This window comes from Charadrius vociferus, unplaced genomic scaffold, assembly GCF_000708025.1.
Source record: "Charadrius vociferus isolate BGI_N301 unplaced genomic scaffold, ASM70802v2 scaffold453, whole genome shotgun sequence".
NCBI lineage: Eukaryota > Metazoa > Chordata > Aves > Charadriiformes > Charadriidae > Charadrius > Charadrius vociferus.
This window is the reverse complement of record NW_009647575.1, coordinates 765298-836973: the sequence shown is the minus strand read 5'-3', so window position 1 is coordinate 836973 and position 71676 is coordinate 765298. Positions and strand designations below refer to the sequence as shown.

Here is a 71676-nt window from a genome sequence, read left to right as displayed (position 1 = left end):
GGGGGGGGGCCCGGCGCCTCCGCAGGGGGGGGGGGGGGGGGGGGGGGGGGGAGCTGCCGCTGCTGCTGGCGCTCAGCGGAGGCCGCAGCCCGCAGGGGCGAGCGCAACGGGGGCTTGTGGCAAGGCGCAGCATCCGTCCCCTCCACCACCGTTTTGAGGGCAGAGAGAGACTTGCACCACACCGGCCAACATCTGTCTTCCTCCCACCCCCAGTAGAGAAGATGGAGAGACCCCAGATCAGGCAGCTGTGTGATCAGGAAAGGGGAGAGGGCCCCAGGGCTGGCTGAGGCCTGTTGGGAAGACACAAGGACTCGCAGGAGAGTAGCTTTCTTCCTTTTCATACACCAGCGTGTGAAGGTAGAAAGAAAATTAAGTGGCAGTCAAAACTGCAGCAAACGTCTCCTTCCCTTTTATGTACCTCCCTTTGATCAGTTTTCTTTAACACAAGGGTGAAGTTGTGTGTGTATTTAATTTGCCTGCGTTGTTTTATAGTATGGAAGTTGCCCTGTCAGCACACAGAGCTTTCTGGGACATGAGTAGGGAAGAGGAATGCTCTACTAAAGAGAATTAAGCTGAGGCTCCTTTAAGCAGAAATGAGAGCATCTGTTGGGATAATAGAGTACCATTTTAAAGTGGTTGCATTGCACTGAAAGGTTTAATTTATATACATCAGTTTTCCCAAGAGCTGTCAACAACAGATTGTGTGAATTACGCTTTTTTCAGCTGGTTTAGTTGGGGTATGTGACTGGCAGTGCAGATAAGGATGACAGTTCTCGAGGGGATACCAACTTTATGTACGTAGCTGGCTTTATGCAGTATTAGGGAAACCCTAAAAGTGTAACAAATGGCACATGCAGTACAGACAATGGTAAAATTTTCAGGTGCTCTTACTAACACTTTAGGGATTAAAGTGTAATAATGAAGTCAAATCTTAATGTGCCTGCACTGCATAGTCACGTTTCCATTCAAAAATAGTCTTTGGTTACTTTTTTACGATGCAGATAGCTATCTTACAGGAGTCTCATAGTTGGTGGAAGGGAATCATTAGGAACTTTGTACATTTTCTTTAATACAACAGCAAAGGCTCTCCCAATGTGGAAGCCTACAGATTGCTTAACCTCTGAACCTGTTGAAAAGACAAAAGATACGGGGTTTGTGCTGCAGATAGTGGAGGGATGGTTTATGTCACTGATTGATGTCTAGACATTTCCCTTCAGAAAAATCACTCTTTGGATATTCAGTTATTTTTAAAAGCCTGCCTTAAATTAACTGAGCAGAAGAATATGCAGGAATCCTTTTGCCTCTAGTTTTAGTCAGAATTCTCTCGTGTCAGGTCCTATGGGCAGGAACAGTCTCATAGGCTCCATCCTTGGTGTTAAATAAGAAGCCTGACATAAAGAAGGTACAAGTTTGAATCCAGTCACAGACTGTCACATTTTCCCTTCTCCCCTTTCCTTCTGCAGACCTTGTGAGTATTTTAGGAGCATTGACCCAGTGGTGATGCTTTCTAAGACTAGAAAGACATCGTATGTCTGTAGCTTTGCCTAGGACTAAGGTAATGTGTATGTGTGTACTTTTATGTGTATGCACATGGGTTGTTTTGCCTGGGAGCGCAATAGGGGCAATCACAAAGGGAGGAGGTCTCAAACTCTTAAGTCCCCATTTTCTTTGACGTGGGCAACAAGACTCTCAAGTCCGTGAGGCCATGAGCAGATTCAGATAGAGGGATTTTTTTGCGTGGTCTAAACACCAAATTTCTTCTGAGGTATATAGATTGTTCCCTTCTCTCTGCAGATGCTAATGTTAAGAAACTATAGTGCTTTTGCAATTTATGGTGCTACTATCAACTTTGAGATGAAAATCTTAAGTGACCCTTTAAAATCTTATCAGAAAATCCAAGACAGTTAATTACATGTTACTAATATTCTGTGCTCAATTTGTACTTGTAGACCTTCATTTTTTGAAATGAACAGAAAACTTAAAGAAAAACATAATAAGCTTGATTTTTCTGAAATGGCTGGCTTGACCTTTATGTGACCAGTACTTTACAGAGCTTTCCATTTTTTCCAGAGATATATCCGCTTTAAATTTTATGAAAACATTTGTTGTATCTCTTGAATGTCTCCTCTTAGAATTCACTTAGTGGTAGCATTTCCCTTTCTACACTCAACAGGATTTAGTGAACTAGCCAGCTAGTAGCAGTAGCTAGTTAGTGGGGGGGGGGTTGAAAATTATTACAGAAAGTTAGAAAATATCTTGTGAAATGCTATAATCATGATTTCTGTGTTTCTGTGCATCTGCCAGCATCTAAAATGAACATTGGGTGAAGAAAGCTGATAAAGGGAGTGATTGTTCGCATTTTCAAGGCAGTAATACCACATTCAGTAACATGCTGATAGCACCAAAAGATTATTTTTTTTCTGTTGTAGAGACATATTTGTTATTTGGGGAAAAAAGTATTGAGACTAGATTGACTGTTTCTTTAAGGAAAGTTCAGTGACAAAAGGCTGTTGGCACCAGTGACAGTAAATATAAAGGTTTTTTTAAGGTGTCTTTGGCACCAAATGGTTTCTCTTACACAGAATGGTTTCACTTGCACAGGTAGGGCTATTCTCCTTTTCCACAGGCCTATATGAATAATCACATTTTTGCTTTTTTTAAGGAAGGCTGTCGATCTTGTATTACATAATAATACGTTTCCTAGATTTCGAACTTGCAAAAATGTCGGTGTTACTGACATTGTAAGTCAGTTGTAGCGATGAAATTGTAATATATTGTGAAATTTAATGTTATAAAATAAATCGATCCAAAAGACTTTTACCATTGAAGTTTTTTTGTTCTGTCACTGGATACTACAGATCATTATGTCAGTTCAGCTTTCTTTTGAGTGCTGCAGATTAGACATAACATTAAATAAACTGCACACTCAAACTATTTTACAATGTCAGAGTTACAGGGTCTCCATTAAACATAGTATTTTAAAGAGTTGAATTTTTTTTTGGAAGATACGACGCACTGTGTACTGCTGCTTTACTGCTAAGTGTGAGTGCTTAAAGAACGTTAATGTTACTTTTCCTAGCGCATGTTGACTTGCTTTAGGAAACTCCTTGTCCCTTAGAGTGTTTTTATCTGTATTCTGAGGTGATTCTCTGACCTTTCCCTGGTGGTTTTGATACAATACTTCATAAAGTAATTCTCTACCTTTTAGTATTTTTTCTGGTTTAAGATCATAATCTTACCTCCGTAACCTAATTGTACTACAACAAATCATTAGAAACAAATGCCTTGTAAATAAGACATGGATGTTCCCATATTTGGTTGTGTATCCATTATCATCAACCTTTAGGAGTTCTAGGATAGTACTTACTGGGACCACACAAGCAGGCTCCTGCCGCAGCACGCTTTCAGAAATAGGTTCAAGACGCAGCAGTTTTCAGTGGAATCTGTTCTTCTGGCTAAGCATAGGGGCCTTCCCTATATGGCACCATTTCTCAGTTTTACCCAGAAATTGTTTTATATGATCTGTTTATATAGATTCCGTAGGGCTCATTAGTCAAATTCAAATACCATCACTGCTGGCCCAAAAAGTCAGGGGAGTGTGGAAAGCAGCCCTTAATCAGTGCTTTTATGCTCCTTTACAAAGTCAGAGGCTGATAATCAGCCTCAAGGCGCCCTGTTCTAATCACACAGAATGCAACAGGCATGTTTGGAGACTAGCTGTATCTGTAGTATAGAGACTAGCGTATCTGTAGTATAGGTTGTTTAACTTCGATTAAATTCATTTGTTTTAACCAAATACGGCTTTAGACAAAACCTCACTTTTTAGGGAAGTGAATCTGGGGAAAAGAACTATGAATGATGCTAATAGGAGAAAACAGTGATAGCAATTTCCTTTATGTCATAGCTCTTTTTAAGTTGTCCACTTGTAGCAGGTTTGCAGAAGCAATTGTGGTGATCCTTGATCTTAAAAAAAGAAAATCAAATGTCAAAAGCTCCATGCAAAAGGTTTTTCTTTTGTGCATTATCTGCCTAACCACCATCCAGATTGTATATCTAATAAAGTAATCTGTTCTCAAATTTCACACAACACTAGTTTGGGAAAAATAGGGTGTTTTTCCCGGTAAGTTCTTGGGGTCATTTGTAGCTATTTGCTTTATGCAATGCTACGTTCAGTCTGTAAGTACTTGATATCTAACTTCTGCTCTTGTAAACATTATCAGCTCTTCCTCGGCCTCTAACTCCCTGTCTCGTTGTTCAGCTTTTGAGTTAGATACATCATTAACTTAGGCAGCTTATAAAAAATAGGATGAGGAGCTTTTTTGTAGTTATGTGCCATAGTGATGTAGACAAGTATTTTGCAGAAGACGGGTTTTTTTCTTATCCTGGTAAATCATCACGTGTAATTAAAATTATAATAAAGTTTAGTATTTTCTGAGGAAGATGCAGGTGAGGAGTAGTAATTAATCATTAATAACCAACTTCAAAGCTCTTCTGCATTAGAAGGAAATATTTAATTTATTTTTTTTTTAGTTTGAATTAGTCTATTAAATGTTTCTTTACCTGATGGTTTTCTTCCAAAGGGATCACCCAGGACATCTACTCCATTTGGTACAGCGCATGGCAGAGAGAAAAGAGTGTCTAATGATGTGGAAAACTATTACAGACCTTCAATGCTTGAGGATCCATGGGCTGGCCTAGAGCCAGTTTCTGTTACAGACATAAACCAACAATACAGCAGTGAGCAAACAACATATACTGGTAAAAAAGGGAGGTATTTCAGCTAACACTTTTAAAGGCCAAATAACTCCATCTTGTCAGGAAAACTTTGGGACAAAATCTTTACACTTACACAAGATGAACAATAATCAAGACCTTAGATAATGCTTTTATTTGATCACGTGTCCACCCTTTTATCCTACTTTTTTTTTTTATTGCATTGGATATTTTTATGTACGGGAGGGAAAAGGAGTGGTAGGAAAGCTTACATTTCTGGCTACATGGAAGTGCCTACCAGCTTTGAAGAACAAAGAGTTCTTTAATCACCAGCGACTGATTTGTGACTGTTAAAACAGGTTTCCATATATTTACCTCTTCCATGCCAGATTGTTAGCCTTTTATTGTAAACTCCTTTAGGAAATGGTATTTTTTTATGTTTCAACATTTTTAGAATGAAGTAACTTGGAAATAAAATAAAGTTTTGTAAATCCTTGTTTTGTAATGTATAAAGATTATTTTAGGACTTTTGTTAAGGTGTACACGTTAACACAAATAGTACTAGTGAAAGTAGGTGACTTCTGTAAATGTGTTTGTATGCTGTAGTTAACCTCTGATTTTGTGTGTAGTATTTTCTGTTAATTGTAGTGTAACATGAAGTTGAAACATTACTTTTAGCCATCTCAGGAAACAAATGTATTGTCTTTGGAAAGTTTAATTTGTTGAACCAGCTCTTGAGTCCTAAACATAACTCTGTGATCATTTGGTTTTGTGTTTAAAAAAAAAAAAAGGATCTAATTTGGAACAAAACTAGACATTTCTGGATTATAGTAACAAGTCTGTTCAGTGGCAATTTAAGTCTAAGGAGCACATAAAACATCAAGATGAAATAAATGCAAATGTACTTTCTGGATCCACCTGTTAGAATAGCATAGAATTGAATGAAAGTTTGTTAGACAGTTGACATTAGTACATGTATAGCATCTTTTTTTTTATCTGTACAAGATTTTCAAATTTTTTTTTTGTTTTTACCTAGGTAAGTCTTGTTTTTTGTGCATGCTGTATTTTTATACTGAAGAGGAAAGTAATGATGTTTTTTTAGAGCTTGCCAATATGTGGAAGATCCATTCTTAAATCCAGTAGTGAGTATTGTAATCTAGAACAAATAAGAGATAGTTCCAGCTGCAGGCATGGTCTTAACATCCCACGTTAAGCCTGCAGTAGATGCATAAATTTTTGTTCAACCTACCATTGTTCATTGATCTTGGCTTTTAAGCAGTAGGTAGAGGGTGAAAACTTAGCTAAAAACAAATAAAAGCATTAGTTCAGTCTTCCAAACATACGTTTCGTTTTAAGCTTCTTACTACGGCACAGAAAAGATATTTTTGTAGTCATGAAGCATGGTTAGGCAGAAAAGCACAGGGAATCACAATAGACTGTTCTTAGTAACGTGTCTTTTGCTGAGGTAGAATAGTCTGATAAACTCCTTTGTCTGTTTCAGCATAAAATGTCTTGGCGTAATACTGCCTTCAGGAATAACGTCAAACTGGAAGGGGAGTTAACATGTTGAAATGTGCTAACCAAGTCTCTGGCACTTTTATCGCCATAATCTCGTCACTTAGGTCTTCCCCCAATTGACCTTATTTTAGTAGTGTATCCAAAAAGGCTGCTCAGAGAACTGAGAACATAATGCCTGTTTGATACCAAGAATGGTTAAATCTTCATCCCAGAACCAAAACTGTGCCTTAAATGGCAGCTGTCAGTACCGTTATCTGTAACGTGTACCAGCAAAACTGAGATGACTTGGCAAGTTGTAGATAGTCTTTAGAATTTATAAATCAATTATTCAATGTCAATTGTGAAAAGTGAAGTAGAAAGTTTTCTTTCCTTTTTTTGTTTTTAACCTTGTCAGGTGCTGTAAAGCTCACAAAAAAGTTACAAGGTGGTTAAGAGAGTCATCTTTTTTGTTACCATTTCCTTTGTAACTCAGTGCAGTTTACTTTTTGCAATGTTTGGTGAGCTTGAGGAAACAGATACGGTGTTATTTAAGAGACTAAAGTTATGATGTGTTACTGGTTAGACAAGAGAAGAAACTGTGTTTGGAAAGGAGAAAGGAAAGGAAAAGGATTCTTGACAGAAGAGAGACTATTAGAGGTGGGACTGCTTATACGGTAGCCTATATCAGCTGGCCTTGCACATTGCAAAGATGCGTTTTTCCACTTTGGCTTTGCAGTTGACCCCAAAGGGATCAAAGCCAGCCTCTGGTAATAACTGTTAACTCCTGGCACTGTGTGTCAGACATCAACGAAAGTCAATGTTCCAGAAGGAGAATTGAGGAAATAATCTTGAAGCATTGTTTAATCAATACAGGCTCTCCACAATGCCATCTGTTAAGCTGCTGCTGCAGTGCACTTCAGGATACGACCCAGCAATTCTAAGTAGATCGTACTGCTAAAGGCTCCGATAATTTGGTCAAAAATCAGCAAGGAATTAAAATGTAGATGTAATAAACTTAGTAACCTCATCATACTGTACCAAAAACTTTAAAATGATTCACCTTTCTGGCTCATAGGAATAATTCTGCAATTACAGTAAAATTTCAAAATGTCATTGTTGAATAGCTGTAAAATGCATGAACACATGTTCAGAACTATAAATATAATGTACTTAAAGCCAATTTAAGCTTTGCCTTTTTTGCTGTGATCTCTGGGAAGCTTAAACACTTACTTCCTCACCAATTTTTCCTCCTTTCTCCCATATGGCAAACATTCTTTTTTTCCCACATGTTTCTAATGGAGATAGGATATATCACTTCCTCATTTGTTAATGAAGCTACTTGATAGTAACAGTATGGCTCTGGAAATAGCATTTGATGGTTAAAAGTACGGCACAAATACATCCTTTCTTCCTGAGCCCATGAAACAAAATAGTGCCTGTGTCTTGTTAACGAAAGGATTCTTCTGTAATGAACACACTAAGAATATGGGCATTGTTCTTTCTTCAACAGACTTCTTAGTCTTTAAGGTAAGTCATTTAGCTCCTTTTTCAGAAGTTTGAGTTGAGGTACTTTTCCATTCTGTTTTGTTTGTGTTGTGCTTGTGCATCAAGTCCATCTGACTTTCCATTCAGTTGTTGTAAAGGAGTTGTATAACTCATGACTAATTCTCTTCCAGCAAAAATGTAATTTCATTTGTTGCTGTTTACTACTGTGTTTAACAGCGAACTGCATTGGTTCTACATTGTGCTAATATCACAGTAGGATAACTTAAATCAGCCGAGTACGATTCTGTGTAATGTGGCAACACACCGCGTGGGAAGTTACCCTCAGTTCTGTCCTGTAATACTTCAAAGATAGTTCAGGTTTGGGTTTTCTCTGCGACTTTATAATACAGAATATTCATTCTTCCCTGGCACTTCAGACACACTATTTTACATTGAAATTGTAAAACAATTTAGAATATTAAAATTTTGATTAAAACAGGATTTTTAAAAATCGTATCAAGCTACTTCTCTTTATAATTAGCAATAAGGCATTGAGCTGTAACATTTTTCTAATGTCAAAACTGGGAACACTTTGCAGGGGAAATGCTTCTGGTCAACAGAATGGGTAACTACTTTTGCAGTCAGGTTGCTTTTCTTTTCCTGTTAAGGATATCTTTATGTGCTCTTCACTTTATATAAATGTGTTAATTAGACATCTGAGGGGAAGCATTTGAAACATGCATTACATGGAAAGTCTACAAGTAGCTATTCAGCTCCCTTCTGAAGAAGAGTTTTTATAGCCTGTTTAGGCTTCAAGTTGCGCTCGTTAGACAGAAGATTTACTCGTGCAACCGAGATACGTAAGTATCTAATGTTACAGTTTGAAAATTGTATCGTCCGTTTGTCTGTCAGTGCTTTTTACCAACTCTGCAATAAACTGCTCTGTTTAGCAATTGCTCTGAATTCAGATTCATCCATGTGCTTGTATACATGATCCGAGACTGTCTTGCAATGGATTAAACTTGTTTTTACATTTTCTTAAATTCTTGAGAGTAAAGACTTTGTTCTCTTTTCCCCGAATCTTGGTGCTTTCCAGGCTCCCATCTTCCTTGTACTAGCAGAGAAGAGAGAGGGAGGATTGCCTACACTGCTTGGTGAAGAATCATGTCATAATTTTCATGTCTTGGGCTTTCAGAAGCTTGGTAACCAATTAACTCTTTTATCATTTGAGATGGCTCAATTAACTTCTTACGCCACAAGAAAGGAAAGAAATCACCAAGTTGTGTTAAAGGTTAACAGTAGTTCCAGCATTCAATCATTAGTTCCAAATCAAATTCTTTGCCTGTGGTAACTTTTCATGTGCCTGTCTCACTAGGCACAAATAAAATAGGTTTAATTTTCTGCCATTTTCACTAAAATAAGTGCTTTGCTGATTTCAAGTTGAAGAACACTTTCTCAGCCTGGACTTCTGAATTTACCTGTAAAAAGTTAGGAACTCTTTATTGTTAGACCTCAAAACTAGACCTTTCCTTTAAAAGCGTTTTAGATCTGGCTAAAAGAGCTTTGTCTCATCCTCATTACTTCCTTGATGACACTAGGAAATCTTTGAATACTGGGGTAGAAACAGTTGGGCAGATGCTCAGTGCCACAACAGGGTCATCACAGTACCCTCCCTCCTATCCTAGAGCTTACCCCTAATTTCTTGTCATTCCAGTGCAGTGGGGCCCCGGAGGTGTTTTGAGCCAAAGAGTCATCCGTCTTGTTTCACCGGCTGTATGTGTGTGGGTTGCAGCATTTTAAATCATATTAGTGGTTTGCTTAGTGCGTGTTCTGGATTTTAAACTTTACCGGCATTATGAATTCTAATTTGTAGTCTAGCTCCTAAAACTGACGCACGTTCTTTTCTGCAGCAAAATCACAGGTGAATTCCACTGCCCCTTTTTCACTGATCTGTGGCTGTTGCACATTCCTTTTCTGAACTATAAATGTAAAAATTTGTATACAAAAAAGTAATTTCTCTGGCTAAAAGTGGTCATACCAGTACAGTTTGAGTTAAATTTTTAACACTGCTGACGCTACTGCTATTAAAATAAGAGCTTCTCTGTCCCTCTTTAACAGGACAAAAATGAAGCAAAAAATTAAGCAGCTGAGATGCTGAGTTGGAAGCTATGGTCTGCGCAGTGCGAGATGGACTACATCAGTAGGGCTGTTCAAAAGAATCTGAGGCTCTTTCCTTTCTTACTTGAAAGAGCTTACATTTTCCAGAACTGGCCAGCACAGTTCACCCAGGTGTGCTGGGTTAAAGGTTTTCCAGTTGAGATGCTGGGATAGAAATCACGGTCTGCGCAGTGGCAGATGGACTACCTGAGTAGGGACATCATTGCAATTCAGTGCACCCTGTATTAGCCCATTTCCAGATTACAGCTACAATAGGATTTTAACAAGGACAAAACAAGTCAGACCCCTTCCCTCCCACACACATAAACACACCTCAAGGGATTTTTTTTGTTTTCTAAGCCTCCAGCAAGCACACAAAGGGGTCAAGGATAAGATAATTTAAATTGTTCATTCATTTATTCATTAGTGACAGCATCTTGGGAGGCAAAGGATTTGACCTCACGTCAAGCTGAAATTTTAAACACAATTATTTTAAAATCTGCATGTACTACCCTGCTTTTATGGGGAGCAGTAATGATGGTGTATTAAGATACGCTGAAACCTTCTGGTATCCATATGTATTTTGCCACAATCAAATTGCTGTGTAGTCAAGATAGTTAAAAGCAGTCAGTATAGAGTCAACAAGTGTTTGCTTTGTGTTTAAGTCTTTGTAGTTTGCATGAGGAAATTCCTAAGAGTTCAAACTGCTGACCATGATGTTGGTGCAACTATTAGTATAAATACTAATAAATGGAAGAACAAAACCTCTTTCACGCTGATGCGAATCATTCCCTTTTCAAGCATCACACAAGCTAATGCTGAAACAAGGGAAGAGGAATCAAGCTAATTGACAACTTCTGTGGACAGCTACAGAGTGTAAACCACAAATAACAGAGCAAACATAAGCTTTAAAAAACACTGATTGCCAACTGGGGAGTATTATCAACAGTAATTGGATTGTAAGCAGTAGTTGCACAGCACTTTTAAAATCAAACCACTACCTCCTGTGGCTTAATGAAGATTCTTAGGTTAATGTAAAATAAGGCTTTGAGCTGTGTTCCCCTAACAGATGTTGGGAATTAACATGTTACTATTCCTACAGTTGAGTTTGCAGAAAAGAATAAGTATCTTCAACACTGGTCTGTGAAGTCTAGCATTTTTGCATGAGTCTCATTTCATCAATATTTTTTTTAAGCTAAGATAAAACTTTGCATTTGAAAATCTTGGGCATTGTCAAAAAGGTGAAAGGGAGAATTAACACCTGCAAATGGTCCAAGTGTATGACCTGGGTTGGTAACTGTAAGAAGGCACCAAGGGTCCATCTATTGATTACTTGCCATTCCACTTTCCTAAAGGTATTTCCCTTGTCTGTAAATTTTTAATAGCCTCCTGGTTGCTATGGCAATTAAATTACACTAAGGAAAATTATTTGGTTGTTCATTTCCAGATGTTAAGAGAGCAGTATGTGCATTGTGGGCAACAGGTTGAGAAACTGCTATAGCTGTTTTCAGATGAATGAACTGCCAGATTGCATCCCTGTTGAAACTGAAGACAGCTTGCACTACCAGCAGCGTTCCTGTAGTTAGAATAGCTTCTAAAATAAAGTTAGAAAGCTTCCGTAAAGAACCTTTAAATCCCTGTTTTCAGAGTATCTATTGCATCTGGTTGCATTTTTCTGACAACATTTAATTTCCTCTCAGAATAATCGCTGGATGTTTTATACATTGACTCTCCTCTCGCCTGTCGTCCTCACTGCTGTGTGGTGAGGCAGAAATAGTTATTGTCTATACTTTGTGAATACACAACTGGTAATAGCCCAGTTTAATTTCTCTCTGCTGTTGGGTTGCCCCAGTAAGCAGGTGACAGAACTCTGTTTCCATTAACCAAATCATTTGGTTAATAATTTGGTTAATAATAATCATTTGGTTAATAACCAAATCATTTCATTAACCTATCTTTTGTCTTCTTACAGCTTGAGAGTAGTAGATTCTAAGACATTAATAAACACATCTATAAGGCTCTATGTACTTTATATTTCAGGCAAACAGTTTAAAGACACCTACCAAAAGCAGGTGTTTGGTTTTTTTTTTACACCCCCCTTTCATCCATAGAAGGTAACTTATGTAGTCTTACCATAATTTTTCCGCTCCAGTGAGTGATGAATTATCTCCTTTTCCCCCCTCTTTTTTTCTCAGAACTGTCTGTGCACCAGCTATATGTTAAAGCTTTTCTGCATAGGTTTTCTATGGAAATAAGCCTGCCTTTCCCACCCCTTCCATCAGAATAGGCCCTTCAGGGCTCTGCTACCAATAATTGGAGCCACTCAATCACCCAGCATACACAGTTCACTAATGGTCCTGTTGATTTATGTTGCTGGAGATAATGAAACTATGTCAACAAGCAAAGTGCACACAAACACTCCCGACTCATCTAAATGAGCTTCCATTGGTTGAGTGGTGGACTTCGTTGTCAGATGTGCAGTGAGAACTGTACAAGGCAGACATGCCCCTACCATAGCGGCCACCCCTTTCTCTCTAGATTAAGAAAAAGTTCCCTTCTTAACATGCTCAGATCTGTGCTAAACATTGCAAAGACGGAGGCAGTGTCACTCTGAGAAGACAACTGAAAAGGTTGTGGGAAAACAGCATCATCTTGATCCCAGTTCTTCCTGGTAGCTTCCCAACACAACCATCTCTTAAATACTCTCATTTCCACTCATGAAAGCATAAAATCAGGTACTCTCCCTTCAGCAGCCACAGAACATACTGCTGTTTTTCAATCCGTGAATGACAAGAAAGCAGACGTGTGTTTCAGAGAGAAGCGAGTTTCATGAGCAGCAAAAATAAAAGTCTCTGTGCGTAGGGACCTTTCCTATTCAGTATATTTAATCATTTACTGTCAACTAAAAAAGATAGTTCAGCTTCAGTCCAGCCCCAGTTACTTCAGTGATAAATTCTACTTCAGAATCGTTTAAACAGCCAGAAGATCTGCTATGGAACAACTGTTCTCAGTCTCGTAACTTTTCCGATGAGCAGAAGGAAAAAGGAAAGTTGTGGTGTCATTCTAACTGTATTGATGTATGGGAGAAAACCAGCAGAAACACATCTAATCAAAGTATACGCCTATACCAGCATGTAGTCTGTTGCTATGTAAGCATCCCAAAACAAATAATCCAATTCCTGGTGTTACTTACGGGCCTGGGGAGGATCATCGGGACGGCAGACTTCCCCCCTCCGGCACATCCTGGCAAGGAGACTCTAGTGTCAGGCTCTGCACCTTCAAAAGCACACCGTTTCCCTTGAAGTTCATCAGGAGCCTTTTTCAATTGTTTGAAGTATGACAAAGCATCAGCACAGAACATGGGCAGGAGCGCAGAATGTGCTACAAACTTCCCCATAACTCACACAAAGAAGGAGAAAGGTCAAGAAAGATATTAAGACCTGCATTCATTTCATTATTCTGTTTCTTCACAGGCTCCACAACATTCTTTGTGGCTAGGTCTTCACTTTGCTCGGGACTCCCTTTCCACCGAGTTTCCCATATTCTTTCTTTGGCTGACACTCCATTTGAACCAGATACTTTTCTCTTACACCACTTCCACTCTTTTGTGACTTAAGCCATCCGTAAGTAAGTTATCATCTTCTGCAGAGCTATCTGTATCACAAGAAGATTTTTCCATCCTGAGCTGACTACCATTGCTCCCCTAGTTCTCCTGACAAAGCAGACATTGCAAGTCCTTTCAAATCAAACAAGTTAGAGCTTGGATAGTTTAAAATGTGTTTCAGACTAAAACTTGCTGATGTCTGAAACAAGAAAGCTCATGCAAGTGAGCTTTTCCAACAATGAATCTCAGGACAGAAGCTGTCAGTAACCTCCTACTGCTGTCGCAACATCAATTGTGGGGTGATCTGCAAAGGTACCTCCATCTGTAACCTGTCTGCATCGTCCTCCTTTTTTTTTTTCCAGCAAATTCTTTTCAGCCTCCTGCTTCAGTATCTTTGTCCGGTTGGATTTTTTATTTTATTTTAGTATTTCTTTTTAAGAATTGCAAATTTTAAGCATCAAGCATCTTTCAAAGAAGTAAAGAAAACTTTTTAAGAATTGCAAATTTTAAGCATCTTTCAAAGAAGTAAAGAAAAATAGTTTTTAAAGTTCTGAGAAAAATCTACACATGTTGAGTCCCAAAGAGTGGATTTAATGATGCCAGTTTGTTTAGAGGTATGGAATACAGATCTTTTCAGTAAAATGTGGATTCCATGAACTAAAGCAGCATGTGAAATATTTTTTTTTCCTAATAAACTATACAGAGATCTCATCAAATCCCAAATCTCGGTGTCCATCAGTCAGTGCTAGAAAGAAGTATTTATCCTGATAGCCTGCACAATGTTAGGTCTAAACCTCACCTGGGAACTCCCTCGTCAAACCAATAACTTTGTTTAAACCAGAACGTAGATATCCAATATATAAAGATTTCAGATGGCAGACGTGCCAACATCTGTCAATTGAAGTCACCACTGTCACTTAAAATGCTGCTTTCTGTCTAGGCTGGCTGCATCTAACACGAGCTTCCGTCAATGAATTACATTTTATATTGTATTAGAGGGTCATCTATCAAATTTTTATGTAAGGGAGGTGATCAAATAACATTTGAACATTCTCTGCAACAATTAAATACAGCCATTAAAGTCACATCAGGACATTTTTTTCTGACTGGATTGTTTCTCTATGTTTTCTGAAGCTTTTCTAGTAAGTTTTAAAGTAACGGTTTACTTAAAATCATTAAAATTATATACTAAAATCCTACCGATTAATATTCCTCTCCTTATGTATCATATTAACCCCCATGTTCAGCATCACATGGGGAAGGCAGCAGTCTTTTTCATTGTCACTTCATTCCAGCTTTTTGTGTCTTATAAATGTGACCAACTTCATTGATCTTTATGTTCAGTCTTACATTTCACTGCATTAAAATTCTAAGATACGTGCTCCATGTTCTTCTGTGTTCCTTCATCTCTTTGTGCAATGGTTAAAATAGCACCTAAAATAAAAACTCCTTGAATACCCCAAACAGAAATATCCTAACGCTCCACATACTAACCCTCCTAAATTTTAATCATTAGCTACAACACCTTTGGTGCCTTCGTTACAGCATTTTGCATTTGATATCTCATAAGCAGAAAGAGTTAAAACAATTCACAGCATTTTCTTGGAAATTCTTTCTCCTCTCCAGAGCGACAGCAGCGCCGGGCCAGGACTGTCCCGGAGTCATGTAAACACAGACATCTGGCTTGCTGTCACTTTGTCCGTCCTTTTAAATCTCTAAGAATAACAAGCATCCCACAGTGGGGTCAGACTAGTCATCATCTGGTCCAGCACTCATCTCCTCCCCCCTTCCGCAGTGGCAGAGGCAGACACCATTGAGGGAGAGCATCTCCCAGGCCATCTTCTGCTGGCCCTTCATGCTCCCAAGCATCCACAGTTGGCGAGGGGGATGCTGGGGCACGTGTGTCTGTCTGGTCTTTGTTAATAGTCTTTCATGGACCGGTTGACTGTGAGTTTGTATAATCCTTCTTTGAAGCTAATGATACAACTCATTCTTTTAGAATATAGTACCAAACCCAATTTACTTCTCATAAAAACTGAACAAAATTGTCCAAATTTTCTATACCTAAATCAGCTAAGTGCTTACAAGAAATTGTGAAGCACAATAAACACTTCCATTATGAAAACCATCACATTGATTTCAAGAGAAAGTGTGGTATTTAGGTGGAAGTCTACAACTCTCCATCTCTTGTGTTTCTATTCAGGAAGTGCAAACAACCCCTTTTTATCAGATTTAGAAATCAGGACTCATCTCTAATTATTTCGCCTCCCTGTTGCTCCGAACAAGCCAGTGTGAAAGGTCTGAGCAAACAGGAGAGTGATAATGCACAGTTCTAGAAATTACTTTAAACCCTGTATTCCTCTAAACCAAAATACACCTCACACATGTGAACGTTACTTTCAATATAAAGTTAAACCAACACATTGATTACATTTAACTAAGCATAACATCAGCCTGTAGAGAGGATAACAGTATTATTCCATCATTTCACAAATGGGAGAATTAAAGAATGGCAAGAGAAGTTGTCTTGGTTAAGCCTTAGTACAATTAAATGACAGAAGAGAACCCAGTGTTTTCTGCCTCCCCCATTCCATTCCCTAAAGCTGATTAATCAATAAAATTTTCAGAGCAGTTTCCAAATGCATCGCCTTCCTGGGAGGAGGGATGCCAGCAGAAAGGCAGCCGTGCTTTCCCACACATACTAACGATAAAAGGTAGCTCTTTAATTCTGTGAGCATCTCTCTCTGTGCTACAGCCATTCATTAAAAGTTCCAGATTCTGATAGAAGTCTGCAAAACCACTTTCTTTTTCCTGAGCACTGTACAACTTTGCTGTAAAGAATACAGACTCAGAAACATTCTCTTAACAAAAGAAATCCACTTCTTACATTGTTAGCATGCAAGGACTTCGAACAATTGAGAAGCTCCATGATTTCTTCAATAATCCACCTATTTGTGTGGTTCACAGCTCTCGAGGAGAGTCTTCTGTGGCCAAAATAAGTATGACAAATTATACTTCTTTGTTGTTTGGTTTTGTTGGTTTTTTTTTAATGGAAGATAGTTTTATTCAAAAAGGAAATTCTGGCACTGGGGAATTAAATGGAAATCCCTGCTGAAGTTAACAGGGGTTTGGATTACATCCTTTATCTGACCTAAAATCTGCAATGACAGCAGGACCAATTTCAAACTAAGGTAACAGTCTACGTTTTCAGGCACAACGCTACAGCAGTGGAGGTCACAGTCTCCTAAGAAATAGAGAGGGATACTTATACTATTGAATTTCACTGCATATGGAAATGATTTATGCTGTAATCAAAAGCGTAGCCCCTTCCAGTGGAAGATTCTCAAGCAATTATCACTGAGTAAACCAGTCTTTACTTAATTTAATGAGGCCTTTTTTTTTTTTTTTTTAAATGACCAGTACCTTCATAACCGATAGATGCCTAATCTGGCAAAGCACCTGCTCTCTCGTCTCCTGGAGACAAATGTGGTTCAGCTCTTCAGATTAATGAATGAGAAAGCAATACACATCAGTATTCTAAAGTGTATTGTAATAAATTTTCTGTGCCTCAAAACAGAAACATAATCCATCAATTCACTTCCAGAGTTGAGATTTCAGGTCTTCAGGGTTTTTTTGGTTGGGATTTTTTCTTTTTTTGGGCAAGGATCTTTAAGTGGCATAATCCCTTTCTAGAGCATAATAACCATCACCATAATAATTATTAGTCGTTTCATGGACCGTATTTTTAAAAAGCTACAGAAAATCAAGGCTAAAAATGTTAATGCATGCTCGTAGCATTCAAGCTGTGGAAGTGCTGAATTTAATATTCCAACGATACACAATGTATTGTGTGATGTAGGTGATGTTTCGCAAAACACAGGGTGTGTAATACACGTGTTACAAACCTGATTTCTTGCTTTTTTTCTGACTAACCACAGAGCATTTAATGTCAACTTGAGCAGCTTTTCCATTCCCACCTACGAACAGTTGTAGACCTGCTCTGAAGAATGGTGGGAGCTGCCATCTTCCCCGGTACACCTTGGAGTACCCACTTTACAAAAATCCTACCGATAAGAAATTTAATCCAATTCGTTGGGTCTGTTTACGTGCTTAGGAATTTAATGATGCTGCTGTTGATGTGTTCTCTCTCTCCTGTCCCATGAAATCCTCCAGTGGAGTGACACAACTTGCCAAAGCGTCGTGCAACCAAATGGCCCTCTGTTGGAAGGGGTCGAGTCAGTGTCCTCTTAATCAGCCTCTGCGCAGCAGAGCACGTGCGTGTGTGTTGTTCCTGTTGATTTGGTCTTGTCAAATTGTTGTCTCTGCATTGTGTAAAAAGTTGGTCGGTTATCATCTTTTCCTACATCCAAAGCTGCTTTGAATATCAATCGCACTTAAAACACAACTAAGCAATAGATTCCCGGAAATTGAGTGTCAGCGAAGCATCTGCATTTGATGTTCTTTCCATTCTGCGTAAGAAATCCTGACCTTTTCCTGTTATCTGCGGCCTCTTCTGTTGTCAGGAGGAGGTTTTAGAAATTTTTATTTTTAAGTAGTCAATATAACTGATCCCTCTCATTCTTATTACTTTTTTCTTCCCAGTTCTATAGAGGCAATTCATGATCTCACCTAATATTTAAGCTACCAACTTTCTTATTTTGTTACAGACTGCAGGCACTATATTTAATTCTGTTGAATGCTGGTTACTCTACTTCTGCTCTTGCCACCACAAACATGTCATACAGATGAAATATTTAGACAGAAACATATTTTAACCAAGACAGGAGGATGGCTGTTTAGGTAGTCGTGCCAGTTTCACCAAAAGATTTTGGTGAAAATTATGTTTTCTTTAAAATGTTGACATTTTCTCAAACATTTTTTTCATTCATCGCTTCAAAGAGAATAACAGATGCTTTTAAACAAATGTTGCTTTAAAGAAGTAGTTGAAAAGAATCATTTATTTACTTACCAGCCTACAAACTACATACTGTGACGTGTGGCTCTTCTTTATTTTTACATACAAAGTTCATGCATTGAATCCATATGTAAATTAATTGTATGATATTATGATTTCATATAAATTGCATGCCTGTGTGCCCATACTCTGAGCATACTAAAATGATAAGAGATATAGCTAAAATCAGTTTCCTGTCACAGACTTCACATTAGCATATTCTTTCTGCATTTCACATTTATCCTTTCTGCTAAGTCAAGAGCACCTTATTTTCACCACACTGTATCTCGCCACATATCTACATTTTAAATAAACCCAGAAAGCACTGGATTTCAGATGCAGCGTAATGCTTTGCTTTACTGCTTCCCATAATAAAGGCCATAACATAATAGTTTTTAGAATACAAAAGCTCTGTGATGCTGAAACGTTAATCTAGGAGTTGAGAAATGAAAAAGAAGAAGAGCCGAGAGGCTGCAAGGCAGCAACAAATGACAGGCGCTTCAACAAAGCAGCAGAAGGTTTCCCTGGATGTCAGTAAAGAATTTGCATTCTTACAATTAAGACTTAAATGTTGCACTTAAAGAAAAACAAAACAAAACCAAACCCCAAACTGGAGCCTCCCAGGAGATCAGTTGAAAGAGAAGGCCGTCTCTGGTTTATATGATGCTAGAAGCTGAAACGGGGTTGAATCTGTGATAGAGCAGACCTGCAAAATTCTGTGGGATTTGGGTTTTTTTTTGTCATTGTTCCCAAAAGGCAATATTGTAATCACAAGTACAGTTTGCAAATAAAAATTATTACTACTACCTGCATGTCTTCTTTCACTGTCTTGCATAATTGTATGTGCTTGCTTGGAAGTCCCAGAGCAGGGTCTGCAATCCGTAACGAGAAGCAATCTGGGGAGAAAAATGTACACAGCTTCTAATAAAGCCTGCCAGGTTTACAGTAATGCTTTCCTGATGTGGAATCACCAGACCATCTGCAGATAAGTTTTGAATTATTATTTACTACCCTATTTCTCATATACGTCATTAATAGCTTTCTGTTCATTTCCCATGTCTTCTGTAGTTCTTAGTCTATTTTTCCCCCCCCTACAACGAACGATTTTCACAAAAAAGGTATTAAAATAAATGGTCACAATTAATCTTTGTTCTGCAGTAGCAGGCTAGAAAGCAGGAAGGTGCCTGTGCAGTCAGACAGCCTTGTCTTGAGGGCAAGGACTCCAGCCTGGAGATGACACGAGTTTTCAAGAACATTTGTGGGGTGGGGAAGGTTCCAGCACTGCACACGGGTAACTTGGGCTGCTGGTTTTGTGCACTGCGCACAGCATCCTTTATTTCCCAGCATGGGGATGTGTTTTCATTTTAAACTCTAGTGCAGGAAGGCAGGGGAAGGCCCGCTCCTCTTCTGTAACTTCCATGTGTTTTTTGCCATTGAGTCAGCTGCAAAGCAGAACTCCTGTTTGTTCTCTCGATCATCCATTGCTTTGCGGAGGTGTAGATCAGAAAGTTGTTAAGTGAAGGAAGAAGTTCAGCCTTTTTCTAATGATCTTTAGCACTTAGCAGCATTTTTGAGAAACTCAGGCAATGCTTTTATTCTGATGTTGGTCCTGAGGAGTACAACTATTTATTCATGGCTTAGCATGAATAAAGAGGCCAAGCAACATGTCCAGGACAGAACAAGAAACAACCTCACAAAGCTCACCTAGGGCTTTGGTGCTCTGTCATAGAATGGTTAGAGTTGGAAGCGACCTTAAAGATCATCTAGTTCCAGCCCTCCTGCCATGGGCAGGGACACCTCCCACTAGACTGGGTTACTCAAAGCCCCATCCAGCCTGGCCTTGAACACTTCCAGGGAGGGGGCAACCACGGCTTCTCTGGCCAACCTGTTCCAGGGTCTCACCACTCTGACAGTAAAGAATTTCTTCCTACCAGCTAATCTAAATCTGCCCTCTTTCAGTTTAAAACCGTTATTTCTGTTGATAGCAGAGGTGCTCCAGCCCTCTGATCATCTTCATGGCCCTCCTCTGGACCCGCTCCAACAGGTCTATGTCCTTCTTATGTGGGGGACTCCAGAGCTGGATGCAGTACTCCAGGTGGGGTCTCACAAGAGTGGAACAGAGGGGCAGAATCACCTCCCTTGGCCTGCTGGCCACACTTCTGATGCAGCCCAGGATACGGTTGGCTTTCTGGGCTGCAAGTGCACATTGCTGGCTCATGTTGAGCTTCTTGTCAATCAGCAACCCCAAGTCCTTCTCCTCAGGGCTGTTCTCAATCCCTTCTCTGCCCAGCCTGTATTTGTGCTTGGGATTGCCCCGGCCCATGTGCAGGACCTTGCACTTGGCCTGGTTGAACTTCATGAGGTCTGCACAGGTCCACCTCTGAAGCTGATCCAGGCCCCTCTGGATGGCACCCCTTCCCTCCAGCGTGTCAACTGTAACACACAGCCTGGTGAAAAGAAGGGTTACAGTGTGTTTACCAGCTGTGCTGATGAGAGGCACTATTCCCTTCTTAGGGAGGGGGTGAAGAAGGATACACTATGGTGGATGCTGCATGGTTACACGCTCCAGATGACCAGCAAGTGGCTGAAAACTATCTCGTCGTTGGACCAGTGACACTGCTTCAACTATTCCAGGAGGCAAATGGTGCTTCCAACTGGGAATGAATCAATGCACACCTGCAGCTTGGATCCCAACACTCCAGATGCTGCGTCTCCACATAGGAAATTCTGATCAAAACCAACCTCTTTGCACGGCAGCAGGTTGCCGCAGTGCCACCACGTCCCTGAGCACTTCTAGGCCCCTGCTGCAGCAGAGCACTGCCTCCTCACCGTACCCTGCCCCTCCGACCTCCTCGGAGAGCTGCAAACAGCACCAGACCTGCATGAACCCCTGTGAGCCAGAAGGGCACGGAGGAGCCCGTCCTGCCGCAAGCAGGGCTGCCACGCGCAGCCGCAGGATTGAATTGGGGGAGATGAACACCACCATTGTGCTCTGGTTGGGTTTTGACATTTTATGGTTGGGTGTCCATCACCCCCAAAAACCCGCTAGAAAGACTTAACAGCATTTATACGTGCACTGCTAGGTCACGGCCCGCAGCAGGCACCGCTTGGAGAGTGAGTTACTGAGGGTGGCAAGGAGCATGGAGGGTTTCTGTACCCTCAGCTTACCCTTCCTATAGTGCAGTAGAAGCAGCAGTGCTAACAGAAACGCGAAGACAACATTTTTGTAGCCCAGGAAAACCCCTTTTCCAGTTTGTTTCAAATTCTCATCTACTGATTCTCTCACATTGAAACACAAGACTTATTCTCCCTACAAGGAGAGATTTTTTTAAAGCAGATTAGGGCTCAGTTTGGCAAGAAACAAAAACATAATGAGAGAGGTTGTTGTTGGATGAAGTCCCAGACACCGTGCTTTGTCTGTGTAGAGTTTGAAGTATGTCACAATGAAAAATGTGTAGAAAAAATGCTGGTAAATTATTCTGGCATTCTTCAGGTAAAAACATGGGGAATCTTTGGCTTCACAAGTGTGGGGGGAAGATGCTTCCTTCGCATTTTACCAGAAAGACACTCTGAGTTTTCCATTGTTAAGTACAACTTATATTCCCCAGCTAGAAATAAAAGCAGATCTCACCAGCAAGTGCATTGTCCAGCGAAGCCGAGTTCAGCTGGACAGGTGAGGTTGTTTCCTTCTCCCATTCTGACTCCATGAGATCTTCATCAGGGAACTTATGAAAGGAGAGAGCTCGCGTAGAGCTCTAACAACCTGTTGTATACGCCTTCTCCTCCATATCCTGGTACATCAAAGAATTTGCAACAATAACTACGAAAAAAAAAAGCCTAGAGTATTTCTAGAGTATCAACAACACTACTCACGTATCTCAGTAAAACAGAAGAGAATTAGACTTGGATGAGCAGCTGTAGTGCGGCAGGAGACCTTATCACAAGGCTGGGCCATTCCGGTGATTCCAATTTTGTCAATTTATTGAAATTGGCGGCATTTTTTTTGGCTGAGGCATTTTTCTTCTTCATTTAGTGAAGCAGCCCAGGCAACAGCTGTGTCAGTGAAGTCTGCAACATGTGAAGTCTTGTCTCCTCCTTAAACAAAGAACCAAGACCTATATAAGAGGCTTTTTTCGGCCACTAGACTTTGAGGTTAGAAGGTACATGAGCTACTGGAGTTCAGCTTGGAGAGGAGAGCTGAGGGAAACATCCCACCCCAGCCTGAAAGTTCCCTTACACCTTGCCCACAAGAGAAAGAGCTGGCATGCCATGGAGCCCGGGAGGAGCAACGCTCAGTACTTCACTAGACATGGGGATGTCTCACGGTGGTTTCCAACATCCAAAAGCTTCCTGAAGGATAACACCAGTAAGGAAAAACAGAAAAAAACAACCCAGCACCAAAAACAGGTCCTGCTTTGAAACTGCCCTCGTAGATCCTTTTGCAATCGGTGAGGATGGAGGAGAAAGAAGGTAAAAGCACCCTTGCTGGACACAGAAGTAACGACCTCTCCCTTGCTCCTTGTTCACGGAAAATCCCCTCCTAAGCCAGGCCTCTGTCCGATTCCCTGTGCAGCCCATTCTTTGCTCAGGGTGTTCCTGACGTGGACCAAGGAGGTAAAACAGCATCGGCTCTTGTGGCACTGATGCTGAGAGGGGCCCCCACGGCAGGGCACGCTGCTCTCCTTCAAGCAGACATCAGTACTTCCCTGCCGCTGCCACCTGGGCAAAACCAAGATCCTCAGAAAACATTTGAAAGGCAGGAGAAAGTGATTCTTTGCCCCTATGTCTGAACCTGCTAACGTTATTTTACACATTTGTAAAACGGGTCTGAAAAGAACTTGCAGGAGGAAAGAAAAAAGGCACTTTTCTGTGCCAGACCTGCACATTAAACACAATTCCAGCTCCGTCCTCTAGCAACTGTCACTGTACCCCGGCATGGAGGAGGGAGAATAGCAGAGACAAGTCAAATGCTAACTGCAGAAACCAATTAATATCCTCGAGTTACCTTGAGGGCAGCACACAGCTGTCAGATCTGCTTGCCAGTACCAAAACCTCCCAGGCTGGTTTCTGTAAAGCTTTACACTCAAGCATTCCCTTTTCTACCCAGTTATGTCTCTTCTACACTGTATTTTTCTAATACTGGAAAAAAAATCTTCACAAAGCCTCTTTGCAAGAAGTCCTATTAAAGACGCATTCATCACGTTAGGAGAACTCACCCTATCAATAGTACGTCCAAAATACCCACAGAGGAATAGTTGAAGCGGAATCGAAGCCACGCTGTGAAAAGCGATCCCAGTATTGCCTATTAGAAAGGGCTGTGGTACCTGAAGAAAAAGAAAACACTACCATAGGCTCAGACTCAAAGTTCCTCCTCCTGAGTTAAATCACACTGACTGCGATGTTTCTCCACGGGCAATAAAAAAAGCCCAAAATAAGCAGCCATAATGAGCAAGTGGCTTTAAAAGGAAAACCCTCAAGCTCCACAGAAGGGAATGCAGTTGACTGGGAAAAGAAACAGTTCCCCTCATTTGTCAAAACGAAGGTCTCTCTCCCCTTGTTTTTTGCCACTGCCAAGAACTCTGACTTGCATTTTATTCCACGTGATGGGGGAGTTTGGTGGCTGTAATCCCCTTCATCCCGATGGCCCGTCAGAACTTACAGGCATTCCATAAAAATAGAAGCAATCTAATCCCGGTTCAGCCAATTTAATAGAAGTTTCTGCAAAAATCGCATGGTTTTTTCAAAGCTAACAGGCAATAATTCATGGCTGTGACATGAGATGGTTTGTTTCCCCTCTTGCAACCAATTTCACAGATGCATTCCGTGCTCTGGGTTGACAGAGGCTGTTCTGCAGTTATTTGCATCTCTCCTCTTTCACTTGATGCTTTTTTTTTTTTTTTTTTTTGCAGTTGAAGATACTGATTCACATGCAGATCCCACTGGAATTATTGCTGGTGCCTTTTTGCACAGCTTGGTGGCTGCATGGCGCTAACAGCTGAATGAACGGGACGCAGCACTGTTCTCAAACCATTGCAGGTTCATACTCCAACAGAAACCAGAGCCAGCGTCGTCATGGTACTAGTTGCAAGAGCAGCTTTCATGAGAAAAACGGAGCAGACAACTGGAAATTGTTTTATGCAACTGCCTGATTTCCTACGTGCAGGTCAACATCCTACGTAATACAGCCTGAGCTGGTCATCAGAAGAAAAATCCAGGCTTTAATTGTAGCTGCCACTGAAGTATCGTCTCCAAAGTGAGAAGATGCTTTGGGCTACAGCTAGCCATTTTTCCAGCCCAGTGTCAAAGGCCACCTATGAAACTGCTGCTGACCCCTGTAACTTCTCACGGCACCTTCACCGCCCATCTTCTGACTTTATCAATGACAAGTTATTGAAGCGATGATGGCAGCAGTCCATCCAACCTGGAGTTTTAAGAGTACTGAAGATGTGGCAAGTGGCTTATTTTTGGATGGAAGTACAGCATTTATTGAAAGATGTAAATGTTTTCATTAGATTAGCTGATACAGTAGGAAAAGAGCAGAGAAGCCTCAGGCGCTCAAAGCACAGTTGCTGAAGCCACGCTCGATTTACAGTGCTTCACCAGCAGCGCGCCCACGTAGCCGGACATTGAAAATACCTGGCTTTTGGGGGTTGATTTCCCATTACTTCTAACGTGCGCACACCACCCTCTTTACAGAGACACTGGTGGGGAATATTAACTGCACCTCCGCTTGCACAAGCGCTAAGAGAAAAGTGTGACATAACATTATACACATCTCACCCTCCTGAAAAGCTCAGGCCAGAGGCGCTGGGAAGAGCAGCATCTTTTTGGCATGGGGGAGAACTCAGTTCCCCGCCCCAGCAACAAGCTGCGCCATCAGGGCTCACTGGTACCCTACGCTGCACCTCGGCTCCTGCGCTGACCGGAGCCCCGCTCCAGCAACAAGCGCTCCTACTGATAATCACTGTGGTTTTCCTTTTAAAAAAAAAAAAGTAGTGGAGCAGTAAATACTTTTTTTTTTTTTTTAAATAACTTGTAGAATTTTAACACACAGAAAATTATATTCATTCGGATACTAAAAAAAACACCTCAGTTGAACCCAATGTTCTTTTGAAATGCCATTTGATAACCAGAGAGGGAAAACAAGGAAAGACTTCAGGTTTTCATGTATTTTATTTACAGGCCGCACAATACATTTTATATACAAATGGCTTAAAATAACAAAGAGTAAGCAAGCTGAAGCATAACAGTTTGATTATTTTAAATTAGGTTGTCTTGAAATAACTCCTGCAATAAAGTATTCTTCACCCTGATAAGCAAAAGTTAGTTCGATTTTAAGTCAACCCAAGGTCATTTCATTTTTAAATACAGAATTCAAATCAGTTTTCTGGCGATTCCTTAATTTCATGACACACCTCCGCATACACAGAACATCCCAAAACTATCAAGAAGGGAAATACCCAAAATTTCCCCATGTAAAAAACAGTGTAACAGAATAGACTGGAGAAATGTTGTACGTAAAACACTTGCGTGTTTTATTAACCGAAAGAAGAATGCAAGAAATACATCTGAGATTTTTCTCTCTCGCAAACAGAATTCATGGTCTGAGATCCAATTTGCCCGCAGACAAGAGGTATCCTATGTTACTTCAGTACTTCAGACTGCACATTTATCTATTAAATTCATCCAAGTGTAAACTTCACCAAAACTGAAGCTGCCTCCTGCAGCAAGCACAAGGAGAAGAGCACTCAAAACCGTAAGAACTTACGTTACAGCACTATCGCCTCTGCTTCTAGAAAGCACCTTATCCTACCGTGGGTATGGAGAAAACTTAACAGAGACCACGTTTTATGGAAACATAAGAAAACATAGAAGTTTGCCATTTTAAAATTATTTTTCCAAGAAATTATATTAACATTTAAGGATACATGTATTTTCACACCTCTTCCCTAACACTGCTCCTTCTGTTAAAGATAATGAGCGATCCATGATAAAAGCTTGTTCCTTTTCCTTTGGCTGACTTTAAGTATTGTAATAGTCTAAGCATTTTAAGTCATGGTCATAGCAGTCCAATCGTGCTCACTTCCTTCCTCTCGGTATGGCTAAAGACCGCTTAATATAAATAATGAAGTACTTGCTACTTGATAGTCCATGATTACAGCATTTTGCTATGTTTATTTAGAAATACAAACACACAACACTTACTTTTTGATGCAGTGTCCAGGTCTCTGCAGCACACTTTGGAATTGCAGCACAGAACATGTAAACCCAAAGGAATGGGGACGGGGCGGGGGGGAAGTAACATAAGCCGCGGCTCCACAGAAAAATGATGCGGATTTCAGAATGTCTACTAACGCATCAAAAATGCAACAGCCACATGATGTAAAATGCCAAACTAGCACAGACTCACTCTGCCGAGTGAAATTTGTTCAAAAGGGTAAAATTCTGAACTAACATAAGCACCTTGTCATGGGATTTAATTCCAAAGAAATTTTGATAGCTAATACACAGGTCTGGTACAAATGGATGTGGACCTACAGTCCTTAGATCCGGCCAGCTCCCTGGCTGCCAACCTGCCCAGGCGCGACTCCGGGGCCAGGGGAGGGTGGCCACGGGGAGAAATCCTCCTGCCACGCACCCCAAGGGCTGCCCTGCAGAGGGAAGGCAGAGCTCCTCACCCACAGGCAGCCCATGTGCAGCCTCTACCTGCCCAGGAGGAAAGGCTGCCAGCAAAAGAGCCAAGAACATCCCCTGAATCGCAGAGAAGGTAATCTCGTCAAGAGTTATCATATATGGAAATATGTCAACTTTCCCTCCAAATTACCCCAACACTGTTGTTCCAGGCAAGTAAGTGTTCAAAGCCACAGGCTAGTAATCCTAAAACTGAATTTGGGGCAAAGTCATCGCGCAGTGCGCATCTGCCACAGCATGCCAGAGTTTTATTTCTGATTCATCTGGAAGTCAACTGCCTATTGCATCTCCTTCTCTCCTCACAGTCAGGAGTACTCATGCTGGTTTTTTTTTCCCATGGGCGAAGACTGAAATCCATTTTGGCAGAACGATGAAACATCAGAGTACTGCCAGCCCATAAGGGAACTGCACCGTCGTTCACACATGAAGACTGACTTCCCTGCATTAAATGAGGTGAACTAAATGACTTACAAAATTTACCTCCAAAAGGGAAGCAGTAGGAGACAAAAAGTCTTTCTTGCATTTTTGTATTGGAAGTCAAATCATTTAGTCCTCCAAGATCTACCTTCCATTTGAACTTACCTGCTTTTTCAGCCAACTATCACCTGCAGTTACATTTGCAGTGCAAGGAGAGTAACACCAGACTGCACATTTTTAGTGAAAGCAACTGCTTAAGAGCTTTGGAAGTCTTTTGCTCAATTTTGGAAAAAAAAAAAAGAAAAAAAAAAGCAATCTCTGTATCACTGTGGGATTTATTTTTTTTTTAAATAAGATTAGTAAAGAAGAAGCCTTAGCTGACACTGTCCGTATCTAAATGACACTAATGATTTTTGCCTTTACAATTTTACTAGCAGAAAAATGCTATGGGGATGTCCTTACTCAAGAAAAACTATCCAATGCACTGTCATTCACACATGAAGCTTTTGTTTTTCTTAAGCACTGGCTATTCAGGTCATAAGTATATGTTTCCGGCCAGGCCACCTTTATTTTCCGATCACAGGATTTTCTACTGTGCCTAGTGAAGGCAACCGCCAGACTTACAGGGACATCGTAAGCAGCATGACGCTCTTTTGCCAGATCCTCAAACACTACGTAGTTAGCGAAGTGAGTTTCTCCATGCTCTGCAATGTGGTAGTTAGCCATATACGAACCAGGATTTTCAACTAAAACAAAACAAAACACCAACAACTTTGGCTTCTATTCTGAAAATCCAAAAAGTCACTGACAGGACTACGTTTGTAATAGTGTAAGTAGAAATTTTACTTTTTTAAAAGTAATAATTAAACACTCAGTTACATAAGGTACCGATTTGTCAACTGGATAATCAGTTGGAAAATTGTTTCCAATATGGGCTTTAAAACATTCTTTTACGTACATGCAAAATATAACCATACCTCCTCTCTGCAGGAGAGAGACCACTTGTTGTCAAAGGAAAAAAAAAAAAAACATGCTGGAAGCTGTAATCAGTGTGAGGAGTGGCTCTTGGTAAGAGTTTTAACTACAGTCATTGTATCAGTTGTTCAGAGAGACTCGATTCCAATATTAAAAAGTTCTGTGGAATAGCAAATATAAAATCAATTAATTGGCACAATCACAAGTTTACAGAGAATCAGAACTAGCGTCAAACGTTTTGCTGTTGCTTTAAATACTGGTCATTTTTCCTTTGGTTACTTCCTATAATGCAGTACTTGTGATAAAAAGAAGACAGTGTCAGCTTTTCACACAAAATAAAGTAATTACTGCTGTTGACATTTAAGAGAAAAAACTATTTCATCACTTGGTAAGGACATATAAAGGAGTTTATTTGGCAGAGGAACTAAAACACTTACTACAACTCCAAGAGGGAGCTGGGGAAAAACTACACTCTTCATTCTTCTCCTCACTTTCATCATTTCTCATGAAGTTCAATTTGGAAATTATGATTTCATCAAGATAAGATTAGGTCTCTAAATAACTGGCCCACGTGAAGTAAACAGCACAAGGTTATGACCTGTTTGAGTTGCCTATTATCTGAATTTTCCTGTTAACTACCTAGGTTTAGGTGTTATTTTCATATCGATCTATAAAGTATTTCCAAATTTTTGCAGACCTTAAGCTTACATGTTAAGGCACTTACCATTCAAGTAAAACAGTTTTTATATAAACAAGCCTGGGAGATGGAGAGAACATTTTACCAGAACATCCATTCTTTTTTTTTTTTTCCTTGAAAGAAAAAAATAACATTGACCAAATATTTATAAAATTTTGCATCAAGAGAAAGGTTGTGTTTTATTATCTGAAATGAGCACAAAGTACACCTTCCACAATAACACTGAAAGCAGTGCAAAGACTGACAGTGACCTTTGACTAAAGGTAGTTCTGTAAAAAGAAAAATACCAAATAAATCAGTGCCCTGCTTTGATTGTTGTAAAATTTTTTTTACATAAAAGTTGGTCCAAACTTACAAAAAAAGCACAAATGTGCATAGTTCAGATCTGAAAGAGTGCCATAAAAAGCTGATGTCCCTAAATTTAGCATCCACTTAAAACTGCCAAAATACAAAATAAAATTCAGAACTAGAGTTTGTGAACATGTACAATCAATTAATCTAGTTTTCAGACAGCATGAGCTTTAAGCATTTTTAATTTTTCCTACTGTATGCAAGACCCTTTTCCACATAAAAATAAAGCTGTTGAATTAACATTATTCAAGTCTGTTGAATTGCTGCTTTAAACTGCAGCTAGGAAAAAAAAAAAAGTTTTTCCAGATAAAAATGATGTGCCTGAGGAAAAACAGATACTCAATATGGTAATCCTCTGCCTCGCCCTCTCACTGCAGATGTGCTAATGTGTCCCCTGTATCCTTGGGAATAGCCAGGTCCTTGGGCAGGAGAAGTCCAAGTCTGTCCATGCATGTGGCTGATGCCACTGGGATTTTCCTGTAAATTACTTCCGTAGCTATAGTTGTGCATCTTTGTGGGCAAAGAGTGCGTACTCTCTGGCCCTGCGGAAGCGTCACTGCTGCTCCCCAGAACCGGGATCGGGCCGTGGCTGTATTCAAACCTATGGTCTTTATCTCCACTAAATAGCATGGGGCCAGTGTTGAGGTAAATGTCTCCATAACCAGTTACTGAGCTGGGAAAGGATTCTGAAAAGGCCGACGGAGGAGGGGCACCACCAGAGTGAGATGAAGCAGTACTGTAGTTATCCAAAGACTGAATATCCGAGTTTCCAAGGAAGCTCCTCCTTTCTAATGCTCCTGATGATCCGCTTCCTATTCCATCGCTACTGCCATAATGGGCAGATGAGAAGGAAGATGATCCAAAGTTATCCTTGTAGTCTGGGCCTGTTATGTAGGAGTCTCTAGCCTGGTAATCCACGCTTGTTTGTACTGGCTCCTCCGTTGTCGCCTGAGCTTGATGCTGAGCAAGCAGCTGCAGAAGAGCTGCCTTCACTCCTGCGTGAGGATCTGTTCCTGAAGAGTTAGTTATAGGCAAATGCTGGTTCTCTGTCCGATAATCAAGGTCTTCATCAGTGAGAGGTGGAGGCTCTGGTGGCTCTGGGGGACGCTGGTCTGGAGGCAAGATCCGAGGGCGTTCTTGTTCGGGTGTTCGGTTTAGAAGCCTCATCTCGGACTGCCTGACCAAATCCTCTTGACCTAAGCAGATCAAAAAAGAAAAGGCTTGGAATAAAACTATACAATAACAGTACCAGAAAGGAAAGAACTCTTTCTTTGAACAATACAGACGTTTGTTACTTCGATTCTCATTAACTTATTAGTTAAACGTATTGGTAGTTGGGCAGATTTTTTTGGAGAAGGCAACAGCTCATTTGCCTCAGGAGGGTGATGCAGGTTTCTCCTCAAACTAAGATTATCAGGCAAGCAGTTAAATAAAAACAGTACAAGTTCCTTAAAAAAGCAAAACAAAACAAAAACTCGAGCAACACATAAATGCTATAAAATTCAAAGAGGAACCAGAAAAGATTTGCAAATAGGGATAAAAGTCTTGAGGGATGAAAGACCACCTATCAAGGAACAGCAAAACTTAAAGGTAAAAAAAAACATGAACAAAAAAAAAACCCAACACAAAAAACCCGAACACCCCCCCCCAACCACATCAGAGTATTTCTTTCAACAGCTGCAAACACCACAGAGCAATACATAAACCACCATATAATAAAACTGAAACAGCAATCCAAAAAGATCAACAACAGAGCTCTAAACTTCAAGAAGTCTAAGGAAACCACTACTATACCCCAGTAGAAACCTTCAACCATGTGTGTTCATGACAGTTATGGGTAACCACTTACAGAATTTGACACTAAGAAATTGCTCTAATTAGCATCAAAAAAACCCAAAACAACCCAACCCTCTCCCCAAAACAGGCTTCACTTAAACACACGGTCAAAATTGGCAAATTCCACCTATGAATTTTCTAGAGAAGACTATATTCTTCACCACAAACACCACTAAGAAAACCCCAAGCACCCAAAATAACGATCAATGTAACTGTCTCATCAGAAATACTACCAGCACTTGTGTACCTCTTAGGACGAGAATCATCTTTTGCTCTGTCTGCACGGCACCTGTTACAGTAAGACAGAAATTCTACAATCCAGATGTAAAATGTGACAAAATCAATTTAATCATCTCTCCTACACTGACACAGACTCATATGGTTAACATGTGAACTCTTTATCCCCAAACTATTATGTCTCCACTGCTCAAGGTATCTGCCGGTTAGCAATAAAGACCTTCAGTACCTGCAGACGTATATAATGACTTGATCAGATGTGGGTAGCCGGGTGCTGGAGATTCCACGTCATCCCGGCTGACGGACACAGGAGTGGTGGGCTCTGGAGGCTGCCTGAGTTGTAATGACATTTCATTTCCTGATCCGTTTTCCTTCTCCTCCATGACAAAATCTTTTTGTTTTGTTTGCTGAGCCTTTATTAACTGAGACAACAGAACAGCAAATGCACTCTGCACAGCTGCCTGGGCAGCATCAGTCTCAACTTTAGGCTGACTCAGCTGAGCAGGTGGTACAGGAGGCTGCGTGACCGTCGGCTGTTTTAGAGGCTCCTGTTCCGGCAGTGGTGGCGGAGGCGGCGGCGGCTGCTGCTGCTGCTGTTCTGACTGTTTTTCACCTGCTGACAAAATTCCAGCAGGAAGATTTATTTTATTTAGTTGCTGCTGAGTCTCTGGGTTTACCTTAATATTCAACACTTGGGCAAACTGTGCCAAACTAACACTTGTTTTAGACTGTAGCAGGTTTAGCAGGATTGCCACTTCATTCTGGTTTAACTGCTGTCCAGTGCTTGTTTTTGCTAAAGACAAAAAAGGTGTTTTTAAGTATTATTTAGAACTGGCACATTTCAGAAACTCAAAAGTAAGACTAATCTAGCATGGCTGACACAACTGGCAAAGCATGGGTTTGGACAACATAGAAATGGAATGCTTACATATTAACTGCCTTTGGGGAAGCACCTATAGGAAATGGAATAGTAAGATCCAATATAAAGAAAGTGACTTCCAAGGGGTGTGCACATGCACTTGGACAGATGAGAAACATCAAGCCGGAGCTCAATTTTCCACAATACAACTAAGCTGGGGCTTAAGGCCACCTGCTTTAGGCAGCTGTAAGATTTCCAATCCCCGCAAAATTTCCTATCTTTGACACATCACATCCCTCTGTTAAAAAGTGGCCATCTGCAAAACGCATTTCCAGTCATATTCTGGCCCATTCTAATTCAGCATCTGGATTCTAACACCTGCTCAAGTGACCAGGCTCTAGGTGACCCAGATGCTAGCGGTATAAACGCAAAAGCAAGTGCTGAGTTTGAAAAACAAGAAGTCAATCACCGAGTAGCAGGCAAATGCAGATTTGTGATGATATACAATTTCTTCAATGAAATTGATCGTGCCACAAATATGAGGAGATTATGATGATGCAGGGGAATATAAGGAAGCCAGAATATCAAAGTAGTTTCTTAGTTTCAAACACCCATTGTGGTAGTTTATTTTGGAAGGAGAAGTGAAGCAGCATGGATTTCAATGTGCCCCATGAGTAGATGACTTAGAGAAGAAAGTGGTTAAAAATGAAAAAATGATCGTGTGTGACTTTGCTGGCAGAGCCCTGAATTTTTTTTAAGCCAGACCAACACAAACACATTCTGTCCTCTTCTATCCCTTCCATTCTCCTAATTCAACAATATATTAATTCACAGCAGATTCAAAGCCATGCCTGAAAAAATGGTCATGCACAAATAAATATTAAGTATTTGCCTTTCAAGACTAAGAGCAGCACAGCTCAGAAGTACTGCAAAACCATCAACCCACTACCCTCCTTGTGGATGTGCACCAGGATACAAGCACTTGGAACCTACCCAGGCAGGATCCAGGGACATCCAACAATTTTAGATATTTAAATATAAAAATAAAACCACCTTTTATTTGTCAATACAGAAAAAAACATCATTGCTAATGCCTTGTACTGCTGCCTCTCGCTCAGATTTAACAGTTGATGTTTTTAACATCTGAGGATGTTACGCTCAACACACAAACTTCACTCAGACTCTCAATGAAAATTCAGCAGAAAAATGCCAAACAGGGAAAATTATCTACCTATTCCATACTCTTTGGTTAGTTTCAACTCCATTCCAAGAGCAACCTGTATTCTGGGAGATGTGGCAGTTTCTACCAGAACAGAATTATTGAGCTCTACATAACTCCTGTTAGATTGTAAGATGGAATAACCAGGGCTCCCATTCAAGAATCAGACATTAGCAATTGATTCAAGGTGTTTTTAACCTCTTCTTTTGGGGTGCTCAGAAACAAATGCAAGTTTTGTTTAAAGCATCCATTTGTACATGGAAGTTCTTTAGTGTGGCTTATTGATAGTATCTAAGGTGCATTATGGCTTCCAGAAGTGTTTTGCTTAATACAGAGACCATCTCTATGCTGAACTGTTTAAGTTTCACCGAAAATTAAATTGTCTTCTTTTTTACCTAGATATGTTTTTCTATGTACATATGGGCAAACAGCAACATAGGTCTGAATGATTCCTTCTCTCCCTTTTTTTTTTTTTTAAAGTTTATTTTGCATCGTTAGTATTGATGACTAATAAACACAGTAGTCTCTCATTGGGCTACCTGTTATAAAAGCACACAGAAAATAACTACTATCCTTTGGACTCTTTAAACTTCTATACAGTTTTCATTTTGGGGGGGTGGGGGTGGGGTTTAAGGGCTACAGAAAGTTATGCTTGAAAATTCTGCCAAAATTTTAGCCTAAACCTACAGAATGGCAGAAGCTCACAGCTGGCTTACAGTAAGAAATGGGACGAACAAGAGCAAGAGGTAATAAATTGCAATAAAATATGATCAAAAGAACTAATTTCAATGTATCTTTGCATTTTGGAGCTCATCTCTACTGTTAAATGAAGAGCTGATTCAAGATGGTTAGTATTTTCAGGCCGTGTGACTGCATCTATTGTTTTTCTTCAGCTGAACTGATGTTATCAGTGCCATAGGATTTATGGTCACTTTGCAGAATCAAAAATGGTCTAAATGAAACGTACCAGGTATCCATTTAGCAGTTACTCTGTATATTGCTACCTGCTATGAGGAACTATCTCTGAACTGCTGAGTATCTCAAATGGTGTCCACACAGGAAACCATTACTTTACTTTTTATATTATAATCATAAAATTGGTCTCCAAGCAAGATACTTCAGTTATATTTCAGAATTAATGGCTGTGCAATCTACAGAGGTAGCTACTTCTTGTTATACCAAGTTTTAGGTGGGTTTTTTTGCAACTTGGTTCAGCCCCGACAACTTGGAAAGCTGAAGACTAACGTAACATGCAGGGGGAATCTGTTTCATTTGAAATGATGATTGCTCTAAAATCTGCCTTCTGATCAGTTTGTCAATACCAATAAAGCTCCTCCAATCTATGGAGATTGTGAAGAACTTAGAGCAGCAGCTGACTTGTGGGATTACAGAAGAATTATAGATGAGCAAGAGATAAAACCCCTTCAAAACACAGAGCAAGACAGATGCTCTGACCAGATTGAAAAATTAAGTAAAACTGAAAAGGAACGCCTAGTTTTCAAAAGAAATGTAAAACTCTTGTAACAAAGATTTAACTTACAATACTGTTCCTCCCTCAAGAATCCAGGAGACGTCAGTACTCTGAAAATAACACCTAAAATTTCTAGAGGTGCAATCCAAGTAGAAGGTAATGATAAGAACCGAAAATATTACTGACCAAGTGCTACACTAGAGTTGCCCTGAGTTTTGAGTTGGGAAGAAGTTTGCATGCCTTGTGGGGTGTTGGTTCTGCTCTCATCCATGCCTAGAGAAAGATCCTTCCTAGGGACTTTAGTTGCTGTTGAGTCATCAGTCATGCCCATCTGCTTCTGTCTTCTGCGTTTCTTACTCCACAGCTCATGGCAATCCTGCCACAACGGAAGGCTGCAAGGAATGATTAGAGATAATCAGTTTTATCCCAGGATTTTCTGTTTTTTTAATATTTTTTTAACCACTTTGGTAAAATAAATGCTCAAATTATAAATAATGTAATTTTTTAAAGATGAACCTACTGGAACTTGAAAATACATCAGAAAACACTCAAAGTCAGCAAAATCTCAGATCTGTTTTGGTTTTTTTTTTCTGGCTGAAATCTCTTCATTGATTGCCTATTTCAGAAGCACAGGTCCCTCTCTCAGAAAAGGGGAACATGTATCTTAAAACAACAATCAATGTTATTTTCTCGTATTCATACTTATGAAAAGCCTAATTATTTGTGTAATTGAAGACTTCAAAATCAATGCTGCACACTTGCTATAAAACAGAATTTGCAGAGTAACAGATAACCGAGTTTTCATTTGAAAGTGTTTTTTTAAGGGTCCAGGTGACCAATTCCTTTTGTCTGCTTGTAAAAGTACTCCTGTCTCACGAATTCAAATATTTGTCCACAGTAACAGACATGGCTATCTAGCATTTATAGTTGTACAGCACAAACAACCCGGGGGGGGGGGGAAGAAAGAAAAAAAGTTGCAGGAGAAAACAGCACTTGACACTAGCAAAATTAAGATACCAGAAGAAAAAGGGATATCCCAGTCCTTTAAGACAGATAAAAGCAGAGACAAAAGTCTCCTAAGGAAGTCATCTGCCACCAGTTCTTGTCCTTCCATTACGGTTCTCTGTAGGTACCCCAATTCTGATTTCCTGAGGAACACAGAGACCCATCCCATAGATGGCACTAAAAATAGTGCCTTTTGTTTTCCTATTACATATTATTATAACTGTCTGAGCAGTTGCCTCACCCAGGCACATGGGAAAAATCAGGTGACAGATGACAAGAGCCACTGGAAAGGCAATTATGACAAATGGTTCCTTTATGCTCTCCCTCTGCATACCAGGACAAAGACCTGCCAAGCATTTAGTCAAAAACAACTGGAAGCAAGAACTCATTGTGAGAAGTGTCCTGAGGTCCTTGCAATCACCACTGTCACTTTCTTTGACTGAATAGCTGTTTCTCCCCAAAGCAGAACTTTAGTCTTTCAAGAGAACAGTCAACACTTTCTTGAGCATGCCCTGTCAGGAGCAAGCGTGGTTCCTCTTAATTTTTAAAAGGACAGCAGTGAGTAGTTTGTTTTGAATTTCCATGTATCATCTAGAAAGGATGCTCTATCAAGCCCCTGAAGAAAACCAATTTCTTCCCATTACCTTACTTTAAAATGCATATAAGCAACATGCTGTACAAGTGGGTCTGAGATTTTTAGTGAATAGCTTAAGATTGCTGATTACTGATATTCAGACAGTGATATATATAGTCATATTCAGGCAATGAAACCTCTTAGCCTCATGTATCAGAAGCATTTGTGACAACCATGTGTATGTAACAGGTAAGTTTCGAAAGATTTTTAATAGAATTCTTAGATAAAACTCGAACATTTACTCGAACAATATTAAATGGTCTATGTTCTGACAGCTGTCTTAAGGGAAGAATGAAACCTGCAGATTCTGTAATACCTTTTCATTGTTTTCCTCAGGCCCTGTTCCAATATGATTTGATGATTTGTACTGATTAAAATGAAAATTAAGTCACTGCAAAAACCCTACTAGACATTGGAACACACTTCCTCTCAGAGAAACTGAAAGGAAAAACCCTCCGCAAAAGTATTTCACTTCTGCCTGTAAAACCAAGAATCTCAACTGGCACAGGAAATGATTTATGGTATTTCACTTTAACTCTCAGGTTTCTATACCCAGAATTCTATACCCAGTGTCATTGTACCATCAAAGAAGGCAATTCAGATTCATGGAGGACCTCAAAACCCTTGGAAAGAGTAAACACCGATAAACAGAGATAAAAGCGAAATGATGGCTTTTCAACATCAGAAACAATTACATAGTGTTAGAGAGAATCCTGATTTTGTTGACACAGTTGCGCGAATGACTGCTCACAACCACCGCTATCACGGTGTAAGAGTCATACAGCTGTACAACCATTTTAGTGCAGAATCACCATTAAACAACTGTATGTATCAACATTTGTTCTGCCACCATCTACTTTAACTGAAACACAATGAGCTTAATGAAATCAGTGCATGTTCTCATTTTGTAGAGGTAAGGACCATTACCAAAGGAAATTACTTACTCTGGAGGAGGCATTTTAGATGGTTCCACATCTCGCAGAAACTCGCACTGAAGAGCTTGTTCGGCTGTGCAGCGCTTGCTGGGATCCAGAGCAAGCATATAATCGAATAAATCTAATGCAGCTGGTGGGATGCTACAAAAGAGAAAAGTGGAGAAAAGCATCACATTTTTACTTTGAATCACACGCTTCTGTGCAAAATTTTAATAAATACATCTCTTCCAAAGTGACTGACCATTAAGTCCTCAGACAACTTACATCCAAACAAAACCCACTCATAACCTGAATTTGGTAGTAAGAGGCAGAGATGAACTTCACCATACTACCTGTGCAAGCATATAACCCAAGCTTTCTTTGCTTTGTGTGGTTTAATTGCTTGAAACATTACCCTTACAAAAAAAAACCCAAAAAACAAAAAACCAACCAAAAAAACCAACACCAAACACCCCACCTTTTTAAGCCAAGACTACATTGTTACTTCACACTTTGGAATTCAGCACCTGGGGAGTTGCAGTTTTGATTGGTCCATGGACAATTCTGTTGCTTTAAAGATGCTGTCTCATTAATATGAACAGGATGATACATTTCTCCTGAAACCCATGGTAACCGAAAGAGGGGAACAAACCCTTTAAAATAAGCTTACAGCTGTTTTCCATAACCTTCACGTGTGACATTTGCACAAAACTAGTCCAATGGCAGTATTTTACAAACCATGGTTCAGATAACTCCTCCGTGTTGAATGAATTTATGACCCAAAGGACTGTAATGTTAACCAGGCTACATATTTAGCTGTAGCCAGTTGTCCTAATAAAAAACAATTAAGTACTCTGAGCTGGTTTTTGGACGGGGACAACAAGCAGGTGTACCAATCACAGAGAACAAATGTTTCCTTAGGTGAAAGCTAACAGGTGGCTGAAATTTTAGGGCCCTCTTCTTGAAGCTCCTATTAAATAAGGGTTAATACAAGCTCTGTGGGTATCACGGGAAGGATAAGAACCTAAAGCCATTTTTCTTTACACTTAATCTATGTTCATTTTCCAGAAAATAGTGAAGTTCATAAAGTCTCCAGGAAAACTTAATGTTATTACAGTTGACTAAACTAATTCTTCATCCTTACAAAGCAAACTCTTCTCTCAGTTTTCGACGATACTGCTTCTTTGGTTTCATTGTGTTGAAATAAGCTAATTTTATAACATCAGGCCACACTGCTGGACAAGGACTCCCGCAAATTCGGCTGTACCAAAAAGAAGGGAAAAAAGGGTATGAGATCCAAAACCACAAGTGAGCACAGCTGTCATTTTATTCTTGCATGTACAGTGAATACAAAAATAATTTTTATTGTTCAGGTTCTTTTCAGCTAAAATTTCTCTACCGTCCAATGACCAACACCATTAAATAATGGTGAATTGTCTGTGAAAGATAATCACTCCACACAGACTAGATTTACTTTAAGTCCACTCCTTCTGCTTCACCCCACCCCAGACATCCTTCACACAAATGTTTTGAAAAGCTTAACCAACCATGTCTGAACAGTACTCCAGGTATTTGACTGGGAGAACTGGATAGCCCAGGTTTAGAGTGCTAATTAACTTCTGTGTCCTCAACTCCCAATGCCAGCGAAGAAAGACACAACAACTGGCTGAAAAAGTACTTTTCCCTGAGAATTTAGTTGACACTGAAGACATTGGGGGGGGGAATCTCAGTAAGCCTAAGGGCAAAACCAAGATCTGACCACTAGAAAACCTGTATACTTTTTACTTCAGTTATGAGTTTGTCTCAAGCCTCATCTATCTCCACAAATGGAGCTGCCCATAGTCTTATTCCTTCCCTCCACCCCTGCCCATTTTGTCCAGCCGAGGACGGCTAAGCTAAGTTGATGAACACCACGCTTCTGAGACGAAGAACTAAAGAGGCATTTTACTATACATGCAAGGTTTCAAACTCTGATGCAGGCAGTCATAAGAGGACATTTTGCAAATACCTTTCCCTAGTTCACCCCTCCCATTTAGTAGATTTAAACGGTTAGTGTAAGAGACCTAATGATCTATTAGTTATGCCCTGAATGCTATGCAAACCAATCTGACTTTATGCTGGTTGGGGTATGTAACTTTCAGGAGGGAAAAGAAAAATAATAAATCTATCTTTTCCTATCAGAATTTACTTCAGCTCTATCTTCAAATGTTAAAGTTAGAAAGGATAAATGTAGAATTGTTGACTGTAACATGATGGTGGTAGAGACGTTGATAAAATTGATATATTACATTTAAACAGCCAAAAATGCATGGCATCAGTGAAAAGGAAAAGTGAGCCCCAAAGAGTAGCTTCCTGCAGGAGAAGGAAACAAAAAAAATTTTAATTTGGTGTACCAGAGGTACAACAAAAGAGAAAAAGCTTCAAATGACTGCCGTGTGACGTGCTTCAATGCCATCTAGTGCTCAAAAGAAAAAATTTCCCAACTCACAAGTTTCGTTCTCCTTACACTGAGAATGACCACTGATATGCTTTGCACCTCCTAAAAACTTCATTTTTCCAGGCCAGCTAATAACACACTACACAGAAACATGCTACTTTTAAATTTGTTTTGAAAAGCATCTCCATATATAACTTCATAATATTTTTAATTAATTTAAAATAATGTTGACAATTTACTGTTCAGGTTCTATAAGTTCTGTAGGACTCACCCTCTTTTCCCCTTGTTTCTAGGAAGAGGACCTCTCCTCACTTACGAGGTCAATTATGATATCAGAATCAAGAGCAATTTTTGCTTGCTGAATAAAGGGAAAAAAAAAGATGCTCTGGTTCCACTGAGTTTTATACATATCATTTTATGATTTATTGAGATAAGGAAAGAAACAGAATTTTTACGTCCATAAAGTGGCAGTTTGTAAGGGAACAGAAATATTCCCACAAAAATAGTAAAACCCAGGTGTGTATGTGGAAGGCTTGAAACAAGAACTCAAGGCCAGTAGCATGCCAAGTACCTACTCCTCCCAAATCCCGCTTGTCCTTATATTGTCCATGTTTTCTTTTTGACTTGCTGAAGGAAGTTGTAACATCATCTTAAAAAATAACAGGCATTTTGACTACTCTCTCTTTACAACTTCAGTAATAGGCAACTCCAGCTGCTCTACAAAACACCCTCTTACTATTCAACTGTACATTGCTAGGACCACAGAATACTCACAACAAACCCTTCTCCGTGTCTAAGCAAAAGTCACTTGCTTAACATGCCCCTCAAAACCTCTAACATCTCACTCAGGGCGATAACTGAGTACTTGTAAATGTTTGCAGTGTGTTATCTCCAATTTTAACACTAACAAAAGAAACCTGACAGTTTATGAGGCACCTATTGTGTGACAGTGCTTGCAAATTACCTTATAAGTTCCAGTTGAGCAAGTTCTTGATTTGCTTGGAATATTGGCTTTTTTGTAAAAAGTTCACCCAGGATGCAGCTGGAAAATAGTTTTGCACAATTCCATCATTATGACTTTCAATACAGATCAATAGAAACATTTAAGATTTATTTTTGGTTTGTTTTTATGCTTGCTACACTTCTGTACCGAACTCTTACCCACAGCTCCAGACATCGATAGCTGGTGTGTATCTTTCTTCTCCAAGCAGAAGTTCAGGAGGTCGATACCATAATGTAATAACTTTATTGGTATATGGTCGGCTGTTGGGGGAGGAAAAAAGAGAGGACTATCATTTTACTATGATCATTTCTGAAAAAGTGATACTTTGAGGACCTTACTTCTGTGGTATTGTTAAAGAACACCACAATCTTCCACTTCCTTTTCCTAATTTAGTCCTGCAAAGCTGCAACTGCACAACAGCAAACACAACTTTCTGACCAAGGCTATCAAAGGACAGATTGAAGATGCACTACTGTATATTTATTACATTGCTAGTCATTTCAGGAGAAAGACCTGGATAAACCCATTAATTTCTGGGCAACTATTGATTATTAGAATATTGAATATAGGACCTCTACAAGCAGTTAGAAAAGGAAAAAAAAAAAAAGTCACTTTCCCATCTGTAAGCAGAAGTAAAAGAAACAAAGCCTTTTTCTTGAACTACATCCTTCAACAATTTTGATTCCAAAGCCTGGAACATTTCCAATATCTTCCTGTATTTCACAACATCTTTAATTCTCTACAGCTCTAACCATAATTTTTTGTCACCAGGAATAATCCTTTCCACCTTCGCACTAAGGCAAAGATTTCCACTATCTTAGACATACGTTGCTTTGTAGACAGGCCGAGATACAGCATCAACAGTTCAGAACGGAAGGCAGAAAACAGATGTTAGGTTCTGGGTTTGTTTCAACCAGGGTATCTTAAAAGTGATCCCAAAATTCTTTCGGTTTTAATAATTCACTCTTACCAACACTAGGTAACTCCAAATAGAAAGCAGCGTAACATTAAGTATGGAGTTTGAACAACAGTAGCATAAAGTCTAACAAGCTCTTATAACATACTCAGAGATACAGGTATCATTTCTGCAAAATCACCCAAGTCTCTTTTTCATTAAGAAATTCCCCAATTCATTTTTAAAATGTAGTATTTTTCTGGAAACAATCCCATCATTTATCGTATTTATCTGTGAAGCAAGCATTCCTCTATGAAATGTTTACATGGTATGGACTTTCTCTACAGATACACCACTCACATATATTAGTATATGGTGCTTTTTATTTGAACAGATGTTTTCTTACACAATCTGTCATATCTCCTACTCCAAATGTATTAAAACCACCAGAATAACATTTAAAGGAGCACAGCTAAAACAACCGATAGAAATTTACTTAAAATTAAATCTTTATTTCCTCCACGTTATATTCCTACTAAATTCTGTATACTTTTGAAAAGTATATAATTCTAAACAACCATAAACCAAATGTAAAATACATTAATTTAATGCAGCGGCTATTATACACTTGTTAGTATATATTAATTATGTCTGTTACTGCAGGTCAGAAGCTACTCAGAAGGAAAATGAATGACAAAAGAACTGTCAAAAATCTACTAATGAGATTCTAATCATCCTCCCAAGTTCAACTGGCAATTCTATTAGCTAGCATAATTACATTTTAGTCTTGGTTTCATTTATGTATAATGGCATAAAAACGTTGCTGTTTGATATACAGTAAAATCTGCTATTTGCACTATAAAGACACTGAACTTTCAATCGTTCAATTCTTAATGAACAGTTAGCTTTACAAGTAAAATTTAAATTAATTTAAAAACAGACATTAAAAGAAAGGTAAAACAGAGGAAAAAAAATTAGGTCAATTTGGTACAGGTTAAAGTAAGAAGGTAGGATGGCATCAATCCTTTTATTATAAGTACATCCAAAACGAAAATTAATTACTCAGCAGCTGCTTAAGATTATCTTTACCCTGCGAGTATACTCAACAGCTTTCATAACTGTACTTAAGCATATATTCCTGAAGTAACATCTCAGAAGACAGTGAAACTAATGCTACCAGGTTCAACAACAAGCTTAGAGGTCTGTGAGAAAACAATAAAGTCAAATCTAACATTATAGATATTATTTCCCAAATTAGGCACACAGAAATCAAAGCAAGCTCAGGGAGCTAATATTCTCTGTATCCAACCACCCGATGTCCATATTACTGTAATGAATATTCAGCCTGAATTTTGAAAATCCAGTTCCACATGACAAACACACAACATTATAACGTCAATTCTGAAGTTCTTAATCATAAAAACTGTGCAGCTGTTTCCTGGAGTACAAGCATAACGAAGCCAAGAACAACAGAAGCACAAGTCACAACAAGTTTCAGAATAATTTTTATTTAAACTTGTATCTCTGTTTCCAGCAGATTCAACAGCACTGGCTGCCTAAAGAATACAGTGAGCCTCTTCAAATGCAAAGTTAAATCTTACACAAAAGTAACGCTGTTTGAAAAGAAACTGTACACTAATTTATGTCAGCAAAAAAAATTTGCTTTACCTAAATAAACTTTTGCTAGGTACACCAACAGAAAGAATATACTTTACGTTGACAAGGCCAGAAACTAATAGTAAAAACCTACATATTGATGCAACCTACTTAGGACTGCAACTCTTCATTTCAAATCAATATATGGCCACTTTCTACAGTTATGTATCCAGTACACTTGGAAAAGCAATACACTTGCACAAAGACAGTTTTGTGGTTTTATGCAGTTTAAGACAACATGCACTTCTTTCCATTTCCTAAGCAATTACTTGTATTACAGTACAATAATATCTCCTCTAAACAAAACAGTCGTCTTTCTTTTCTGGCCCTCATAATACTTAAATTAGGCAAAAAGATTAAACTTCTGAATGCTTTTTCAAAGTATAATTATATCTTACCTTTCTTCAGAGTTGTACAGCCGAGCAAGCCCAAAATCTGCAAGCTTTATCTGCCCTCTGGTGGAAAAAGCAAAGAACTACTTAGTGGTTAATCCTGTTAGATTTCCTTCTCAAAAATCAGGCAAAATTTGAGATTTTGAGACAGCTGCAACTGATCTTCACCAAACCACATTAATGAGGAGGCAATGCCTTACAATCAATGCATCTCTTCAGTAAACAAATACACTAACCTACTGAATAGCAAAGACAAGTAAGCAAAAATAGGTATGCTCGACAAATGGCATTTACATCACCAGATGTTAGTCAAAATTTAGGTGTATAATGTAAAGTCTTCAAATGAGTAACTCTGCAGGAAAACAAATGAGGGAGGAAACTGCTATTTTTTCAAGCCTTACTGCTAACATAAGCATTTGTACAACAAACAACTATCAGCAGTCATACTTCCTTCTAGGAAGCCGTCGAAGTCCTGTTCCGCGCTTTTAAAGGCTGTATTTAAACCTTACATCAGGGTGACCGACCAGATAAGGGCATCTATTTTTGCCAGCAGCCAACGTGCTGAATGACACAACCTCTAACCCTTTCTTGAGTTTTCCCATATATAAGGGGAAGAGTAGAAGATATAGAGCTCTTGCCTGGCAGTTTCTACAGCTAAAAGGCAATGCTCAATGACCAGTGTCACGACCAACGATTCAAACAGAAAGCTATCTGCAAGCTTCTCTAATACATGAAATGCATGTTGGAATGTTACACGGAGTTTTCGTTTTTCTGTACTTATGAGCTTTTAAAATTCCTGTCACTTTCAAATACAGCAAATGTCACTTTCTAATAAATTTTATTTTATCAAATTAGGGCAAGACTTGCTGATGTGTGTAAGAATGACCATTTTGTGGTAATAAATACACAGGTTATAGTTTCCATTCTATGGATGTGTGCTTGGAATTGCTGTAACACTTGGAAAAGCCCCATAAACAAAGAAATGTTCCCCTCAAATTTACATGCTTATTCCTCAGAGAGCATGTTTGTGGAAGATCAATGAATTTTCAAGCAAAAGCATTAAAATTGTGCACCTAAATGATATATAATCCATATGTAACTTGTAATGGGATTTTAGAAGAAGCGTCTTGAAATTTATATCAACAATCAACTTTTTCTTTTCCTAGTGGAAACACTCAAAAAATATCCTAGGGGAAAAAACTCTGTATCCTGGATTGGAGAGAGCACAGTACAACAGAAAGCTCCACCTCTACCATAAAGCTCTCTTCTCCACTGTCAGGTTACACCTTAACTTCTGAGTTCCCAAAGGTGTACACAGACAGCACCATCACTGGAGACTAGCAGGCAAGCCGACTGTGTGGTCACAGTGAGTGATATGGAGGCACGTCTACATCTCTTCAAGAGACTGTATCATAATCTAGCAACTGTGGGGGGATCAGAGCCTGATGTTAGTTTGTTATGAGAAAAAAAGGAAGAAAAAAAGGAAAATTTAATTTGGAGAAAGCTTGGACAAAACTAGGGCCCTACCAAAAGGGACCCTTGATCCACTTTGACCAGTATTTCGTTTCCAACGGCAGAAGATTTTTTTAGGGAGAACATGTGACCCTGCTCACTTTGGGCCTCATCTTCCTTCTACTTCACCACTACCCACAATCATTGTGTTAAGGATGCTAAAACAGATATTCCTGTCTATTCCCTTTAACAGGTGTTAATGATCCCATCCATGAATGTGTCTCATCTTTTCAAATCTCCTGACACCACCCGGAAAACCTCCTGCGACAGCAAATTCCAGAGGCTGACTACCTGCTCTGTAGAGATACTCTTTTTGGCTGTTATAAACCTCGCTCTTACAGTTGCTCCCTGGTTTTATTACTGCTGGATTTCATGAACAACAGTTCTGTACTGAAGTTATCTGCTGTCTTCACACAGGCTTTTTATTTGCTGCTCTTGCACACTGAACAAAATCATGTTTACTAATATGATTTGTAATTACAACTGGTCAAAGAAGTAAGAAACAAATTCTTCTCCCCATTTGATTACGGCTATAAGTGCAACCCAAAGCATGTTTGAACACGCCTGGTGGAATATTCTTTTAAAGCATTATCCTGACTGATGAAGACAAAGACCTCAGAATTATGTCGCGAGGAACCAGCCTAGCCACACTTCATCTTGAAATGAGATGGCAAAAGAATACATGTCAAACACTTGTGTCCTAAAATTCTTTTTTAATATATTTGAACTCACATAATTCCCCCCCTACTCTAACCTAAAAGATTCAAGTTTTAATTCTGCTTTTTTAACACAGATAAGTTTAACAAACAATTGCAGGATCCAGTGTTATGCAGGTAACATTGCCAGATTAGTATCTTACAATTAATTTTAAAGAAACTAGGCAATCTAAAAAACATTTTTGCTAAGGACTTAAATCAGGTGAACTGTGAAGACTAAAAGAAAGATTTAAAGATGTTGTTAACACACTTTTTTTTCCCCCCACATACTTCAAATAATAGCCATACCTATTATTTAGTAGAATATTTGAACATTTGATATCTCTGTGCAAAAAGTTCTTCTTGTGGCAATAGGCCAAGCCCTCCATCAGCTGTCTCATAAAAGATTTAATATGATTTTCATTAAAATGAACCAAACCAGATTCCAGCAGTCCCATCAAGTCATGGTCCATGTATTCAAATACCAGGTAAAATGCACCTAGGAAAAGAAAGGGAAAGGGTAGGAGAAACAGAGGGAATTTGATTTAACTGCAGTCCAAAGTATTGCTGATCCTCACTTTTGGAAGTTGGAAGTATTTTTCACACAACTGTTTACATTTTATGCAGTATTTGTAGCTGTACTTTATGTCCAATAACAGCAATGAAATATAGCACAGTAAAATGTTTTCATAAAATGGCTTTCCCATGTAAACCATTGCACTAGTGAAATGTTTGTGCAAACAAATACAATGCTACCACTTGGCATTTAATCTAGATGGACATGTACTCTCCCTATGGCTCTCAATCTCCATATGTTTTATTTAAAGAAAAGTTAACCAGGTTAATATTTCTTATGTAAAGTTTGGGGAGAAATCTAGAAACAAAACATGTACAGCATTAGTCCATCTGTCACGATTCAGTGACTGATTTTTTTAAGCTTTCAGTGTGGAATTGGGTCAGAAATAAGCCTACCCTTCTCAGACTAAAATTACCTATAAAAAGACAAAATGAGAAAGCAGAACTAACCTACTAGCAACGGCGGCTCTGCAAAGATGGAGTTCATATTCCAAGTTGCCACATACATACAGTAAGTATAATAGAATCTGGTCTTATCTCACATTAGTTTGTGTAATTCCACAAATAAAGCTATTAAAGTCAAGGCTCTTTGATATATACAAGTATTCCTAAAGAGGAAAAGCGCTGAGTGCTTCAGAAGCAGCAAGAACCAGTCTCCAGTACAACCACTCCCAGTACAATCTGCTTTTTAGTACTTAATTCATGGAATCACTGAATAGTAGTGGTTGGAAGGGACCTTCGGAAATCAGCTAGTCCAAGCCCCCCCCCCCCCAAGCAGGTTCACCTAGAGCAGGCTGGACAGGACTGCATCCAGGCGGGTTTTGAATGTCTTCAGAGAGGGAGACTCCACAACCTCTCTGGGCAGCCTGTGCCAGTGCTCTGCCACCCTCAGTTCTTCTTAACTCTGTGGCAGAGAAGGCAATGCAGCCCCTACAGAGCACCGGTGGCAAGGCAGAAACCACATGCAAGTGAGTCTGTCTACCTTCCGTTTTCAAAAGCCTCCCCCAAAGAGCCACCACTCTAAAGCACAAACAGCTTCTGCCCAACAAGAACTCATTACAGGTTCTAGTTCCTAAATAAGAAGTTTCAATTCAGAAGCTAGTGAAAGTCTTGGAGCAATAATGAGAAGTCAGCTTGCCAGAACACACACACAGAGATCCAAATTCTAATGAACTAACTTGTTGTCTTGCACAGTAGCTGAAAAGGGAAGAGAGAGTGCTAAATCCATCTGCTATTTAACAAACAGAAAAAAGACTATTGGTACAGTAACTGTTAAACTTGTAACAAAGATCAGCGTATAGCAGCTAAACCACAGGCCGTTACATAAGACACTCAGAGTTCATTGGTTTTAATTTAGGTCCTTTTGTCCTGCTGTATGTTATACGGCAGAAGCAAAATACTGATCATAAAATATCCCTGTTGATGTGCACATAGGAGGTAGAGCAGGAGGTAAACCAAGCAGGTACAACATGATCCTACCACTTCAAAAGGAAAGAAGGAAGTATTAAGAGCCACAAAGAACCAAAGTCTGCTGTGTTACTATTTGCATAACCGAGTTCACCAGTTCAGCATGGTAAAAGCACAGAGGGTCCTAATCTTGGTCTTTTAAAACAAGACAGCTGGCAACCTGGTGTTAGGTCTACTTCACTGACAACTGCTGAAGTATGAACCATGACATATTTTAAAGGGCCTTGAAACAAAACACCTGATATTAATGCTGCAGTGCCAGAATAATCTAGATATGCCCTTCAGAGGATGTCAGCTCAGCAAAACTGAATACCAATGATCTCAGTGTCTTCTTGCCCTGGAATACAAAGAAAAGTTAACTCTGTCATGGCAGTAGGCTACACTCTGTGTGTACATGACAAGGAGAAAGACTGGGAAGGGTCAGTGGGATTGCAGACCCGTTTAGTGAGAACAGTTTAACAATCGTCTTGTTTATATGCAAAGTAGGCTTCATGCCTTGAGCAATTTCCTGCTCTGCCACTAGCTCCCAGGATTTTTCACTACTATTTGTAACCAGTAATCACATTTGGTACCCTCATGCAAGAAGGAAAGCTGACAACAACGGAGACAATTCATAAATAAAACAGAGTAGCACATGGGAGATTACATCCGATTATATTCTCTGCAAGAAACATACACTAGAACAGTATAAACACTAAATGTTCCTTCCCTATCAGAGCAAGAGCAAGAGCAAATGTCCACTGCACTTACACATTACTACCTATTTACTACCTACATATTATACAATCTTAGAATTTGTTTAAGAAAGAAAAACCGTCAAAGCTGAATCTTCTTTGTTGGTTATGAGAAACTACTAAAATTAGTCTACTAGCCATGGCAGTCTAACCATTAAAACTTGACTTTCAGTATTACTCAGACTAGATTTGGAAGGGATTGTAGCTGCAGAAAAGGTATCAAGCAAACTGAAGTGAAACTTCTGGTAGTTTATTTCTAGACAAACATGGTGCCCTTTTCTAATAGAGACCTAGAGTTTCAGTCAACAAAACAGTTGCATTATTCCACTTGATCATTTCAAATCTCCATTCCTTTTCATCCGATCGGGGGATCTGATCCTTCAGAACACAGAAAGAAGCTATAGATATTCAGGAAGAAAATAGTCAAGGAGAACTTCACAAGTAAACTATGCAGAGGCAGAAGTCTGCTTACTACAGCACAGTCTGAGTTCGACTTCACAGCATCTTTTAGTTCAATAAAAACAAACACCACACAAATACACATTTCTCAAAAGGAAAACATAACAAAAAATAATCATTCTTTCTTTTGTGAGGCCAAGACATTTGATAACTTGGCAGTTACGTTGTAAAATGACCCTTTATTCATGCTAGCTTTGCCCAACATCCACATTTCTGGAAGCAGGGTCATAAAAAACCCTTAAGCTCTGTTACTGTAAAGTGCATACAAGTCAAATGAACCCAGAATTACTTATTTGACTTTAACGTTACTCAACTTACTGCTGTTATGTTAAAGACCTGCACTTCCCAATTATTAAGTACCTGTGGGGTGGGAAGCAGCCTAGAGTCCATTTCCACATGCTGCAACAAAGCGCTAACAGGGCATTTATGTCTTGGGTGCCTCATTTCCTTTGCTAATACCACACAGCTCATCTCCATTCCTTCATCTCTTGAGATAAGAAACCTTCACATCCCTGCATGTTGACGGACCAGCAGCTGGAGCAGCTGAACAGTAGTAATATTGCCTATGTCTGAATATGGGATAAGAGATAGCAGCTGAATCTACTAGGGAGGTAAGCAATAAATAAAGGAGACTCGGATGGAAAAAATCCTCGCCTTACTCCTTTTACTTGCACTTAGAAAGCTGGGGAGGGACTTTTTGCAAGTGCATGTAGTGATAGGACAAGGGGCAATGGCTTCAAACTAGAAGAGGGTAGATTAAGATTAGACATCAGGAAGAAATTTTTCACTATGAGGGTGGTGAGGTGCTGGAAGAAGTTGCCCAGAGAAGCTGTAGATGCCCCATCCCTGGAGATGTTTAAGGCCAGGCTGGATGGGGCTTTGAGCAACTTGGTAGTGGGAGGTGTCCCTGTCCATGGCAGGGGGGTTGGAACAACATGATCTTTAAATCCCCTTCCAACCTAAACCATTCTATGATTCTATGAAAGTGTCCTTGTTTCATCACATACTATAGGGAAATAAGAAACTGAAGAAAAATCTTAAAGCAGTAGAAAAGTAAACCAAACATATCAGAAAACTTTGACTAATAATCAGGGATTTTTCTCATTTTGCCATAACGTGGATCAAGTTGAAAAGCCCTGCAATTAGGTCTGCACTCATTCTAGACGAGAGTTCAGTACAGCACACACAAACGGGAAGCACCACTCAAGCTGTCACACTATTCCTGATAACTTAGCTGTAGCCTAAAAACTATTTGGGTAAGAAGTTTCTATTGGCTACTTTGGGAGCAGCAAGGCAAGCTGCAGAAGAATTCTGAAATTCAGATCAGTTTGGTTTTAGTCAACTTCCCAGGAAACCCAGATAAAGCTAGCTACAGTACAAGTAGAGAAAGAACCCTGTAGTGAAGTACTCTCCGATGACTGCATGATTGCTGTCACAGACTCCTTCCAAACCACAAGCTTTCGGACAGACTATGAGAACAAGCTTTCGGACAGCTGTGAGAAAATAACCTGCTAGCCATACGACAATGTACCACGGAGTAAGAGTGTCCACGCGTACTACAGTACTGTCAGGATAAATACTAACTTCATGCCTAAAAAGGTTTGTTAATTTGTACTGCAAATCAATTCAAAATTTAATCTAAAGTAAACTTTTATCTTAAAATTAATTATAGAAACACACACACACACAATCCAAACAGATAATCCACACACAGAAAAAAAAAACAAACCTGAACATGCTGTGATGTTAATCAGATCTAATGAATTATAGAAACACACACAATCCAAACATAATCCACACACAGGAGAAAATGCAAGCTGTGATGTTAACCAGATCTTTGTTATTAGAGCCTCCCATGCAAAGTTTTACATCCTCCCTTGGGTTAGCAATTGAAAATACCTCTTCCAGTCAACAGGAGGGAGAGATGTCAGTCAGTACACCTACTGTTTTTACATTCAGAGCAACAAAAGCTAAGTCAGGCACTCTCCCTGTGTTTAGGAAAAAGAGCTCACAGCAGTCCCTCAACTAGGCTGTTGAGCACTTGCAAAGAGCTTCCAACTGATAAAGAGGCAACTCAGAACTGAAGGACCATCTCAGGTGCCCAAAGAAAAAGAGACACATAAGTCATTTAGGTGACAGACTCACTGAGAAAACAGACCAGGGCTGACAAAAGCCCATCGAAACAAGGGCCTTTTTTCCAGTTATTCACTTTATAACTGATGAAGTGGCTCAACTAACTTAGCTTATGAGGTGTATAGATTTGCATATATCTAGGAAATAGCTCTTTGTTTTCAGCTTCTGTTTTAAATCTTGTTTTCTTCACTTACTGTTGCACAGAGAACGTCACACAAACTTTCTCAGACAAAAAAAAAAAATGCTAAGAGAAGATGAAAAGCTTCTGCAAAGTACAGTCCTGCTGCGCAGAATTCTGGTCCAAAAGGACATGAACTGAAGTTCATGAACGTGAACTCCAATTAATTTGAACTACCATCAAGCAAAAAAGGAAAAGTGTAGGAAAGTTTAGCTGCCAGCAGACTTAGTTGTAAGCACCAACAGTGTCAAGCTGCTTATACTACTGTCGAAGACTGGCACTCACAGTTGCTCCTGCACTAGATTACTAGAAGAAAACATTTCCAACAAAAATAACCAGAGTTCTGAGATTTTAGGAAAATATTTTTACAAATGAGATTTCAGCAGGGTTTTGTCTTACAAAATATAACTCTTAGTTATATTATAACTCTTAGTTATATTCCAAAGCTAAGATAAGCATATAACATACGTTAAGCGAGCAAATGTTTACACTTCTACTGTAAACTCTGCTTAAATAATAAACTCTGCTCACTTTTGTAATGGTTCCTTCCTAAGCCAAGCAGCCTACTTTTGCGTTTGCAATGGTTTACCGTGAAAGTGACCAAACTTCCTCCCACTTGCATTCCCTGCGTAGACTACAATTTGGCTACAACGTCTCAGCTATAAATCTCCATCTCACAATGAACTACTCATTAGAGAAATACAGAATGCAGTGCCTGAAAAAAAACAAAACAAAACAACTTCCATCTTTTCACAGACAAATCATAATAGCACAGTCTCATTATCATGCTAATGGTTTCAAGAGACTATCAGAAAATAATTTTATTCTAACATTTCCAGAGAAGCCCTTGCAAATTTTCTGAAAATGTAATTGTTTTAATAAGCTGTTAAATAAGAAAGAGAAATTATATTGAAAGCAATATCAAAAGCACAAATACAGACTTGGACAAAAAAAACCCAACAGCATTTTAAATTAATGAGACACACAGTTTGAAGTACACCAAAAAATTTACAATTCAATCCTAGACATGGCACCAAACAGAAGGGGAGAAAATTAATTAATGAGTCATTAAGTATTAAGTCAAAGCTCACTGCGGTCTCATTAGCCAAGTAGGTTAGACCTAATTAAAACTCAGTACAAGATTCACATGAAAAGCCTAAACTGGCTGTTGCAGACTGTCAGGGTTCATTCAGAGTGTATGCTGACCACTGAACCTGCATGTATCTAGAGAAACTCTTTTGCCAGATGCTTCCTACTTCTAAACACAAGAAAAAGCCTGCTGGTGCTGTATAGCCTTCAAGGTAGTATACTTTCTGAAGATGCTAGGAAAAAACCTCAAACTAATTCCTGCTTAATTTTGACAGTCATCTTCTGACTCATCACAACATCACCTGGTGTTTCTGCTGGCTGTGCAACGCGCACGGTATTTTCTACCCACACTGGTGCTGGGCACGCTGTATAGAAACTTGGGGAGGGAGAGCAGGGAAGAAGCAGAAGTACTGCATTCCAAACACCCTCCGCTAAGCAAACCATGTATCAAATTGTCCACAGGATACTAAAATACCCCAAAATGATAGGTTTATAAAACTTGGACCTAAAAGAAAATGGCCTCTAAAGACAAAATGACCATTCCAATATCAAAAGTACAAAGCAACAACACTGCATTCTGTTTGATTGATTCTCTAAGGAGGCTGCAGTAACTCAAATAAGCCAGACGTAACACTGAAGGAACCAAAAAAGTAAAAGCATGCACGCATGCCTTCTATTTGGGGAAAAACACCACCACCCCCCAACAAATCTTGATGTTCATTTTTGTCATTTATCCTTCTTCTAGCCTTCAAGACATATACGCCCAATTATGAAAAAGGTAACTGAAGCACAATTCATACAAAACTAAGGCCTACAATGAAAAACATCTCTTCAGCATTGAGCCTACAATATTCTAAATGATATGAGAAAATACTATGAGGAAAATAAAATGTTAAAAAAAGCTCACAATTAAGAGCTTCCTATTGTTGCTGGCCTCCCTAATCTGAGCGTCAAGGAGTCAAACATCTGTTCCTCTCCAGCAAAACTGGAACCAAGTAATACTTTTTTTTTAATCCCACAAAATATTTGCAAAATGTTTCTATGCGTAAAAGGCATAGCTGAGTTAAATAAAGGACTTCCACTAGTAATTAAATCAAAATTAAAACCCCTTGTCAAGCATCACAATTTGCAAGCGTATTTTTTAATGAAGCTTAACTTCAAATTCAGCATAGCAGACTACCGTATTAAGAACGGGACCAGAAAGAGCTACCCTTATGTTAGCCTACATACCTTTGTCCTTCTTGAAGTCCAAAGCATCTTCCTTATCTGTCACTATTTCCTTCATGTTGATAATGCTTTGGTGATTAAGCTGTCGAAGAATCTTAATCTCCCGAATAGCTGTAATTGGAAACCCCTCCTTTTCGTTATCCAGACGTACTTTCTTTAGTGCCACCATTTCCCCTAAGAGAAAATTTAAATAAAAACTATTAAGATTCGCAATCAAACTATGGGCTTTAGTATTGGGTTTGTTCATTTGTTTTTAAAACCCTTCCCATTTGTTACTATTTCTGAATGGACTAACCAGTTAACATTTTGATGCTTGCACCAAACACTATGTGGAATGAAAACAGAACTAACCATTGTTGGGAAACAACCACGTGGAGAAGCAAAACTATAAATGAGAATCTTCAGTTACCCACTGTAAGGCCTGTCTTATTCCTCCTGCATACCTCATTCCACAACGGGTCTACCAATAAACCCCTATATGAGAGCAATTATCAACAGCGGCTTTAGAGACAGAGGCCTACGTCTGCTCCAGATTTCTTATTACTACATCACCACAGGTCAGAACACATATCTAACCAGAAATACTACACAGTTCAAGGATATGAGGCAGATGACTAAATAGTTCGCAACTTCACCAGTATACTTTCTACAAGCAGAAGCACCACTGCCACATTTACAGCGAGGAGAAATTTTGCTTATTATTTTGTTGCAGGCTGAGCTGGATAAAGCTAGATTCTGCAAAATGGCAGGAGCATGACCTACTCGTGATGGAAGATATCTAAAGACTGTACGCCAGCTCAACCATTTTGTTCTTGGAAGTTTATTGCTGTGTCTGGGAAGTTCATTGACAGCACTGATCTCTGTTAGCTCTAAAAAGGATTTATCGGACACCAGTGTATATGACACATACACAATAGATCACATTTCAGTATGGCACAACATCCACCTGCTTTGAAAGCCCACTGCGCAGCTTGTTATATGGTATCTCAAAGGCCATAATGCCACTCTTCATGCAGGATTTGAATGCAAAGCTAACAGAAGGTTTGCTGTAACTGTATGGACCCATTCGATACAGAGAGCAACATCTTCTACTGGAGGTTAAGAAACGACCGCCACACACAAACAACCTGAAGCTTGCCAACATGGCAATATGGTTATGATAGCACTAAAAAGTTAAACGTGCAAAGAACAGAATCCCAGGACAGCAGGAAGAAGTTCCTAACAATGATTTGCAATGGTTCCCAAGGTACAAAGTAAAAAATAAAACCTGTGATAGTTCCACTTAGTTTGAAAGTGTGCAAACTGAGAAAAGCACAGATGAAGAAAGAAGAAGGAATTATAATTACACCGCTCATTCCTCTGGAGATCAGACAGAAGGAACTGAGGCTGGTATGTGATCCTATGTGATTCAGTTACTGCTGGAGTAGAAAATTATCCAGCATTCAAAGGATACACAAATAAGCCAGAAGGGCAAGAAGTCACAGAAAGAACTGTTAATTGAACATGAAATAATCAAGCAACATACAGCACATATGAAGAATCAATTTCAATGCATCATCTATTTAGAAGTAGTGACATTCTTACATATCATAGTGGTGACTGCTTGCTCATTTGAGCAATAGTTTAACATGAAATTTAAAAATTGTGCCACTGTTGTAAAGTCAGTTATACTGCAAGAAAAATACCTGATATGCAACACTTCAGGGCTGTGTTGCAGAGGCAGATTCTCAGCCTACTATCAGCTAGTGACTACTGGAGTATGAAGAAGAAAAATGGCTAAATCTCACACATAGCTTCTTTTGCCCTTACATCCCTTTACAAACTTCATTATTCTTTGTCAACCTGGCTAGGGTGCCATTTTGTTTCCCCAGAGTATTTACCCTCTCTTCTTCACGAGTTCAGTTGTATACAGAGCGTCAAAACTCAAGGAATAAGAATTAGAAATTAAGACTACTCAGCTTGCTTTCAGCCACAACTTCCCAGATAAATGATTTTCCAAGGCAGCAAAAGATAATTTCTGATTTAGAAAAATGCTAGATTTAAAACTAAACAAACAAACCAACAACTAAAAACTTTCCAAACATTAGAGGGCAGAACACCACAAATTTTACTCAATATAGAAACAAAACCAAAATATCCTGTTCACTTTTGAATTGCAGGATTACATTTAATTTTTTGAACTTACCTGTGTCTTTATCTCTGGCTTTGTAAACTTGCCCGTAAGTGCCTTCACCAATAATGCCAATGATATCAAATTTATCCACACAGCGCTTTCCCCAGTCTATTTCTTTTTCTTTCGTCTCACCATGTCGTGGTCCACATATTCTAGAATACAACAAACATTTCTAAGAATCCAGCTAATATATCTAAGGATTGTCTTAACTTTGAAAAAACCCTCAACACTGAATACTTACGAGACATTATTAGATAACTGCCTTACTACCATTAAATGACAATAAACCATACAGTTTGATTCAAACCTCATTAACATTTTAAAAAGTCATTAAAAAGCAGAATTTTTTGAAAAAAAAAGTATTTTAAATGAACTATTATCGCTTCTACTTGTTTGATAGGCTTTAAAAAAAAAAAGTCTAATAAACATACTTTGGTCTTCTCTTGCTGTGTAACTGAACTGCTGGTTTCTTTTCTTCAGGACTTTTGGACAAGTCAGCTCCTCCAGGCAACTCAGGTGGAAGTGGCAAGTCTGCAAGCAGGTGGCGAAGTTTCTTCTCTGCTTCTTTAACTGATTTCACCGAAAGATTCTCTCGCAAACTAGTAGAAAAGACACAATTTTGCTAATAAGTTGAATACAGCAGAATGACATTACCATACATAAAGGAAAATCTATTGGAATTATTCTTTTTGAAATACATTCCAGGCTGTCAACGCATCAACATTTGAAATCTCTGCTCTTAGAATTTGCAGGATTTTGATTTATGTTTTACAAATGGCTCACAAATAGCTCTCTGGAAGATGCCCAGCTGACTACCAAAATTCTACAGAAACTATGAAATCGGACCTTTCTGATGAAAGCTGAGGTTAGGTGGCACAGCGAGCCTTACCAGGCCAGACCTATGCCACACAAGCTTCTTCTCAAGTTTATGGCCTAGACTATTAAGAATATTTAAAGCTCAGGTGCTGCCAGACATGAGAAGTGTAGTGGTAAAATCTGTACTCTGACTGACTTCTCATATAAAAGAGAAGATTATCCTAATCCAATTCTTTATAAAGTTGGTCTCCAGAGATAATGAGCTTTGCAGTTACAGTAACGCTGCAGGGCATTACGAGGCAGTCCACACCACCTCATTTACAGATTCCAATCTCATAAATTTGCTGAAACACTCCAGATTCAACACATTTCTAGTGAACATCATGCAATCAGGTTGGGGGAAAAAAAAAAACCACAGAAAAAAATGGCTGAATTTTTTCCTGCTATGGTTTACTGATATCTGACCATTTATTAATCACCAACCATCATTAGTTAACAGATACTGACAGTCAATCTCTGTCTTGAGAAAAATCCCCCAAACACACGTACAGCAACAATTACTATATGCAGTAATTTTAGAGATGTTCTTCCCGTTCTAACGGGGAAATTCTGAAAACATCATACTTGCTGCAAATTTTTTAGTAACGTGTGGTTCCATTTTACCAGAACTTCCTTTCGTTCAGCTGGATTTGTTCAGCTACTGCATATCCAGCAATTTTAAAGCCATGACCATCTCTAAACTTTATATAATAACCGTTTCTCCCCCACAGGACTCTCATATAATAATCTCTCTTTACATTTCAAATTTTGTCATTGCATCAAGAAAACTTTCTGTCATGCTTTGAGGGGACATTTTCCAAGATAGCTGCATATACCAAATTGCACTATTCTACTGTCAGTATCCTTCTCTGGGAACCTTTTCTGAAGATTCTTCTGCAACTTTTTACCTACTTAGTTTCACAGATAAAGCAGGAACTTCTGTAAATGTAAAGACCTTGCTACCTTCCATCATGGAGAATGCATATATTCTTTCTTACATTAATTGCAATTTGCAATCTTTGTATATTTAAATAAAGCATTCCAGTGTTTTTTCGTACATCTGTGCTTCCCCATGAAAAGAGAACACTTGAATGCCTTCTACCACTTCTCAAGATGCCACTGCCTGTATTAAAGAAGCACCTCAAGGAAGCATATACTGCCCTCATCACAAACATAATGATTAGCATACTATAAAGAATAAACCACCTTTGGACAGCACATGTAATTTTCATGTTAAGGAAAAAATCTTAATTTTGAAGTTCATATATTTGTATTTCTCTCACAATTTTGCCCCCAAACTTTCAATATTAGTGAAAGTACAATATATGAGAGGTTCTGAAATAGATTTTAAAAGCGGTACCTGAAAACAGAGACAGCCAAGAGCACCCTTTTTTTCAGGTCTATTAAATCAAACGTCATTGACCACCAGAACAATTTTTCCTTTCAGCTAACCTACATGGTGATTTTGCAACACTGCTGTTCCTTTAGGTAGTTTACTTGTGGGTTTAATCAGATTCTTACTGAACTTCACAACTGATGTGACATTAGGAACCAGTCAGTTCTGCAAATCATCAAGCTTTCTTTGTTAGCGCAATTTCCCCATAGTACCTCTGAGCCCAAGGTAAATACCTTTGCCCTCCTCCCCCCTAAAAAATATTGATCATTTTTCTTTGATGACTTAAGCCTTATCATGACTTGTAATCACAACCATTCCGATTTGAAGTTTTTAACATCCTACAAGCAAAACTAAGCAAAGCATAAATGACGTTCTACTAGTTGTCAGTAATCTTTCTAATACAGCTGTTTGCAAGCATTGGGCTTTTTTTTTTTTTTTTTTTTTGAAAGGAAAATAAGCCCAGTGCTGATAGAACCATTCAATTGTAGCTTACCTCCTCTATGCAGTTTAGGTACACTTAAAACAGGTATTACATTAAAAAATACTAATAATGAGAAGCAATTAGCCAGCTTCACGGTGAAATCTATTTCATACTATCACAATTAACACTGGAAAGCCAGTCATATAACTAGTTAGCCTAGTTAAAAAAGTAAATATTGCTCTCAAATAGCAGTGTCAGAAACCCTGTTAACCTAGAGAGGATGGCTTTGTCATAAATTTGAATGAAACTGTACATTCACCACACAGATGAGATTCTCAACAACTGGAATGACATTTGCTAGAGTGCTGAAGGGCAAAAAACAAAAGTTCTCTCTTATTACTAAAAAAACCCCAAACCTGTTTAATACCTTGTTAGGACATATTTATTTGCCAACGCCTCCTGTGCAACCTAATGTTTAACATAGCATTAAATTACTAGCAAACAGGAAAAATATTTACACCTCTAGTTACAACTACTTTTACTAATCAAAGAAACACTACACACTTCCCAAAGACCAAGAGAAGACAGGCTAGTTTCACAGATATGGAATATGAAAAAAAGTACTTCATAAGGTTTTGAATTTTTCTTTTACACAGTTTGATTTTTTTATTGAGATACATCACACTTAAATTACTTATTACTTCCATCGTAAGAAATTGTTTTACTTGTTGTGAGAAGCTGATTTCTCATATACGTGAGAGGCATGTAACACCATGAGTAAAACCAAAAGTAACTCTTCTCAACTTCATCACCAAAACCGTAAGAAAAATAGTAAATTACTGCTCAATGGCGTAATTTTCCAATACAAATCACAGCATGTATTCTTTGTTGAGACTATGAAGAGACTTAGCGTAGTCTAAACTCAGGTGACACTTGGCATACAGACATGAATTTCTTCACTACAGACTAATTTTTACACTTCACAAGTTAACAAAAATGACACGCCATGAACCTCACTTCCATTATACATAATCAAAATAATACCGATCTCTGAGATAAATTAAACTAACATAATGCACAGCTATAAAAAGGAGTGCCTTCCAAAGGGGAGAGAATCTTTACCTCAAACCATGGCTAATTTAAGAATTTTCACATATTGCTACTAAATTCAACTTTTCCCCAGAAGTAATTACGTGTTCATACCAAACTTGAAATCTTGAATCCTTGAATGCATCCTTGCATTAGTCCCAAAGCTATTATGTACCAGCAATTTTAAATCATCTCTTTAGTGTACTTTTTATTGAAAGATTCCTCCTAGATTAAACCCTTCTCTTTTCAAGCACCAGTTACATTATTTTTATTTTAAGACCAAAGATCTTAATAGCAAATAGGTTTAGATTTGTTTTCCAAAGGAGATAATAATAGTAACAATTAAAAAAAGAAGGTAACAACAACAAAAATAATAATAATGAAAAGGAAGAGAGAACCTGAAAAAGTAGATCTTTGTCACAACTCACCTATCAGTTTCTTTATCTTCAGGCAGCGTGGGAGGCAAAGGCAAGGGTGGCAGCGTGGAGGTTGGTAGTGCAACAATCCGATCCTTCTCCTTGGTCACTACACTTGGTGTACTCGGTTTGCTCTTCTCTTTTACAGTGACCGGTGGCTGTTTTACAACAGTTACTTTATTCTCTTTTACTACTGTAGGTTTCTGTTTAGTAATTTTGTCTGCAATTAAATTATTTTCCCCTTTTGTTTCGGGAAGTGAGACCTTTGCTTTTGCTTTATCATTTTTCAAATTCGTGCTGCTTGTAGGAGAAGGTGTATGCTCAGTTTTTATTTTTTTCAGGTCCTTTACATTGTTCACTTGAGGTGCACTTACAGCAGTGTCAGTGGTTCCCTTAGTAGGTGTTGAAGTATTGGAAGCTTTTGCACTGGCTTTGGCTGCCTCAGCAGCTCTTGCTTTTTTGTTTTTGTTCAGCTCAGCAGCCAGACTACTCTTCAGAGTCAGTGTACTAGGAGAAATACTTGAATGACGACTTCTGGATCGAGACAATCTGTGTCTGCTACGAGACCGTGAGTGCCTTGATGAATATGGACTTCTGCTTCGAGATTTTGCTGATCTCCTGTTTCAAAAAATAAAGATTTACCCAGTTAAAATTTAGCCTAGCTGCTTTCTCCATTTATCTGCTTTTCTGACAAACTACTTTTTGTAAACCATTATCACCACGCTTACAGAATAAACAAAAGTTTACGAAATAATAAAGATCATGCATGAACAACAAAATAAAAATTAGAGTTACCAAATCAAGTTTCTACACCTAAACAGTTTGTTAAAAAATGCTAAAGCTTTCTTAGACATAGTTTCTACCATTAAAGAATTGCAAAATGCAAGCATACCTATAAGATAGACACGCTCCTTTTTCCTCACTACTGGTCAGATATTTTTCTTCTTTAAAGAAAATCTGATCCTATGCAACTTGTGCAAACACCTTTAGTATATGTAGTACTTGAGAAAAATTCAGCTGATTACACAACCAGAATTCAACAAAAAGAAATTAATGTTACAACATGACAAGAAAAATCTAAATGCAACACTGAAGCTGTAATTGTAGCAACTTGGTAAGTTTCACTTTCACAACTGTCATTAATTTAGTTAAAAAATACTGAATACTAAAGGCTGCAATATAACCAACTAAAAGACAGCAATAAACCTTAGCTTTCCTTTTTCGAAATGTAAAAACTAAAAGTGCTCAATACTTCTTATAGCTATGAATAAGCAAACATAGTCCACAAGTAGGCCTATGATATGCCTGCAACAGAATAAAGAGACTAATAGAAAGGTAGAAAGGGGAAAAAAAACCAAAAACAAAACAAACCCCCCCAAAAAAAAACTCAAAACACTAAGCCATCTACAAAGTCATAGCAGAAAAACAACCTAGCATGAGGGTGGGGGAATCTTAACAGTTAGAAAAACAAACTTGTACTGTGGAAAAATACCATTTAATCTGAATTATTTTCATTCGGTTTTTCAAAGGGATATCCTAATTTGCCTAGTAGTTTTCATTCTGTTCTTCATTAAAAAACAAAAGGGAAGAAAAATAACTGAGGTGAAGGGCAGGAAAACAAGTCAACTAGCCTAATCCACTGCTACCACACAGAAACGTTATGAAACAAATGAAATTAACTGTGGGAGTTTTAATCCATTTTACCATACTAAGAATAGCAAGGGTATTCACCAGATTTACAAGTATTCTCTTGATTAAAGTTTGATGGAAATCTATTTTTCTTGAGTATATCACTTCACAGGAAAGAAAAAGTATAATCAGGATAAAAAACAATTAATTCATCAGCTGGACAAAGAAAGAAGTATCAAGCAATAACAAAAAAAAAAGACTTCTTGGAGACATAGGAACTTCAGAGTTCAAAAGACAGCACCAGTGTGTGAAGGCTGACAAAACTTTAAAGAAAAAAAAAATAGGAAAAAAAAAAGCCAACTACAATCATTATGGTCAGGACTATCCACCTCTATGTCAAATTTAATTTTAGTAACAAATTAATTCAGTTTCAATTATCAACATGAGAAATTACATTGCAACGCTTCAACTGAACAAATAATTAATATAGTATAACGATGTTTCTATTTCATATGCAATATTGGCTAATTTCTAAATTTACAGTTTTCCTGCATTATAAAATGTCTTCTTTGTAAAGCAACGTAAAAATTCATTGAGCTAAGTCAAGATTATGTAGGAGTGATTCAAAACAATGTGTAGGTGCACACACTGTACACTATAGCAAAAGCTTCAAAATTCTGTATGTAAAACTGAAATTTTCCAAATGGCTAGAGACCCTTGAAAGAAAAGAAAAAAAAAAAAAAAATCAAACCCCACATGAGGACAAGTCTTGGAAACTCATACAGTCCAATTTTATGCCAGGAAGCAGGTTTTATGGAATTTTCTGGCATGTCAGGATAACAAAGACAGATAACAGTAATAATACTAACGTTTTTTACACTTTAATGAAAAAAAAAGCTGCACAATTTTGTTCTCTGGATTTTCAAGCAAAATCTAAGGTTTTGGTTCACTTTGGTAAAGAGATATTAATGTTTATTAAAAAAACAAATAAAAACATTGGTCAGAAAAAATCCCTTGAAAACTCACTTCTGCTCCATTATGAAACATGCTGCAGAAGTTATTTTCCTCATTATTACTTTGGAAATCTAAGTACTAAATGCCATAGAAAATTTTCAGAGGCTTGGCCAAACTGGAGTAAAAGTAAAAACTACGAAGTTCCATAATAAACAGTTATGAGGGAGTAGTAGGAAGAAAATGGAGAGCCAAGACTATCCAGACAATAGATACACTTCAAATTCTAGGACAGAGCTCTCCTCACACTGTCATCTCACTTTCTGAGAGGAATTATTATCTCAAGCAGAGGTATAATGCTACAGATCCACACCGGCTGCAGAATCAGTATAATTATATTTCTCCAGCATCAAGCACAAGCTAATAAGCCCCATTAGTCCTAAAATGACTTCCATAAATGATGCATCATTTGCAAGGATGTCACTGACCTGTCTTGAAATGCATTTGCACATCTTGTTCCTAGATCAGCTGTGTTAAACTGACACTCGCTCCAGCTACCTGTAGAACAGAGCTTCCATCCCAAGGACCTCATTGCAACCTGCCGTACCTGTATTTTTTTTTAAAAACTGAAAGCATGCCCTAAAGGTCTTCAAATCAGTTCTATTTCTTTCATAAGTACAATTTCTGGATTTTTGGGGTGGGGTGGGGTGGTGGTGTTTGTTTGCTTTTTGTTGTTGGTTTGGTTGGTTGTTTTGTTTTTTTTTTAAAGGTGACTAATATAAAGTAATCTATGTCACAAAAAAATAAATATGAGCATAATTGCACATGCTCTAGAAGAGAGCAGCAGCAGCAACACTACAGTTGCTGAGACACCATGCCTGACCGACAGCCTCTTTCCGTTCCACTTTGGCTCAAAATAGAACAGATTCATTTAAATCACAAATAAGGATGAAATTAGAAAATCTGTTCAAATTAGTGACTGCAAAGGCTCACCTGATCAGCAACCATAACTTGGCGGGTAAGACCAGTTTTGAAAAGCTGGGGAAAAATAACCTAAATCTTTATACCTTCTTCAAAAACAAACATGTAAGGAAGCCAAACATTGACAGTGGTTTGATGTGCATATTTTACCAACATTGGTCAAGACAATCTGGGATGTGAACATAGATTTCTGCAAGCTCAGCAAAAAAACACCGTTCTCCATCCCAGGTTTCACACTCAAATGACAATAGCGTAACTTTCTCATGTCAGAACTGCATCCATGTGGGAGAGAGCAAATACAAATGCACACAAAGATTCAGGTTTCAGTCCCAGCACATACTACAGGCCTTAACAACATATCAAAATGATAGTAGCCTAGTTATGAGATATGTTGACTAAGTATAATCCCTGCACTGGTTTAATTTTAAAGAAGTTTTTCATTATTTATGTCAGGAAAAAAAAATATGTTGCATTACGTAGTGCATGCCTGTGCTAATAATAAACTAGAACTTCCTTCAGCATCCCAAAGACCTTTGCAAGAATCCCTTGCTGTACATTGTCCACTGCGCTAGACCCAAGAGAGTTACAGCAAAAACATTAACAGAACTGAACAGACAAATGTTGAACCTTAAGTAAAAGGCAGCTTTGTCAAAGTGCTAGTTATTCAAGTTACAATGATAAAATCTGGTGTTTTCACAAGCTTAATGATATTTTCAAATATTCAACTATCACTTTCTTTCATCAGCATTAGTTCAAAGTCCCAAGAGAACGTTCCAGGCTAGACAAAACTTCTGTACAAGTTTCCATCTATAAAAATGGCATAAAACCAAAACTATGGACATTTACAAGCTTTCCCTCAGAAGAGTATTCAGAACTCAGAGTGCCTTGCGCTATACATAATAAAACCAGCCAATTCACTCTGTTCAGAGCTAACACTCATTTGACGTAAAAGATGAAGTACACAGCAGCACAGAAATCGGCTCAGACAATAGCCAGTGTCTGCCATTTAACAGGGCACTGACATTTTACTGGGACCCTGAAAAAACACCAGGAGAGACATCCAAAATATACAGTACTCTCTAAATCTTCCAACAGATTTCTATTAAATATGTGTGCGCGCAGGTATACACACATATATAAAACTCCTTATCTGACATTCATTTGCCACCAACTATCTAATCTTTAATTAGGAGTTTGTTTTTAACAGAGCAAACAGGAACAAAAGAACAGCAGCTACAACTGCACAGAACTGCATTGCAAACAAATCCAACAAAACAATCTAACCTTTTTTTCCCCCAATGACTAGAGAGATCAGAAAGTGGACTAAACCTAAAGGCCACATCCAAACTTTTCAAACCAAAAGAACCAGTATCTGCTGGTAACACACACAGGGAGAGACTACAAAGAAGCCTCTGTTTCAGGTAAGTTTCTTCTAATGCTTCTTCCTATTTGCAATCAGAATTTCTGCCTCATTTACAAGGATCTTTGCCATGCTGAGCTATTAACAGTCTTCTACAAGCATCTCGAATTCACTTCACACAAGCCTATATCCCTACAGCGAGGATAACTGTCAGGCTTCATGATATTAATAAAAATCACTTCTGAACCATACACAGATTACAATTTTTTTTTTTTTTTGGGGGGGGGAACTTATTTGCCTAAAAACTGTATCAGTAGGACTGGCCTGCATTAGAACTAAAAAGTTTTTTACATAAACCTGCTTTTTTTTCCCTTCCCCAGAGACAGCAACAAAGGAGACTAGGAGCACAACTAGATTAGCTGCAAAGGGAAATTGAAGTAATTACATAATATTATGTGTAGCTATAAAATAAAATGAGAAAAAATAGTCCGACATTATCTACAAAACACATTTGAGAAGAGGCAGATTATTTTTTTTTTAAAAAAAAAAAAATAGAGGAAGAATGCACTAGTAAGGAAGTCACCCTGAAACCAAAACTCAGCACTGCTTTCCTCTACTTCTCAACAACAAAAAGAACACTTTCCCCTCCCCCCCCAGCGCAAGAAATAATAATTAAAAAAAACGTTAGTTTAGGTATCACAGTTTTTTCTTTTAAAAATTTTCTGCCTAGCACCCTGGATTTTATAAAACAAACCAGTATTACTTTTTTCACTTCGTAATTAATATAATGGACTTACTCACTATAAAAACCTACTGAAGACACCAAAGTGTTATTAGTTACAAGTTTCAAACCTGTTACAATGTTCCTCCTTCTTGCAAGGCAACACTCTATTGCATTTCACTGGTTAACTTGTCAATTACCAAACAGCAGATTTATTAATAAATTTTACAAAAACAGCCTACTGATGTAATACCACTTACATTCTCAAGCACAGAATGAAAGAATTCCAAATAGCAACTTAAAATTTTAAGCGCTATATTTTACTATCGTGATATTTGAAAGCACAGAGGAAAGAAAAATGTTACACATGCCATATTTCCAGTTCTCACTCAGCTCACGTGTTTTTTTCTTGACATGCTATTTTTCTAAGTGCTTCCGTCTTTCCCATTCCATTCCAATCCTCCCTTTATTTGAATACAAAAAACCATTACATTTTATCGACAAATCAGAACAGTCACGTGTCATCTTCTCATGTTTGTAAACTTGAAAACCTCTTTTCTTCTTAACTGCTTTAAGAGCGAGCTAAATCCAACACCCTAGTAGCTAGCTACGCACATTACCTAAGTGCAAACAATATTATACTCAGAATATACGAGGGTCTACAGAGTTGAACAAGGGAAGTGATTTTGTCAGTAATGTTTTAACAAGATACAACACAGAGGGATTAATGAGAATAAGAGTGGAAAAACAAGAAACTGAACAGAACGAAGGAGGTCAAAACCCCCACTGTAACCCAGCTCTTTCATTAACTACCAGCGAATGCTGCTCTACAGACTAAGCACTGCCATCTTCCCCTGCACGGTAAGGTCATAGTGTAATAGAAAAGGAAGACCTAAATTTAATCAACTGGCTTCACTGCAGATCTTCCAAGACATTTATAATCACTCAGTAACGTAAACCACCTTGACAAAACATTCTAGTTCATAGTATAGCTTTTCCGTGTTGCACTAGCAGGCAAAGGTATAATTCATTTCTTTAAGCCATAACAGTTAATAGTGCTCTCTCACTTGATACCTTATTAATGAATTTTATTTCTTTTCTCTAGCCCCTAGTTCAAGGTTATATTCTACGCGGCTCTGCAACCAACCACCTACTCAGCTGCTTTGTGCATGAAGACTGCATAGCTTGCCTTACTGATTCAAACTGTAAATCTTTAAAAGGGTCTTCAATACATACAGCATAGGAATACTGAAAATTCTGAACATGCGTTTTAATTGTTTCTTAAATCTGCTTTATAACCCTATGTTCTCAGGTAAGAACTCTGCCTACAAAGAAATTAACCAATAAAAAGTCAAGTCAATTCAAATGCTGTGTTCTAAACACAAGTTTTTCAAATGAAGTACATTCCCACAATAAGGAAAGAAGCAGTGCAATGAGGAAAAGGAAAGGCACATCAACACGATTGTGCAAAAAGGCAAAGTCCACTGCCAAGTAACAAAACAAATCTTAATAAATTCAGAATATGTACTAGAGTGAGAGCCTCCATACGCACAGAAAAAATTAGCTATTCCAAATGGTGAAAACCTACAGTTTCACATTTTAAATTCTGCAAAATACAGTTTTACTGAACAAGATTAGAGAGCTTTATGTAAAAAAAGACTATTTTCACCAAACAAGGGGAAAAAATGTCTGAGAAATCTCTCCTACTCCTTTAAGTCCAAAAGTAGCAGAATTACTGGATTCAAAGTTAATTTTTATAGCAGTGTATGAAACCGTGTCTTCTCCATGAAGCAGGCATTTGCTAGCTGAGCATGCATTTTACCATTTTCCCTATGCTTGTTTTGGTTTTGCACATAATTGATCCATATTTTGCAGAGCCTCATTACCACAGACTAGCTACAGCTAGAGAACAAGATGGCTGTACAATACCACTAAGTAAAGAACTCTTGTATCTTTCCTATGAGCAACATCCAGGCACACAGTAGTACTATGGTAGTAGTGCCCCACCCACTTACTTTTATCCAGGCAGATGGGTAGGTGTATCCAAATTTGGAAAAATGCGATTACTCATCTACACAGCTAACTGAATGAAATGTGTGATCACATAACATATGACCTGACTGAAGTTATGAAAAGTAGTTCTTCTCTTCCTACAACTTCATCCTAAACTATCTGCCACGGAGAGACCGTGTCTGCTTATTTTGTCAACCATGGAGTTTTCTCTCCTCCCCCCTACCCCCTTTTTCTTATGATTTTTTTTTTTTTTTAATCCAGTCAGCTTATCAGTAGAGAAATAAATACCTCATACTTTTGGTATTATGGAAGAATTTCCATTTTGAAAATGTGCACGTGCTACTTTAGAACAGCTGTGTTACTATCCACAAGAAAATATAGCACTACAAATCCACCAGCAGCAAGTAAAGTTTTGCCCAACAAGGGGAAACAGCTCAAACAACCAGTTTGCGCAAAACACAGGCATTTACTGCTATTATAATGGAAAGGGCAAATAGGCTACCATTCAAAGAGAGTTTTCCAAGTGTGGAACACATATCTAGAGTCTTTTCTTCAGTTCAGAACCCACCTTGACAGTAGTCAGAGTCACTACTGCAGCTCAAAACTTTTAACTCAGAGCAACTGCACTGTTGCTGCAGCTTGAGACAACCAGGGATTCAAATGAGCGAAGCTGACTTCACTTCTTTCTCTTCAACTGTTTACTAGAAGTTTCTCCCTAAGCAGCTCACTAGACCTAGATGAAAAAATCAGCACTGGAGACACACGAGCTTTCCAAGCATGCTAGAACCGCTTCATTCTCATTTTCTGCATACCAAAATAACTAGATAATTTAAATAACATTACAGAAGATGCATATATGAGATATAGAATGAAAAGAGCAAAAAAAACTGGCAGCCTGGAATGCTCAGTCACATACAAAGTTCTTACTGTCTTGACACCATTATAGCTGGATACAAGCCCAGAATTAAGTCTTTAAATCATCCAGATGAAGACAACAGGTGCTGTAAGAAGCTGTTGCCTTCATGAAACCGTAATATTCTATCAAGTCCAAGGCGACTATACCATTATCTAAATAGCAGAGCAAAAAATTTTCAACATTGTGGGTGCAGTACCGCGGAGTCAAGCAAAAAAAAGCGATTATGACACAGTTTTGAATGGCTAAAACAATCGTTTGAATACCTTCCATCTTTATTTCCCCACCACTACCACAATACACATAATGCATAATGGGAGCAAAGAAACACTAGCTTGCATTTCTCCACACCAGGCTAACATTATGAACAACTGAGCTCATCTTCACACTTTTGGTTTCTTTCGTTTTCTGTGAAAATCACATTTTTACAATGAATGCCACGTTACAACAGACCGACCTTGCTTTCTACATATAGCAACCTCTTCTTTTCACTTGGCCATTCCAACCCCTCTCCAGTAAACCTGACAATCTGCATTTGTTAACAAAGTAATTTAGCTGTATGAAGTTAAAGATGGGATGCAAATTCCAGTTTAACTGGAGAAAGGAAAGCATGAAGTCCAAAGCTAATTCCTGAAAACAGCGCTGCAGCTCAAGGAAGATTTACACACCACAGAGACAATAAAAAATCAGGAGATTTAAACTCTCATGCTTCAAATTACAGGCCTTTTACCAACAGAAAAAAAAGAAACAACACTCCTACAAAACTGTTCTGTAACTGTCCCCTATAAAGATCTTCTGCACCTTCTCCTACTGCCCTATCAGTCAGTGCATAAGACAGGATCCTAAACTAACCAGACTGTCAGCCTGACTAATACAGCTATTCTTAAGTGCAAACCTAGCATACGTGATTTCGCTCGTCATTAGCAGCTTTCTTATTCCAGGATATAAGAATCTACAGAAAACAATTCGATTTCTAGAATGTTTAAGTCAAACTATGCACATAATATTCCCGCTATTCTATTATTCAAATCATCTTGAAAGAGTATCCTGAACCACTTGTTAACAGGCTCTCATGAAACAATGACGACGACGTGCCGTTTTTCAGAGCCCTCACAGTGTATTCTGCCTAGAACACCCCATTGTTTACAAAATTATTCCATACAACTGTACCTTAAAACAATAACTATTTTTTTTCCAAAATCATCTTTGTTCTATCCCTCTGAACAAAGTAGGACACAGGTTTGTTACTTTGCTCTTTAAATAGCATTTGATGCACACCCAGGACAGCAGACCTTACCAACAGCCAGTGAAACACAGGAACAGCTTCAGCTTCCTCGCTAGATGCAAAGTAGGACACCCCAAATGGTAACCAACGCAAAGTGATCATTAGAAACACCAGAGAACAGTTCTCAGACAACCCACCAGGTTATGCCTTGTAAACAGAATTCTTGCCAGTGGAATGGCAAATCACCCGATACATTTAAAATTGAAGTCCAGATGTGAATTTAAGTAAGCCTATAAACAGTGAAGCAATGGTAAGACTCCAATAGGGGAAATAAAAATCCTCAGTTATAAATACATACTAAGCAAATACCTTAAATTCTCAGTGGTTTTGCTGCAAGTCTAAGTACTCTGAAGAGCTTTAATTCTGCAACACTGTTTGCATCTGATCAGAGAGATACAGCCCACGTTTCCTCTCCATATAAAATCCAAAAAGTCACAGCAACGCTGACCTTTACATTCTGAGTTCCCACTAACTAACAGTAAGAAAATGACTTGCAAGCATACATCAAATATATACACATATATAACCTTACTGGGAAAAGAGCTTATATATGCTTTGGTAGGCTGCGCGAAGCACGCAAGACAATGGAACAAAACTTGACATTGGCTCCTTTTCCTAGCAAAACAGAAACTCTAAGTCTTTCTATAGACCTCTAAAAAGAACAAGAAACACTTGTAACACAAATCGCCTGTCAGCTTGTTTGCTCTTTAGATTAGTGGGAATTAAACCGAACACAAACATATTTAACACGCATCCTTTTACACGGGGGAACAGGAAACATTAAAAAGGTACTCGAGTACCTCTGTACTTTGTAAGCAAAGATTTAAAAATCAAAATTGGTGTCCTTCAAAAAACCTGTCCTCTGAGAAGCATCTTCATTCAATCAATCTCATCTGAAAATATTCTCTTGCCCGTTAATATTTAAAAAGCCTTTTTCCAGCTAGGTGGTCACCCTCGGAAAGCAACTAGCAGCAGGAGTGTTACAAGGCACCCGCATCTCCCTTTCTCCCCGAGACAGGACAGGAAGACCTTTGTATGTGTCCCGCTCCCCTTCCCCCCACCCCAGCTTTCCGGCAGCAAGAGGGGGGGGCTTTTGTTGCTAGATGAAGGCCTCTCCAGCCTCTCCTCCAGCCCCAGCCATGACTCCCCTCCTCCACACGCCGAGCCCTGTTCCTGTCCCTCCTCCTCCACCACCCCACCACCCCCCCGGACCCGGACTCACCGGATAACGGGGCTGTAGGGGCTCCGCGACCGACGCCAGCTGCTGTAGGGGCTGGGCGGCACGACCCCGCCGCGCTCGCAGG

At 38.8% G+C, this 71676-nt stretch overlaps 2 protein-coding genes across 2 annotated transcripts; one reads left to right on the top strand and one right to left on the bottom strand.

Moving 5' to 3' along the window:
- Positions 1-4440: 4440 nt before the first annotated feature.
- Positions 4441-5204, top strand: MPLKIP (M-phase specific PLK1 interacting protein). Its single transcript, XM_009880926.1, has 2 exons — positions 4441-4446; positions 4581-5204. The coding sequence occupies exons 1-2, from the start codon at positions 4441-4443 to the stop codon at positions 4782-4784; spliced, it is 210 nt and encodes a 69-aa protein (XP_009879228.1). The 3' UTR covers positions 4785-5204.
- Positions 5205-22730: 17526 nt separating this feature from the next.
- CDK13 (cyclin-dependent kinase 13) lies at positions 22731-63185 on the bottom strand. Its single transcript, XM_009880925.1, has 17 exons — positions 63175-63185; positions 60532-61137; positions 56774-56941; positions 56355-56494; positions 54173-54343; positions 46616-46805; positions 44106-44162; positions 41315-41416; positions 41118-41195; positions 38861-38977; positions 37747-37878; positions 35350-35555; positions 32063-32407; positions 30030-30737; positions 28143-28264; positions 23627-23734; positions 22731-22760 (listed from the first exon to the last, which is right to left on the bottom strand). Exons 1-17 carry the CDS (start codon positions 63183-63185, stop codon positions 22731-22733), a joined length of 3291 nt encoding a protein of 1096 aa, XP_009879227.1.
- Between the last annotated feature and the right edge of the window lie 8491 nt (positions 63186-71676).

Bases quoted from the DNA above. Each gene is read 5' to 3' on its own strand.
- CDK13 (XM_009880925.1), bottom strand. The intron at 35,556-37,746 runs GTAAGTAATTTC...CATTCCTTGCAG, and splicing joins TCTAAAATGCCTCCTCCAGA to CCTTCCGTTGTGGCAGGATT. The intron at 30,738-32,062 runs GTGCATTTGCTG...TGATCTGCTTAG, and splicing joins TGCCCAGGCAGCTGTGCAGA to GTCAAGAGGATTTGGTCAGG.